Source organism: Zalophus californianus, chromosome 5 (assembly GCF_009762305.2).
Source record: "Zalophus californianus isolate mZalCal1 chromosome 5, mZalCal1.pri.v2, whole genome shotgun sequence".
Lineage (NCBI taxonomy): Eukaryota > Metazoa > Chordata > Mammalia > Carnivora > Otariidae > Zalophus > Zalophus californianus.
This window is the reverse complement of record NC_045599.1, coordinates 77,866,640-77,938,728: the sequence shown is the minus strand read 5'-3', so window position 1 is coordinate 77,938,728 and position 72,089 is coordinate 77,866,640. Positions and strand designations below refer to the sequence as shown.

General features: G+C 36.1%; 1 protein-coding gene across 4 annotated transcripts; it reads right to left on the bottom strand.

Annotated features, from left to right (window-relative positions):
- Positions 1 to 19,774: 19,774 nt before the first annotated feature.
- Positions 19,775 to 54,216, bottom strand: FAM174A (family with sequence similarity 174 member A). Of its 4 annotated transcripts, XR_004820105.1 has the most exons (4): positions 53,594 to 54,216; positions 34,587 to 34,721; positions 32,412 to 32,557; positions 26,648 to 28,557 (listed from the first exon to the last, which is right to left on the bottom strand). XR_004820105.1 is itself a non-coding variant. In XM_027606920.2 (3 exons), the coding sequence occupies exons 1-3, from the start codon at positions 54,031 to 54,033 to the stop codon at positions 20,378 to 20,380; spliced, it is 579 nt and encodes a 192-aa protein (XP_027462721.1). In that variant the 5' UTR covers positions 54,034 to 54,216; the 3' UTR covers positions 19,775 to 20,377. The 4 variants fall into 4 exon arrangements, 3 of the variants coding, with proteins under 3 accessions (XP_027462721.1, XP_027462720.1, XP_027462722.1); XM_027606920.2 differs by lacking the exons at positions 26,648 to 28,557; positions 32,412 to 32,557 and adding an exon at positions 19,775 to 20,381; XM_027606919.2 differs by lacking the exon at positions 32,412 to 32,557 and having other exon boundaries at positions 26,651 to 28,557.
- Between the last annotated feature and the right edge of the window lie 17,873 nt (positions 54,217 to 72,089).

Sequence of the window (72,089 nt, the reverse complement as noted above, 5' to 3'; positions counted from 1 at the left end):
AATTCCTCCACAATCTCTCTGGAATTATTTTTCCTCTGATGTAGATGGTATGCAAGTTTTTGCCCAATATTTAAAGATTTATTTATTTATTTATTTGAGAGAACGAGAATGAGAGAGAGAGAGAGAATACATGAGAGGGGGGAGGGTCAGAGGGAGAAGCAGACTCCCCGCTGAGCAGGGAGCCCGATGCGGGACTCGATCCCGGGACTCCAGGATCATGACCTGAGCCGAAGGCAGTCGCTTAACCAACTGAGCCACCCAGGCGCCCTTTTGCCCAATATTTAAAATGCCTGGAACAAATGGGTACAAGTAGATGTGGCTAGAAAGGATAAGAGATACAGAAATAATTCACAAAAACGCACTTACAAAAATATAAAACGGTTTTCTTTCAGAAAATTGAGTATTTTTAAGCAACATACTAAATATTTAAATCTCCTCGAGGATCTAAATTAATTTGCTTAGTGAGTGGAGCATCCTTTAGGATCTAAGCAAATTTTCAGTTCAGTGTTTCTCATTCTTGGGAAATTCATTTATATCATGGTCATTTATTGATCTTGTTCTAGGTACCAGACACCAAGCGAGGAATTGAAGACAGAGTCATGAACAAGGCAAAAACTTACCTACATGCAGTGTACATATCTGTGTGGTGGTGAGAGAGGAGACATACAATTCATGTAAGTAAATACATAAGCTAATTTTAGACTGGGATTAAGCAAATGAAACAAACAAGACATGGTAATAAGGAGTAACTAGCTGAGTGATGGGTAAAATGCACATGGGAGACCTCTGTGGGAAAGTGACATTTGTTTTTTTAAAGATTTTATTTATTCGTTTGACAGAGAGAGAGATAGCGGGAGTAGGAACATAAGCAGGGGGAGTGGGAGAGGGAGAAGCAGGCCTCCCGCCGGGCAGGGAACCCAATGTGGGTCTCGATCCCAGGACCCTGGGATCATGACCTGAGCCGAAGGCAGACACTTAACAACTGAGCCATCCAGGCGCCCTGGAAAGTGGCATTTAAATTGAACCTAAATCATAGCTGGACCTGAGTAGGTATGTGGAAAATCAGTGAGTGAGATCCTTAAAGTGACTAAGGAACTTGCCTAAGGTCAGTCACCCTGTCAGAGTGAAGCCTAAACTCAAACTCAGACATTCTAACTAGACTACTCTTCTCAGCACAGAATGTTTCTGTCCATCTATCTGCATCCTATTTAAAAGTTTGAGATTCCTTTTCCTCCCTCTGTTCCCTAGACCTCTCAGTGTGGGAGTCCTCCAAGTCTCACTCACTTCTCCACCTAAGCTACATCTTTGCCTTTTGCAATCATGTCTCATCTTTTGCTTTAAACACCAACTATATACGCTGAGGACTCTTAAATTTATCTCTGCAGTCTGGACCTCTTTTTGATCTTCAGACATATTTCTGATTACCTTCTCAATAACAGCAATATCTAAAAGACCTAACCAACTTAAGACACCTTGAAATGAAGTACTGGTAGCCCTCCTTCAAACCAATTCTATATTCTTATAGCAATTTCTTATAACCAATTCTTATAACAATTTCTCCTTAGTAGTTTTCAAATATATTTCTATTGTCTCCTGACATTTTTTATTAAGGATGATGTCTGCTATAATTCAGTATTTTATTTTTCATTAGTAATTATTCTTTTCTCTTTGGAAGTTGAGTTTTTTCAACCTGTCCTAGATATTTAGTAACTTTATTAGTCTGTATGAAGTGTATATTTTCTTATCCCACTTGCTTTATTATTTGTTGAGTACTCTCACCTTTCTTAGAGTCTCAAAAATTTTAGCCATTAAAACTCTGAATTGTATCTCTCTCTGATTAGCTCTCTGTGCTGCCCCTAGAAATTCAATTACACACTTGTTGAATTTTCTTCTCTTATGGTTCTAAAATTCTGAGTGATTTTCTGTTTTATATTTCTAATTATTTGTATGTGCCCAGTTTACTATAGAGCTTTTCTATTAAAATATAGAGTATCAACTATTAAATTTTAATTCCAATATTTTAATCAGTTAATTTTTATGTCAGTCTGTTATTGATTAAGAACTGCATGCGTTTGCTCCACTCTTCATTTGACTATTCTGAGACACCTAGATGTCTGTGAGCAGGTTCTGAGTAAAAGCAGCATGTACCACTTCCACAAGTGAATAGTAAACCTCCCATCCATTTTTTCTCATGCTCTGTCCACTTTCTTATTGCCTTCAAGATGGTGAGAGGAGCAATTCTAAAGCCAAGTACTCAAGATGGAACAACCACATACAAGTCCGGGTCACTGAACAACTGCATCTGTCAAAGACAGTGACAAATTAAAATTCCCCACTCTGTGCTGTTACGTGAGAAACCTCTAAACCTTTAAGTCAGTAAATCTTAGCTTGAAAACTCATCTTGCAGTGGAATATTTCTCTTTTCCACCAGGCCACCCCAATCTGTGCAGTATTTTCTGAGGTTGTGTCAGTCTGTCTGTCCTACAAGTGGGCAAAACTTTACCAACTACATTCATGTAGCTAGCCTGGCTTTGGGACTCAGGCAAGAGCTATGCTGTCTCTTTTCATATGCAAGGGTTGAAATTCTAGTTTCAACTCCTGCTTCTGAACTCAGCATCTCTTGGGCCATAGGGCTTCATTTCCTATTGTTGACTTCAAAATATTTCTTGTTTGTGTATTTTTTTTTAGCACTGTGATACTCTCTTATCATCTCATAAACTATTTCTATGTATTTGCAGAAGTGAGAACAGTTATCCTTGTATACTTAATCTAGTATCATGACTTCTATAATTTATTCTGAACAGTGAGATCTATGCAGAGATATATATATATATACAAAGATATTTTCACATTGTTAATAAAAATAAAAAATGAAATAAATGATTGACAAAAGGGTCTGATTGTACACTATTTCACAGAATAGAGTATGTGCAGTCCATAAAAATAATTATGTTAAAGACTACTGACAAAGCTGAACATATATTAATTTCCCAAATTAAAAAGTAGCATTTATATGTTAGTATATGTATGATAAAGCATTTACATGTTTGAGTATGTGTGTGCATATACAACATGTTACAGTGATAGGATATTGGTTTATTTTAAATTTGTGGGCTCTGAATGTGCATTTTCTAAAATTTTTATGAGGAACATTTCCTTATTTCAGAAGACAGAATTAAAAATGTTCAATTTCTTAAAGGTAATACTAGATTTCCACAGTGAAAACAGCTGGTATTGGTAATATACTAAAAACAAATAATTTAATAAAAAGATACTGTTTAGCTTGTGATCTGTTCATTCTATCATTTCTCACCAAAATAATGCTTTTTACAACACTCTGGGACTCACATTTGGATCTTGAGCCTGTTGCTTCATCTGGCATATATCTGGTAAACAGACGGATCTTCCATTATGCCCCAAGGGTCATAAAACTTGGGCTCTTCCAAGCAAAGCAGTAAATTATTTAGTAACTTCCTCATGGTTTCATTAATGACCTGATAGATCAGCACATCAATGAAATGTGTAAAGTATACTACGTTGATGGTGGTATGAAAAATTCATTGAATACAAAGGGAAGAAACAAATGGATCAAAATATTAGTGGAGAGAAAATGTGCCAATATACAAAACCTTAAGGGAAATAATGAGGTAAATGAGAAGAATGAAGAGAAGTATTAAGAAACAATGAGTTTGTAAGCTTTGGAAGATGCTTTTGTTTATCTGTATGTTTAGGAAAAAATACCGAAATTTCTGTTGTGAATTATGTCTTAAAAACATGTATCCAAAGCAAACTCTAGCGGGCTTGTGCAACTAAAAAATTTACTGAACTTGACTGCTTTTAAAGCACTAGATACAATCTAAGTTCCTTGAGGGTTGGGCAAATAACTATAATTTTTACTTTCTAATGCATCAGCCTAGTACTCCCCATGTAGTAAGTGATCATTAAATCACTGCTGAATTGAACAGAACTGACTGAAATTTCCAAAAGTAAAAAGTGGTAAACACAATTAGATAAATCTGGAAAATGACAAGGTCAAATTCATAAAACCTATCCTTCTTGTGATATAAATATTTTGTTCTCTAGTTCATATTTCTGCATGGTAACTACCTTTTTTTTGAAGATTTTATTTATTTGAGAGAGAATGAGGGAGAGAGAGAGAGAGAGAGCGAGCGTGCGCGAGCATGAGAAGGAGGAGGGGCAGAGGGAGAAGCAGACTCCCTGCTGAGCAGGGAGCCTGATGTGGGACTCGATCCCGGGACTCCAGGATCATGACCTGAGCCGAAGGCAGTTGCTTAACCAACTGAGCCACCCAGGCGCCCTGTATGGAAACTACCTTTTAAAAATTCTTGAGCTTTAGAAGCCTTATCCTTATTTTAATTTTTCCTGTGCCACATACTTACTCTTTCCTTTTTAAGTCTAAGAACAGTGGGAGTAGAAATGGATTTTTTTCCAAGGTGAAACATTTTAAAAACCCAAACTTCATAAATAATTAACGCATCTTGGCCTAGAATTTAACCGATGCACACAAAAGCTGGCCTACCCAATGAGGCTGACTTTTCCCTAAGCTTTGAAGGCAACAATAGCTCTAAGCTTTTTAGAGGAAGAGAAAAAAAAAAAAAGGAAAAGCATGCCTCCAAGTAGGAGGCAGCTATGTTTATGAACCCTGATGCCTGGCCAACAGATATTTTTGCATAAAACAAGGCTTGCTAACCATGGAAACATAAACCTAAATCATGTCAGTCAGCCAACTTTGATTGTGAGACACAATCTGTAATGTAGAGTCTGACTCTAACAGCAACCTTGGCAGGTTTTCATGGCTTCAGCTAACATACATAGGTATTCATTCTGCAAGGGAGCATGCTAAAGACCAAAAGCATGCTGCTAGGGTACAGACAAAAGAAATAAATGGATAGAAAATAAAATCTAGATCTTCACTAAGGAACCCAACTTATTAAAGGTCTCTTCCTGATATCTGGGCAATCAAATATCATCCTTCACTATTTTTAATTCTCTTTAATTAACTAAAAATTTTGGATAATGGTATTCATTTTTTAAAGTCAAGGTATTGGTGCCGAACTACAGAATAGGTCCATTAAGTCCAAGGTGATTTCTTCATATACCATATTTTTTATGTCTGCAAAAGATAAACATTTTGCAAACATCATGTATATTACATACTTCATATCCTTTCATTTTCAGTATTCCCTCATGAAATATGTATTTATTCCCCACCTATTATTAACTGAGATAACTCTGAAATCTTAACAAACTACATTTTAGTAGTGATACCAACTCTTTAATAGTTCAAACTTGTCTTTAAGCCCAATTTTTGTAACCTATGGAAAAAATAAAAGTCTTGGCCCAATGACTCATTTTTGAACCCGCATCCTATTATAATAAGATAAATGTTAAATGATTAACCAGAATTAATGCCAGAAAGTCTATCATCCTCATAATCATAATTTCAAATATTTTACAATCCCAGACTATTTTCCATCTGGAAAGCTTACTTGTAATAATATTCTCATCATTTCTGCAATTCTCTGACTTCTTCAAAATCGCCAACACACTGATCTCTTCACTTTCTCATAATCCATCAAGATTCATGTTTTCACATTTCTGCAAATACTCCCAATTACCTTGTCTTCCATTCTTTCTTTTGTAATCACTTGGCAAAACCTAAACCTAGATCTACCCAGCTATCACGTAAATAGCTCAATACCTACACAACAGTTATTCCCCATTCCCCTTCAAACATTTTCTTAGCTCTATTCTTACTGATTATCTTATCAAAATCAAATGTAAAATCCCTTTTTTTCAATTACTGATTTTTCAATCTTATTAGTATCTGCATCCAACTTCTCCTTCCCTTTTGTTACATTTGAAGAAAACTTTGTGCTTCTCATCTCCAGCATCCTTGCTCTCTAAAGGACTTCAATTCCTTAAGTCCTGTTTCTTCACTCATGTTCTCTATAAGAAAAAATGAAACTGTTTTCTGTATTGCTCCAACTTGATCTCAAATTCAGTCTTAAATTTACGTTTTCTGAGTTAAATTTCCACCATTTAATTAATAAGGCCATCAAGAAGTTCATGTTTCTCAGCTCAATATATACTTTTATTTCGTGTTATTAAAACTTCCAGAAGTATATGATAGAGCTGACCACTCCAGCTTTCCCAAAACATTTTCCATTTCCCTCTCTCAGTCATGGTGTTAGTACAGATGACTTTTTCCCTATTTCTGTGGTAGTTTTTTTTTTTTTTTTTAATTCTTTTGCATATCAGTCTCCACTAAACCTTTAAGAGTTGAAGTTTCTCAGAGCTCAGGGTGGGGCCCTCTACTCTTCTAAATCCACATGTTCTACCTATGTGACCAGGGAACCCTGTCCATTCCCATGACTTTTTTGCAAAATCAAATATTACTCACAGACACACACATATACATTTTCCATAACCTATATAATGAGCGAAGAACAAACATAAATAAGAATTCTTTACAAACTATGTACACTGAGGTTTCTCAGACAGTGATCTTATGACTTCTCCTCCCTAAATCTATACAATCTACACAGGTGATTTCATTTCTACCCCTTGATAAATACTGTCTTACATTGACAATGCACAATATTTTTATCTCGATCCAAGAGCCACAGATTTATTTTTTTAAAGATTTTATTTTTAAGTAAACTCTATACCCAACATGGGCCTTGAACTCACAACCCGGAGATCAAGAGTTGCATGCTTTACTGATTAAGCTAGCCAGGCGCCCCAAGAGCCACAGATTTAGATACCAGTGCAAGTGTCTACTTGATACCCTTACATGCCCATCTCACTGAAATCTTAAAATGAAAATCTTGATTTATTGCTCATCCACAGAAAGTAGTTACCTCAAACATAATCTTTTGTTAACCTGCCCTATCTCAGTTAGAATACTGCAACTGACCGTATTACTAAAGAAAATGAGAAGTCATTTTGACTTCCCCCCTTTTTTAATCTCCCTCACCCAAACCATCAATAGCTCCAATTGGTTTGTTGTGTGTCTAAACTGTATTACATATCACCTACTTAGAACCACTTCATCTCTTACCACCTTAGTCCTACACACCACCTATTTCAAGAGCCTCTTAACTAGCTTCTCTAATTTTCTCTGAACTCACTCCAGTGTAGTCTCTGTATAACAGCCAAAGGGATCTTTTTAAACACAAATTAGATTAAATCACTTCCTATTTTAATCCTTTCCATAGCTTCCCATCTGCATTTCAGTTATAATAAAACTCAAACATCTTGCCAGGCCTTTGTAACTGCATAATCTGGCCCATGTTGGCTTTCAAACTTTGTGCTCGTCTCTCCCACTAGCTCACTAAACCCTGGGCATCCTGGTGTTCTCTCAATTTCTTGAATGGTTCAAATAAGTTTCCATTTAGGGAACTTTGAGATTATAATTCCCTGGAATTCTTTCCCGCTAGTTTTTCACACATATGTCTCTTTTCATTCAAGGTCTCAGTTCAAATGTACCCTCTTTGGGAAGCATTTCTTGACTTCTATGTGAAGTGGCTTATCCTGCCCCTACCAATGGTTTTCTAACATAGCAACTCCATATTTCCTTCCGGGTACTTGTCACAATCTGTAATCATGTTACCTATGCTTGTGATTGGTTTATTGTCTCCCTTATTGGGATATAAACTTTCAGTGGAGATCTTGTCAGTCTTTTCACCTTTAGGCAATGTGACTAGCAGATAGTATGTGCTTAAAATATTTTCTGGAATTAGTGACTAAATATTAAGACTCAATAACATTATCCATAATTCAAAGAGAAATGTGAAGTATGACAAACTAAAAAGTTTACAGATGGCCTTTATAACTCTCCCTGAAAAATCCTGAGATACTTTCGAAGTCTTAAATTTTCATGCAAACTTCTCAATATTTTAATACTCAGAATTATGTTTATTAAAGCTATGCCTCATTCTAAAAATAGACTTCAAAACCTTAAAGTACCTTTTGAAACTACGTCTAGTAAAAATTCCAAATTGAGAAAAAAAACTAAGGTAGGAGATTGCTTCAAAGTGGAACTAATATATAATAGCAATCACTACTACTTAGTGAGAAATGCTTTCATGTAGACACTATGCTAACATAACCTGGATAGTTGTCACACTGAGTTTCCTTTGCCTGTTTCTCAGAATAGGCATACTGAGGTTTATAAAAATTAAGTAATGCCTATGACCACAGCTAGTGGAGTGTGGATGCCACGTAGGTCTGAGTGCTGAACCTATTATGCTGTATGAGTCACTATGATACATTGCTCTCAACAGGGAAGAAAAAATACAGGCAGATTCTACTACGTATCTGGTTATTCAATATCCATTCTTATATAGTTTTTAGCTTGCCTTTCTGTACAACAGATTATAAAGCTAATAATGGCAATCCACAGACTGCTTTGCAATATCAAACAGAAGTGTTGCAATAAATGGGAACCCACTCAGTCAGCCTTTGGGCAGGGGGATCTGATCTCGTGGCATGCAAAATCACAGAGGTATGTTTTTCTGGGGCAGCTATCACAGTTTGTTACCTAGTTCCTAGTGTCTTAAGTTGAACAGTTTTTCTCTGGCCCTTTTGGGGATTTTACGAACTACTACTAATTAAATTATTTAAAATGCGTTGTGCTTGCACAGAAGTACTGAGATTGGTTCAGCAATCGTTACTAGAAATAAGTTGTTGTAAGTAACAGGAACTAAAATGTGAAACTGACTTAATGATGGAGATGAAAATTCAGGTATTAGATACTTGACACTAGAAAATTGGTCATGCTTTATGCACAATGGGAAATATTTGGTTAGTCATCTGATGAACTTTGAAAGCAAACTATACAGTAACTGAGCGTGTGCTGTTGGGAAGAGTGGCACTGATCGGAATGTTGGCTACAACAGGCTCTACTGCCACCTTTAGGATAATTCTACAAGAGCTAAATGAACCCAGGTGAGAAGTAGATAGATGTAACTTAGAAGCACAGATAGAAGGAAATGCCACTTGGTAAGGGAAGGAGTCTCTCCTTACAGTTGGACATCTGCATTGTCAGAGAAAACTATAATTTGAAGCCTCAGAAGGCTAAAAAATAAAACCATGTTTCACATCCTAAATTGAAGCCATTGCAGGAGTAGCGAAGCAGCAAACTTAGTAAGAGATAAAACTGGTAGACAGCCAGCGAAATGCAGCCAGTATGAAGGCAAAAATGAAATAAAGGGTTTAGCTTTGCCCAAAAGATATATGATTTTAAATTATACCAAGGCAACAACCATTAAGTTAAAGCAGGAAGAGTGGGCAGAATGTAATGGCCAGTCAATAAAGACAATATCCAAGGTTAAAAACCTTGACTAGATATCTTTAGATATAGTTGTACCTACGGGATGGTGATTAGACTGCGTAATATACTAGTGTTGTGACAGAACTGTATGGTGCCCAAACATCCAGTCTGGACTGTAAACTCTTGCAACTGTTACTGCTCCACTCAAAAGGTAGGAAATTATTCCCAGGATCCCCCAACACACAATCACATGCAATTATTTTTTAAAATATACAAGAGCCTCAAGTATCAGATCTGTGTAGCATCTCAGAGGGCAGAGCCAGAGACCACAAAAATGTAATGAGAGAGTAAAAGACTGACCCAGAGCTTACTCTACCACTAATTCAGGAAGACTTTGCTACACCTGCTCAACAGGATTTTAAAATGGCTATGAATGTTACTTCTCTGTATTTTTTAAATCCTCTATTCCCGGGCGCCTGGGTGGCTCAGCTGGTTAAGCGACTGCCTTCGGCTCAGGTCATGATCCTGGAGTCCCGGGATCGAGTCCCTCATCAGGCTCCCTGCTCAGCAGTGAGTCTGCTTCTCCCTCTGACCCTCTTCCCTCTCGTGCTCTCTATCTCTCATTCTCTCTCTCTCAAATAAATAAAATCTTTAAAAAAAAAAAAAATAAATCCTCTATTCCCAAATAGGAATTTTAATAACAGAAAAGAAAAAGCCCACATTTCCTAGTTTCTGTACTGTTCCTTTACCAAACTATGAAACAATTCTGGCCAATGAGAGAACTATGCTAAGGATTTCTGGAAAATTTTACTTTCCTGATGTGGGAGATAATCTCCAAAGATGACCACCACAAATCCCTTCTGCATGCTTCTTCACAGATCAAGAGGCAGAGGTTTAGTTCCTCTTTCCATCAGTCTGAGATGGCCTTAGTGACTGATTTGACTGACAGGATATAGAAGTGATATTCAGAACTTGTGAAATTAGGTCATAGGAAAACTTTTAGTGGCACAAAGTTAAGTGATAGCATGCTATAGTTATGTAGAAAATAGAAACTTGTCCTAATGAATAGATACATCAGGCTAAGAAAATTTCCAGGCAGAATACTGAATGTGCCAATTGGTTTCTGTTAGATGCAGAGGATAAGATCTAGATAAAGAAAGAATGAGCTAAAAACAGGCAATATTCAATGTTTTATAGAAGAATTTAGAGGACAAACAAAAGTGTTAGGACTTGATTCGGCTCAAAAATAGAAGTGTTTATCATCTCCAATCTTCGCAGCCTGCAAAAAGTTTCTCAAAACAAGAAATGGGATCAGGACAAAACTCAAACTCAGAATATGCTGGTAACACATAATAGGAGGGTAAAGTTCACTTCAATGGTGCATTTAGAGAACCTTTTCCTGACACCTCAGAAGCATTTATGGTAGGTCTTCAACCAGACAAAAAAAGGGTTCTATGCAATGAATCATGGAACACTACATCAAAAACTAATGATGTACTGTATGGTGACTAACATAACATTTAAAAAAAAAAGAAGGGTTCTATGAATATCAGTGAGTGTCTTTCACACATTCTGAACTAGAAAATAGGGCTCCTAAGAATCTTAAAGATATGATCCCATACCACCAAGACTCAGTCCACAGTAGAGAGGAGGCTTTGTGGCAAAAAAAAAAAAAAAAAAAAAAAAAAAAAGAATTTTTTTTTCTAGTGGACTGAACCCCAATAAAACTGGACTAAAAGTGATAAAGGTAGTTCAAAACAAAAAAGAGCCCTTGGGAGGGGGGCTCCAACCTTCTAAAGGCAGAAAGCAGACTGAGAAAGCTACTCAATAGCAAACATAGGCCAATTCTAAAGGAAAAGAGGGAAAGTCTCAGAATGCAGCACTAGAAACCTAGACGCCTGACCAACTGGCAAGAGCCTCACTCTCAGGGAGCAGTGGCCCCACATAAGGAAGTGGTGTCGTGTGCTCAGGCAGATTTCAGACTTCCTGTGGGTTAGCAACTATTATGTGTCTCCTGTCAGACCCCATTTCTCTTTAAAACTGGGAAATTGTTTTTGCAAATTTCATACATGTGTATCACCACTATAATACTGAGTGTGTTGAACAGATAACTAACTGAGCTTACTGGGAAGATAACTTGTCTCTTTAGTTTAAAAAATGTTTCATTAGAGAGAAATCATACTTGAGAAACTGCATCTGAGAAAGTGGGACCCTCATCTCCGCTTGAGCCTGATTTAAATTATGAATCCTGGACTTGAAACCAATGTCATAATGCCATAATTTGGGGGATATCTACTTTGCATGTGGAAGGGACATGAATATTGGTAGCCAGAGAGCAGATTGTGATAGATACTCTGCAAAATTGGCCACCACTGATTCCTTGTCTCCATGCCTATGCTGCTTCTCACTGACAGGTAGGCTCGAATTTCCTTTCCTTGTTCTGAGTACACCTTATTTTCTTGACTAACAGAATGTGAGACTAGAAGCAATATTCTCAAACATCAGAGACCAGGTCATAAAAAGCCTTGCTGCCTTCATTTTTAATACTTACTCTTGAGACACTATCTCAGAACGCAGCTGTCACGCTATGAGAAGCCAAAGCCATGTGTAAGCATTTCAGCTGAGCTCCCAGATCAGCTCAGCCACAGGAATGTGTCACCTTGGATAGTGAGCCCAGTTAAGCATAACATGCCTCCAGTCCCAGTCACAATTCGGCTGCAAACACGAGAGATCCCAAGTAAGAACAGCCAGTTGAGCCTAGTCATTACACAGAACCATCTATGATGATACTAAATTATTTTAAGCTACAAAGTTTTGAGAAGGTTTGATATGAAATAATAGATGGCAAAAATCACCTGTTATCAGGACCAACAATTTTTCTTCTGGTTCTTTCTTCCTTCCTTTTGCAATCAAAGGCATGATTCCTACAGCTGTAATAATCATCTTGAGACCATGAAGGAAATACCATGACATTTTTAGAGACCTTGACCCTGAATTCCTAGGGCTATAAAAGAAGCACTAGCAACCACAAACTTCCTGACTTCAAGAAAATAGAAAAAAAGAATCTCCTATTTGGGTTTTTGGTCACACGTAGCCATGTAAATAAGCTGATACTTCAGGAATGAGGTGAATACACAAAATGATTCCATAAAGGTGTGTATTTTACTAAACAGGGTTGTTGGTTCAGCTTCAAGTTTTATGGGCAAAGAAAAAGAGTCAGTAATACAATTACAAAATTGCCAAAGTACATAAAGTAAACATCAAACTAGCTGGTCAATGGGAACCCAAACATTTCTGACACTGAATTGAAGGAAATATTTCTCATATCCTCTCATATCCAAAAAAAAAAAAGAAAAAAAAGATATGATGTGATGTCGTATACAACTTACTCATTGTTAACAAGTTAAATATAACCTTATCCTTCACAGCTAAATATTTTATAACATCACTCTTCAGCAAAGGCATAATGCCAGATAGTCCAAAGCAATTCTACAAAATGAAAAACAATGAAGTCCAGTTTTACAGCTCTTGGCAGCCTGAATTAATCCAAGAATAAAATTCAAATGTAGAGGAATTGGTGGCCAGTGATTTCTACCACCAATCGTCATAAAAAGTTCTTGCTAGTAAGATTTTGATCAATCAATCTGATAAAATCCAGCACTGTAATGCTCCAGGCTCAAATGCTGATATGGAGATAGAGTTAACATTCTCTTATGGAAATTGAAGAGCCTAATCAAGATATGTGCCTGGGTGGAAGGAGTGTGCAGACTAGTTGAGATAGTAGCCAGTAACAGAGTTAGGATTTTCTCACAGAACATTTCTATTTATTTTACAACAAAAACGGCAAACCGAGAAGCTAATAATCTAGCTCATATAGTATATGCCTCATAATTTTTTTAATGTCCCGTTATTTTAACTTGGAAAAATTAAATTGTGTACCGCCAAATGCTCCCTTTGATTGCACGTATATGTGAACATGGCATTGATCTGAATATGGGAGGTGAGAGAGATGCTAAGGAAGATTCTGTGACTTCTGGCTTGCATACTTGAATGACTGTTGATGTCCTTTACTGAGAATGGGAACACAGAATAAGGCCTATTTTGTGTGAGGATGATCGCGAATTTGAGGGTTCTATGGGCCATCCAAATAGTGGGGGGACGTATATATTGTTTACATATATGGGACTTAAATGTCACAGAAATTTAAGAAAATACACACCTGTGAGTAACCTGTTGGCCAAAATGGCCTTAACATTCCATTCCCCCTAGCTTGACTAAAATGATAGACCCCTTCCTAACTCATGATTCCTTATCTACCTTTTTTTTGAGTATTTATTTTAGAAAACATAATTATAAATTTTCTGCCCCTTTGAGATGTAAATCTTAAACAAAACAAAACAAAACAAAACAAAACAACAACAAAACTCCTGACAGCTCTACAACCCAGAGTCTTTCTTAGGGACCTGGGAGCCATCTGTTGGAAGCATAAGTAAACAACAAAGGAGACAGTACCCCTCTCCCAGTTTTTGTGGGAGAGTAGGAGCCTAACTTTGGTGTGGCCAAGATGCAAAACTATCTCTCCTCATAAAGATATGAGAAGTTCATTTTCCCTTTGGATAAAGCTAATTAGCAAACATATATGGCCTATAACTTCCCCAATATCCTCCAGTACTTTAGGGCTGAAGAGTCCTTCTGATCTTTGTTTCAATGGAATTTAGATTTTGTTCTGGCCTCTATTTTGTCCACTATTGTAAGATCCTTGAATAAAGTCTTCCTTGACTGGTACAATTTCTGATTTCACACTGGCTGTATAATAACTGAAGTCATGAGTTATGCCTAAGGACAGATCAAAGTGTAAAGAGGAGAGGATCTGGGAGAAACCTAAAGGTAAAGAGAGCTACAATCAAAAGGAGAAAGAGAGGAGGAAAAGCAAACAAATGGATAAATAAATAAACGGGATATCAAATAAGTGAAGAAGTGATTTCTTTTATAAAATTTTTATAGAATATTTTGGGAAAGACTGCCTTAGATACCATTAAGACTTACCCTTCAGTTAATATAAATCAGTAGGTGGTTGCACACAAACAGGATTATTTTACTTTCCTGTGAAATTAATTTTACTAAAATATATTGGAGTGTGATTCCCATAGTCTGTATTAGAAGACATTATTTAAAAAGATGTGCATGATATATTTTGTGAGTTTATTGTAAAGATGTGGAGGAAAGAGTTCATTACTGTATCTCAGAGGACCTTCATTAATGACTACAAGAGAGCCCAGGAAAAATTTCCCTTTAGTCCCTGTATTAGCAATACCTGAATAGCTTTGCTGCTCTCTTCAGTGACATTTATGGCACGCTTATAGCAAGTATAGGGAATTTCACAGTACAGATAAGAGAAAATAAAATCACATTATGACCTTATTTTCCTACCCGTTCTTTCTTTCCCTGTGCCTCAATTTCCTCACCTCCACAAACTGATTTTATCTTCTTTGTTGTATGTACATTTGTAAACAACCTTATCTTTTCTTTGGAAACAAAGTGAGATTTACATTAGTAAAAACAAATATTCCGAACTCATATTCAATAGGCCATTCTGCTACTTTCTAGCTGTTGGATTTGAAACAAATTCTCCAATCTTTCTGAGCCTTGTATCCTTATCGGCAAAGTGAGGATAATAATCTCTCAAAGAGTTAGTGTGAGGACTGAATGGATAAACAAATCTAAAGCATTTAGCACACAAGTGTTCAGTTAGTCTGAACTATTCGTTATATGTGGAGAATAGGTGACTGAGAAAAAAAATATTGAAGATACCAAGGGGAAAATGATGGAGCCATAATTCAGTACAGGTCTGTTAGACTCTGAAGCTCTGCTCTCAATCATGTGGTTAATCTCTAGACTGGAAAAGGATCTTATTCTGAGTTTACAAAAGAATCACTCATGTAGCTTAATTAAGTCATCCCCTATGCCGATATAACAAGAATTTTTTGAGTGTGGAACCAGCACATGTGTTCTTCAGCACCCCCCGACCCCTTGGCCACCCCGCCCAGGCTAGAAAGCATCACACTTCCTGCAGAAAAGAAATCTTGCTCTTCAACACTTCTATGAAGAGTCCCAGTATAATTTAGGCTTTCAGATTCCCAGATATAATTGTTTTTTAAACCATGTACATCATAAAGATGTTAAAAGTAAATAAAACTGTGAGCAGATATCCAGAATAGGTGCTTTTCTGGGAATAACATTGAGTACCTTGAGAGGCAACTAATTCAGGAGCAATAAGCAATGGATCCCTATGAACACAAGAAATAAGCTTGATCAATCTACCCCTATCTGTCAAAGTCTATTTTACCACAGAAAGTTGGGGGGAAACCCCAAAACTATGGGATATTGTGAAATAAAATTAATTTATCCATATCTTGGACACAGAATACTGAAATCTATTAAAAGGGTAAGCCAAAGAATTGGGATGATTACTTTTGGAGCCTAGTTTGCCATATTTCAAGAAAGAAATAATCATCAGCAGAAATGATAGAGAATTTATCTTTTCTGAAAGACTGTACCTATTGATTTTACCTAAGATCTTAGGATTTGTTAAATCCATAGCTTTGAGTATGGTGTATTGCAAATCTAACAGCAACTAATCAAAGGTCACATATCTGTTGCTTGGAAACAAGTTATTGTGCAGGCTTCCTGGATCTCCCTGACTACACTGGTACTAGTCTACCTAAAATTTAGCTGATTTACCCACGAGAAACTATTAGCCTATGAAAAGCTTCCTGAGTAAAATAAAAATTTTAGAAAAGGAGATAAGACCCTGAACAGATGAAGAGTAGCAACAGATTCAGTGGGAAAAATACATGATATAAAGGGAGAAGAGCTAAAGTCTGAAGCTTACGACCCTTCCTGTTCTGGAGATAAAGGACAAACAAACGAACAAACAAACACAGCCCAAGCTGCACTCGATGTCAAGAACTTTCTTCAGGCAAGGGGATGAGCAGAGTCAAAGGGTGAAATGAACTCCTGATCCTTCCTAGGTAATAACAATAGGTGCGGACCCAATTTGCTCCAAAAAGGACCATGGCAGATTAACAAAAATAACTATCAGAGATGTTTGGCCTACTTTGCTTCAAATGCCTATTTGACCAAAGCAATCTGAGTAAGTTTGCCTTATCAGCCTAGATGGTACAGTATGGGCACTAAAGGAACCTGTATAATAAGAATAAAGACTGAACATAATAAAAATAAATAAATTTTTTAAAATGAAAAAAAAGGAATAAAGAGAAATCCAAATAAAAACACACAAATTTAGAGTCATATGTAAAAAACAAAAACAAAAACAAAAACAAATAGAGCCAGACACCTGCCTATACATCCTATACTGTGGCTCTATGATAGAATCTTTTAATGGAACACATAGCACTCAGGAGTTTTCAAACAGCTACTCATGAAAGGTTTTTTTTTTAAGATTTTATTTATTTATTTGAGAGAGCGAGAGAGGGAACACAAGTAGGGGGAGTGGGAGAGGGAGAAGCAGGCTTCCCACGGAGCAGGGTGCCCGATGTGCAGCTCGATCCCAGGACCCTGGGATCATGACCTGAGCAGAAGGCAGACGCTTAACAACTGAGCCACCCAGGCGCCCCAGTCAGGAAAGTTTTGAGGAGGATACCCCCCACCCCAATTTCTTCCCTTCTATCTTTACTTCTTGCTTTGTAACATGTTATTGCCATGGGTAGGTAAAAAACACTGGAGTCTGTGGATTTAAAATGCTCAATTTGTTATAGGGACTGATAGTGTAAAAGGAGAGAAAATATAAAACATCTATCTTACTAAATCAAGCATAGCATCTATAATAAGAATATTTCTTGTTTGATTCTTACAAGTCACTGAAAGTCATCTTTGACTCAGGTAGCCTTGGTGGGGTAGCCAAAGGAGTATTCTAAATGTTTATGGAATAGATTATTTTGCTATATTCATCCCTTCAATCCTCTTTTCTTAAAATATAAGTTCTTTTTACATCCCAAAATGAGAAAAACAAACCATCTTTCCTTTATTGTTTCACTTAGAGAGATAAATTATATAAAACTATACTACATAAGTATCTTTCCAGGGAGGGAAAACTGAATGAGAAGAAATCAAGAGAGGGAGACAAACCATGAGAGACGCTGGACTCCCAGGAAACAAACTGAGGGTTACAGAAGGGAGGGGGGTTGGGGGATGGGCTAACCGGGTGATGGGTATTAAGGAGGGCACCTGTTGTGATGAGCACTGAGTGTTATACGCAACTAATGAATCATTGAACACTACATCAAAAACTTATGATATACTATATGCTGGCTAACTGAACATAATAAAAAAAAACTATACTACATAAGTAAAAATGAATAAAATTAAAACTAAAGTAGCAAAAAAAGAAAGATAGTTGATACAAGGTAATAGATTATACCTTCAGTGAGGCAACTAAAGCCAGTAAACACCTAGATGCTGGCTGGGTGCAGTTTGAGTACCAAGCCCAAGGGCTCGTTTTCACTGGACTGTAGTGGTTATCTACCTACTAATTACAAGAAATTAGGCAGAAAGAAGCTACTTAATCTTCTAGCCCCATGCAGTGGTTGGTCAGTTCAAGTGTACAAGATCTATAAATTATTCCAAACCTATCCTTTCTCTAATATACTCTAATCCTAAACTATGAACACAATTATATTACTCTCTATTGATCTCTGATTCCTAGCTTAGGCTCTTAACAACAAAATAGCCACAAAGAAGTACAAAATGGGAAAGGAGAACAGTAACAGGTTTTCACAACTATGATCCCCAGCTATTTTATAATGTACATACAGTTTTGTAGATGAAAATTCTAACCATTTTATCAGCATGCTTGTTACATACTTAATGAAGCTAAAATCTGGCCAACTATCTGGCATTTTAATTAGAGTGTGGGTTATTATGATGATTATTTAACAGTAGATCTGCAGTTCAGGAATGACTACTGAATGTAATGAAATAAGAGCATTTTCAACAAAAATGCCAGAATTTCCATATTCAGTTGAAAGATATTCTCTTTAAAGTAGGCAGTCACCTGGAGAAATTGTGTATTTCTAATAAAGCTGCTGCCGCTGCTTAAAACATTTCAGTAACATCTTTAAGCCTAACTTGGAGATCATTTATTAAAATTATCATTACTTTATCTTAAACAGAATTCTTATTCTAGAGTAGATTTGATTCTTACCTCCATTAAGTTTTGATGCAAAAGTCAGTTCATAAATAACAGTGGTCAGTAAATTAATTACCACTATTTCTAAGATACTATTGTATATGATTTTCAAATATCACAAAATGGTAGGTATAGAGCTAAACTTAAATACAAAAATGTGTTCTGTTTTAGTAACATTTCAAAATGAGGAAACTTCATAAAAGAAACCTGGAGTCTTGGCTTCTCTTGGGATATAAAACTATGACTTAGTAGCACTAGGCAAGTGTTTCCTCATAGTAACTATTATGAAAGCCAAGCAGAGGCTGATCCCTTTAGAAGAGGAAATGTATTTTCACTTTAAGTCCTTGCTTACACAACATATAAAAATACAGTGACATCAGGGGAACTTGACTCACTGTGTTGAAGCCAGTTAGCATACTTGGTAAAACTAAGTTGGCATTTTGGGTGGCCAAATACTTCAACTTACCTCATTGTTAGAAGATTACCTATCCTTGCCTTGTTGAACTCTGGAGTAGCCTTAGGGTTTGTTTGGACCAATAAAATGTAGATGGAAATGAAATATATCACTTTAGGGTAGAAGCTTATGAACTAGCATGCAGTTCACACAGCTGGACATTTAGCTACGAGGTAATATTCCAAGCAGAGGTTTCTCCATTAGCCTTGACCCTGAAGAAAAGATAATGAAGAGCAAAATCACAGTCCATAACAAATGGGCAGCATGAGTGAGAAATAAATCTTTGTTGTAACCCACTGTGATTTGGGGACCATCTGTTACTACTATAAAACTTAGCCTATCCTGACAGACACCACATATTTACATTACCTCCTTGGCCTCTATAAGGAACTAAATTTGAGACCCATGCTTTTCCTATAAGTTGCCCTCTAATTTTGTAGAATGTGAAAAACTGAAGCTCAACAGGGTTAAATAATTTGTTCAGAGCTGTTAAGTCAATCTCTGTATCCAGGTCTGTCTGACTCCAAAGTCTACACACTTACTTTAATTTCTTACTCTCCTGCACCTTAATATATGATTGGAAGGTTATGCCATTACTTCTATCTTTCACAATACTGCAAATAAATAAAATGGCTTTGAAATTCACCATTTCCTAAAATATCTAATCAAAGTAGGTATCTTAACAAGTTGCTAAATACAATAACCTTTTTTTGAAAAATTTTTCTAGAAACCATTAAAATACTTTTGTTAATATATAATTTTATACTCTTTGGATTTATTTTGTAAACATATTCTGTCTGTACCACTTTAAAAGTCATTTTTAAATCATATTTATTTTTTTGCACAGAACTCATTTATTAATATCTAAAAAAACCAAATGCAAAGTAATAAAGTTGGCTTCTTTTTCCCACAAAAATGGGGAATACATCTCTGTAAAGAAATCTTAAATTATTTTTACACACCAGTTTGCTGCTGGGATTACAGTTTCAGCAAAAAACAATTAATGGGGAAAAAGAAAAACAACCAATGGGCAACCCTCCAAAAAAAAAAAAAAGAACCCAAACAAAACAACATTAACTGATTAATATATAAAATTGTTTACAATATGGTAAGCAAGAAACAGTAACTGATCAGAGAACACCCTGCTCTAAAGTAATTAGAGTAATTTTCACACAGATTTCTATTATAGTGCAGTTCACTGCCAACAACTCTGAGCCCATTAAGAGCACTTCTATACATACAAAGACATAACAAAATGATACAGTATTTACTGCAACAACAAATTAAAGTTTGTCATAATATATGTAACTTAAATACCCCCCCGCCCCCAGTGATAAAGTGGCTTCTTATTCCTTAAACATAGAAATTCTGCTCTTCATTGTAGAAAGATGAAGTCCTCTCATCAAAAGGCACATTCTTATCTGCAAGAAAAAAAAATAAAACAAAACTTGAAATAGTCATCCTGGAACAAATTTAAACATTTTAAAATATTCCCGAAGGTTTGGAGTGGCAGGAAGGTAATGACAGTATTTGAGGGAATTATAATGAATGGCACCGATAAAACACATGATTATTTTGCTTATATTAATTATATCAGATTCTATCTTTCGAAATATGATTCTAACATTTTCAAAGAGATTTGTGTGGGTAATTAAAAATTATTTCAGTCATACTAAAGTGATACCCTCATATAATATTCTTAATTGACTTAAGTAAACAATATAATTATTTGTTTCTATAGTTTCTGTAAATACAATTCTTAACTGATTCTATTTCTAAACCCTCAGAAATGAGGATTTAATGAAAGCTGTGGGCCTAAAGTATACTCTGAAACAAACAAAAAAAATGTGTTTTTTTTTTTAATTTATTTATTTGAGAGAGAGAGGAAGCACACGTGTACCTGCACACACACCAGTGGGAGGGGCAGAGGGAGAGGGAGAAAGAATCCCAAGAAGACTCTGAACTGAGAGCAGGGGCTCCATCTCACGACCAGGAGATCACAACTTCAGCCAAAACCAAGAGTCCGACGCTTAACTGACTAAGCCATCCTGGTGCCCCCCCACAAAAATATTTTTAATATTTGTAATACAGTTTCAAAATGTATCCATAAAGAGGTTTTCCATAGGTTTGCCTATTTTCTTACTTTACTTACGAGTTTATGGTAATATGAGGTTATATTTTTATCACATACATCTTTATTGACCTTAATTCTAATTATACATCAGGCTGTACTGTTAATCTAAACCATAGGTTCCAAGAAACTTCTGCTAGTAAGAACCATTACAACAAAAAGTATTTAGAGTAAAAGAACAGCCAAAGTTGTGCAAATCTTACTAACTAAATAAATCTTTCTTTATAATCACCATTAACATTTAGAACTTCATTGGAGATATGAATAATACTCTCTTCTAATTTATTGTTTTATCTGAATCTTTAGTAAATAATCTAAAGCTAATGAAAGTCTAATATATTTTAATTTGAGGATAAATTTAAGTTTTTTAACAAAAATATTGAAGGTTATTAAAAAACAATGTAACTTAGTCCTCATTTTACACAACTCTTGTCCTTTGCATGACTGAAACTCTTGATCGTTTCGATAATGAATTTGTGGACTATGAAAAAAATTAGATTAATAAAACTTGCAGTTCCATTTAGCAGAGTAAGAACATAAAATGATAGGTACCTAATTCCCAACTGTAGCATTAAATAGACTTTTGAACTCAGACCACTTTTGAGAACCTAGGCAACATTTAACAATATTTATAAGATGTTTTGGAATCAAGAAGTACCTAGTACATGAACAATCTCTTAATGTACAGTTTCAGGAATGCATTTTAAGATTCATAATCAACCCCAAAACAGGTGAACATGTATACCTGTCTATTATTTTTCATATACCAAACATTTTATTGAACCTCTTTTTATTTTCCAGACCGTACAACCTGCTTTCCTACTTAGAATACTGCATTCCTTGAGTTGGGATTTCCTCAGAATTCCATTCCAGATGTTTCATCCTGCCTAACACTTATAATGTGCTATGCAGAACCACCATTCCCTAATTTCTTTGGCATGACTAAAGTACAGATCACCAACACTGAAGATGTTATTTCTCTACATGCCCCATACGAAACAATTTTAACCTATCAAGAATCAAACCCATCATCTTCTAGCCTTAAACCTGGTCTTCCTCTGAACCCTCTTAACTCAAACAGTGGTAATGCAACCTACCTAGTCACCATTCCACTGGGGGAGGGGTGGATACCGAGGTCCTCTCTGCATTCTATTGAGTACTACTGTCTTGTCAGAGTTTTTCATTTTCTTCCCCTCCTAAACTAGCTTTTTCTTCTGTTTTGATGCCTCTCAAGTGAACAACTGAAACAACTTCAAAATATTAGACCTTAGTTTCTTCCCAACTCTAATTTTTTCATAGGCTCACTGGTTCCTTTTACTAGAACATATATCTTATGGAATCACTCCACTCCAAAGCAGTTGATGTTTATGACCATTTTCACAAATGGTAAAATTTATATCTTTAATATATATATTTTTAACATGGCCTTCTAGATCTGGCCCCAAATCTGACTGATTTTCCATGACCCTAGGACATAGCCTGTGTTCTAAAGAGGCTCACAACATACCACATGCACACACTCTCATACGGGGCATCCCTTGATGCATGCTTTAACTTCACATACAACTTTCCTTTATCATAAGGCTCTTATTTGAATAACTTACTAGTTTTAAAAGTAACTACAACTCAAATATCACCTCTTCAGTGAACTCTCCTATTTTCTACCCCAAACTCAGTTTCTCAGAGTTCTCACAGCAATTTGAAAAATGTGGAGCCTTAGCATAGTATGAGGAAAATAACCAAGGGTTACCAGTACCAGGAGAGGCAAAATTGTATAAGGCAGACTGGAGACTCAAAGAAGCTGGGAGACAGAGCCAGGAGTACATAGCATAATCCATGTGGACTTGTTAACAAGAGCCTCTTTTGGCAGAAGTGGCAGGACCAGAGGCTCAAGCCCCAAAACCAAGCAATAGAGTAAGGCTACCTTCTCGTATGGATAGACTATATTTCATAGTTTCTAAAATATATTTTCATATATTAACATCACTGACCTTGAGATGCATCTTCCAATTGATGGCAGGCATCTTAGAATTGCCATCAGACAGGCGGTAGTTACTACATAGTTGTCACTGCCTATATGTGCACAAAGTTGATCAAGCTCTTGGTACTGTTATCACTTCAACAGAATTATATGTGTTGTTGGTATTACAAGGAATGAGTTTAATGTTTGGAATGCCTTTAAAAAGATAATATCATGGTGCTCACTTCGGCAGCACATATACTAAAAAAAGATAATATCATGAATCATCACTGAAGCAAAAGTTACTGTATATGTACAAAGAAAAGAAAGTAGTAGGGTATAGTTTATTACCAGAACAATGGTGTGAATTCCATATTTTTCCAAGAAACAACCATGTCTTTAAAAATGAGAAGAGGTCCCAATGTCCCAGGTAGACAAAACTCTGCTAATTTCCATTCTGAGAAACTATTACAAACCAAGAAATGCAGTGAAGGCAGAAGCAACTGCCAAATTCTTTAGAAGCAATGCAGAATGTAAAGGTATTGAGAAGCTGATATGTACAGTTCCTGCATTACATGAAATATCATATTATTTCATAATTGACTATTTTTTCTTTCTTAGTGTAACAGCTTAAAATTAATAATGTCTTAGATTAAATGGTACAAATCTCCACAGAACTTATATCACCTTAGAGTGAAGGGAGTAAGGGAAAGATGTATTATGTTTAAATTTTGAATTGACAATTTTTAAGCTGTAAATATCTACTGAAATTAAGAAGTTCAAGTTTTTCACCATTTAGAATTTAAGATCTAAAAAACTCTAAGAACATCACATCCTTGCTCAACCACATTCTATGGTATTGACATGGAGAACAAGTACAGACAAATCTATTTCAAATACAGTCTCATGTGAAGACAGGCATAGGTAACCACAATACTTAACGTCTTGATTTATTTAAAATAGGGTATGCAACATATTGGGCTGTGTGTGCTACTAAGTTTAACATTTAAGTACATTTTTTAAAAAAAATGACATTCATTCAATCACCAAACATATACTGAGCTATGATTTGCCAGGAAAACTGCTTGATACTGGGGAAGATGGTGATGACAAAAAAGAAAAAAGAAGAAAAACAATAAACATAATTCCCTGCTCTTATTATAGAGCCACAAATACAGCATGGAAATCACTTAGAGGACAAAAAACCTTGGCCTAGAAAGGAAGTCTGAATTCTAGTATCATCCTGATCAATTATTTACTGGATAAGTCCTTCTTCTTCATAAGAATGGGATAAAACAGTTTCTAAGAGATTAAGCATGTCTTTTTATGGAAATCTTCAGGATGAAAACAGAAATCATTAGAGTCCAAGCTGAAAAAGCATTTAGAGATGCAGTCCAGTCACACAATTTGTCAGGTGACTTGGTAAGGAAGAAGAGCCAAGATTTGGGAGACTGAAGTAAGGAGATTGTTATCAATGCCAGAAGCTCAAGAAGTGCTTGAGTCTACATAATCATATTCTGCTGCTCCTTATTTTACCACAATACTTCTCAGTCATGACGATTTCGTCGCTGAAGTCTAAAGATTAGACCAGATGTCAAATGCTCTATTGTTCCACCATTTACAGAATTCCCACCGTGCTAAAAAAAAATAAAAGCTAATCTGTTTATGTTAAATTCCTATCTTACTGCTCTGTAAAACTGCTACTCATGAACAGTAATTCCTTAGAACTCATACCTTTATTCAGTGACCTCCAAACCCAAATATTTCTCTCTTACCAGCTGCCAAATTTAACCTTCAGAAAACATTCTGAATAGTCAGGGTGACATATTATAAACTGTCTATTCAACACTTATTATCTCCTTTTTGTTTGCTAATAAAATATTGACTTTTTGTTTGTTTGTGTTTCTGCTAAGCGAGGTGGGTAAAAGACTGTTGGGAAGAAGAGGGTAGTTCTGAGAAATTTTGATGTCCTGATAGAGACTGATGTGAGGTGAGTTCTTGCCTTCCAGGCTCTTGTTGCCTGAAACACAGATGCAATGGCTGAAATTACAGCAGCCATATAAGCAAGACAAGACAAGCATGAGGGAAGGTTGGAGAAAACTGCATAAACGTAGACCCTATGATCAAATAGCCATTGAATCAATACCAGGAGCCAATTACTACAGACTTCTTATGACATGAGAAAAACTCCTAAATTCAGAAAAAAACTTCTGTCATTCTATGTTCTTCATTAAAATAGACAAAAGTAAAAAAGTAGTAAAAAATAGTCAATCTTAGAGAAGCAGAGAGTAAATTGGTGGTTGCTGAGGTTTGAGAGGAGAGTGAAATGGGGAGTTGCTATTCAATGGGCATAAAGTTTGAGTTATGCAAGATGAGTAAGTTCTAGAGATTTGTCCGACAGCATTGCACTTATGGTTAATATTATATTGTACATCTAAAAATTTAAGAAGATAGATCTCATATTAAGTATTCTTAATACAATAAAAAAAAAATCACCATGCTTTTCTGTGAGGTAAGGTGAATGTGAAGTTATTAATAAATTTTATGGAAACCTCAGTTTGAGTACTTTTCAAAACTCATGAATGTTCTGCCTCTTCATATTATACAATGATACACTGATTAAAAGAAAATACACTATTTTAAAGGATAACTTAAAAGCTTACTCAGAAGATCTTTATCAAAACAGCTACAAATCACATCAGGTTTGGAAACAAAACAAAACTGTACTAGTGGAGTCAAGAGTATTGATACTCTTTATTCACTTAAATAAATTTGCAAATAGATTCCTGGAGTTATGGCTTTTTTCCCCCTCTCCCAAGTTCTTTTAAAGATACAGTATCTAAGGATTTTAAAGAATGGATAGAGTATCTGTGGATTTTAAAGAATATTATAATGAGAACACTGGGAAAGTTTAATGGCATAATTGTGTTTATAACTTTTCTGTCCATAAACTTGAGATGTTTATCCCTGTATTGTCTTTAACCCTATTCACACATATCAACCTCATGGGTAGTTATGCTTTGCCTCCCATATCCATCTATCTCACCTTAGAGAAACTGCAATCCAAACAATCACAGAATATGAATCCTGAACAAAAGCAGTAAACATTTCATTAAATGGATCAACTGCTATATAAACAGAAATTTGTGATTTAATTGTTTTATAAGTTTTCATTTAATAGAATTAATTTAAACTAGATCAGTCAAACACTTTTGCTCCAGGTCTTTTCTGTCCAATATAACAGCCACTAGCCACATCTGGCAATTTATAGTAAAATTCAATACAATTAAAACTTCAGTTCCTCAGTCACACTAGTCACATTTCAAACGCCCAAGAGCCACATGTGGCTAGTAGCTATCAAATTAGACAGGACAACTCTAGATCGTGCAATGAGATGAGAAAATAGCATTAGCAAATAAAATTTGAGGTTACACAACATTTGTTAAAATAATACACAAATGATTCATGTTTTTTTTTTTAAAGATTTTATTTATTTATTTGACAGAGAGAGACACAGTGAGAGAGGGAACACAAGCAGGGGGAGTGGGAGAGGGAGAAGCAGGCTTCCCGTGGAGCAGGAAGCTCAATGTGGGGCTCGATCCCAGGACCCTGGGATCATGACCTGAGCTGAAGGCAGACGCTTAATGACTGAGCCACCCAGGCACCCCATGATTCATGTTCTTAACTAATAAGCATATTGTGTGTGATGTCTAATTATTAATGGAGGAAGGCAAATTTTCTTCTAAGGCCACAGAAAAGTAAAACATACCAAAAAAAGAACAACATGAAGGTTCTTCACTACCTTTTATTACTTATTACTTCTATCATTCCAGTAATGACAAATACAGGATAATACACTTCAAGCAAAAAAGTACAGATGATCCTACTAGTAACACACCACTACACATCCTAAAATACCAATTTTTATCTAACATAAACATTAGTAATTGACACATTCCTACATTCTATTTATTTTGAATAACCTTAGTGTTTATTCTGATAATATTGTTAAGTTTCACATTGAAAGTAGTGTTTTAGAAATTAGAACTATTTTCAAATTGGAAACTGTTTGAATAAGATCTTTTTAATGAGTGTTTCTGGTTAAATATTTATATCAAATCTGCTTTCTAATTCTGATATGCTGATGTTAATAACCAGAAAATATTCTGTGGTCAAGTAACATTGAGCACAAATGTAATGAAGACATACAATATTAAATTTAATGAAGCAGAACAAAAGTAGCTAAAAAGCAAGTTTAGGTTTTAAAAATTACATTCTTGACAAAAATTACTACAATAGCCTTGAAGTGATGCTGTAAGTGTCAGCTTTTAGAAGCTGCTAGCAAGACTGTTAAAATGTCTTAAAGTGTACATCATCATAAAATACTAATAATTTTACGGTTCAGTAGAAATCAAACAGAATAGCAAGAGTATTGTTCCCATTTGTGGTTTTGTGTCATAAAGCACTGTTTTAAACTGTTTTAGGGACTGGTTATGAGTATTTGTTTCCAATATTTTTCTTTGAGAAAATTAAGGTAGTTTTTAGTCAGTATATGCTATCTAATTCCTCATCAGTTTTTCTATCGAAGAGGGCTGAAACACCCAAAAAAAGTTAGAGTTGACGTTTGTCTTTTTGTTTTATAAAATCTTTGTGCAAAATGTTTCAGTAACCAAACATAAGAAATTACCCCTAAAATACAAAATTAGGATGTCAATAGCAAATTTAAGAGAAATTTTATTAACCAAATTGCTCAAGTTATTTTTTTTCACATTTGTACATTTTCCCAATTTGATTGCATTAACCTCAGTGCTTAAAATACTAGATATAGTGGTAATGGTGGTTAACTTCTCAGTATTTATTCAAACACAAATGATAATTCTGAGCTAATCATGGTACTTCCATTTTTCTTCCCAGGGTTTAATTTAGAAATGGCCACATGACCAATGATATGGAAAGCAAAAACAAACAAACAAAAAAGCCCAGCTCTGTTTAAAGTTTCTGGGGAAATTTTTCTCATTCCTAAGGAAGGTACACAAGAGAGCAAGTCCCTATCTTCCACTGAAAGTTACCATTCTAGGTATGATTATAGGAACTGCTGGCATCATCCTATTATCAGCCTAAAATAGAAGACAACACATGGTGTGCAGAACCAAGGGAATCCCAAAGAAAAGGAGACAGAGCCTTGACGCACTGTTTGGAGTCGGTCCTATCTGTGGCATACTATTACATGAAATAATACATTTCCTTGAAATTTAGATAAAACCATATATTGGCAGGTTCATATGGTTCCCTCTAATACAAAGAAACAGTGAAAATAATTACCCCAAATCCTAACTACCAACAACAATCATTAAAATTCTGATGTATTAAAAACAACAATAAAAACATTCCTCTCAGAAAGAGCTGACTACAAAAGGATGGTTTTATGCTGTGATAAAATTATAAGCAAGGAAATTCATTTGCCTCTCTGGAAATAACTTGCTTCCTGTTATTCTGTGGATAAAATCTGGAAAATAAAGAGGAACTAATTTTAGAAAGCACTTAAACAATGAAGGCAGCATCAGTAAGAGCTAATCCCACAAGAATTACCAGCAATTATACTATAAACTAGTATGATTCTGCACTGCAGTTGGCAAGGTAGGTATATCATAATATTTACATTCTTCACTTTTAGGGTCCTCATTTGCAAAATAAAGAGTAATAGCAAGAGCTGATATAGAAGACAGAATGAAGAGAATTTACAATTACTCTCTTTATAAAGGTATAAATCAAATATTTAAAAAAATGGAATTAAATTACAGCAGGAAGAGAAGCCCAAATTACTTCAACTCTCTGAGGCTCAGATTTCTTATCTTTAAAATAAGACCAAAAGGAACCACTTTACACGACTGTCTAAATGATTCCATAATATACGTAAGGAGCCTAGCACAGCATCTGTATATTCTGCACTCAAGTAGATACTTACTAACAAGTGACTATTATAATTGCTCCTAGTGTAGTTCTGTTACCCCACTATGTCCAGGCTCTTCCCTGGGCTCAGTGATAAGACCCCTGATCTTATCCTTCTAAAGACATCTACCAATATCTTCATCCATTCCCTTGGTTTTTTTCCTACCATTTATATGGTAGGACTGCTGGGAAATCTTAGGTGGAAGTCCTCTTTCAGGGCCTAAAAATACCTTATAATACACTCTCCATATAAAAGTATTGATTTTCCCCCTTTATTGATGGGAGAAACAAATGGCATTAACCCTGATAATGTTACGTAAATCAGTCACAATAAGATCTATATGTATCTTTCCCACAGGATAAATTTGAAATGTTGACTAAATTGATGGCATAATGCATGTTTAATCTCTAATACTAACATTAGAAGATCAGAGAGAGTCTTGCCCAATGAATCAGCTTCAAATGAAGCAGCAGAGTTCAGACTGTATATCTTAACACAGACAATAATCTCTAAGCTTCAGATGGTAAAAGAAATGTAAACACACCTCTATGAAACTGTTGTCAGTAGCAGAAAATGACTGTTTTCTACAATAAGACTGTCACAGAAAAGAAATGTATATACCTCCCCCTAAGTAAGAGTCACAAAAACGGGTCTGCAAATGCAGACTATGAAAAAAATCAAAGCAGAGGTCTAGAATCAGTGTAGGTGTTATTTAAATGATGTTTAATACTGGGTGAAGAATAAAAAGAACACAGAAAAACTGTTTGCTTCTCAGTGTACTGAAATATCCATCTTATTCCTTCATTTTAAAAGAGACAAAAGTAGGTCTGCCCTAGAGAAGAACATTACCCCTGATTTTGGCAAGGTCAAAAACCAGTAAAGGGGAATCCCAACTCTTGCCAAAATGTCTTTGTTCTGTATTTCTGGCCTATGTATATATACTAGATTGTTAACTAAAATGGGGATGGGCATTTCGCCCAATTTTGTTCACCACCACATCCCCATAGCTTAGTAGAGTATTTGGGGACAAATGGCAGGCAGTTTATCACTGTTTTTAATGAAAAAAAATGAATCCATGCAATTTGCTAGGTCTACTGGGATGCCTCATAGTCACCTCTCAATTTCATGGTTGAAACTGATTCACACCTTTTGACCTATAATCCCAGTTCTAGAAATTTACCCTGAAAATGCACCTGCAACAATACAAAAATACATATGCACAAGGTTATTCATTGAAGTATAATTTGAAAACTACCTACATGTCAAAGTGTAGGCAATGGACTGAATAAACGAAGGTACCTACACACCATGGGATACTATGCAGCTGTTAAAAATGAAAAATATCTCTATGAACTTATACAGCATGACTTACAGGAGATATTACAAAGTGCAACAAAAAAATATAAAAGAACATATATTGTATGTTACCTCTTGTATAAGAAAGAAAATTGTTAAGAAATACATATTTCTGCCAACTTTTATCCAAAGATCCACAGGGAAGATAAACCAGATAAATAATGAAAGTGATTACCTACAAGGGGTGAGGTGGTGAGAATGAAGAGGAAAGAATACAAGAGAGAATGATACTTCTTTGAGTGTATGTGTGTGGATAATATTCAAAAAAAATGTGTATAGTTTTTAATTTTGGAAGCATGTTAGTATATTTCATATTAAAAATGATAATGACAATGGGAAGGGGAGGAAAAAATCTAAAACAGAAAGCAAGTTCCAATGACTTCAATTACATTTCAAATAATTATGATAAACACACTGAAGAGGGAGGAGGAATCAAGGCCGAATCACTTACATATCTAATAATATAATCTCAGTCTTGGGCAAGATGGTGTTGTGAGGAGAAAACTAACAAATCCTAAACCTTCCTAGAAGGCTTGTTTATTTTAGTGCCATAGGCAAAGCGATTCTGAAACTGTATTAGTTTTATTACAGAATTGAGTAAATAAGTAAATGCTGATGTTGGGATCCAGAAGATTGTTGGAAGTCATTCTCATGACGGAACAAAGAGAATGCAACTATGGAAAAGGAAGAAGGCAAGAAAGAACACAGTGGCAATAGACCAGCAAGGTAGAATGGGAGGTCTGAAGAAATACTATGTAAAGTATGCATATATATGTGAATATGCATGTATATGGGCATGCGTGTGTGTGTGCACGTATACATACATTTCATAGACCTGTCTGCTGAAGGGGCCAAGAAGTAAGGACACACTTTAGTAACAAAGAGCTCACTTAGTGCCCACTCAAAGAAACCAAGGCTCTTTGGAGAAATGGCTAATTCCATCACTAGGGCAGGGTAGGTAAAAATGAGCCTGGAACATCTTGCTAGGCCAGAATGTGAGGAACTGCTTTAAAAAAAAAAAAAAAAAAATGGAAGTTGGGCACCTGGGTGGCTCAGTTGGTTAAGTGACTGCCTTCGGCTCAGGTCATGATCCTGGAGTCCCGGGATCGAGTCCCGCATCGGACTCCCTGCTCAGCAGGGAGTCTGCTTCTCCCTCTGACCCTCTTCCCTCTCGTGCTCTCTATCTCTCATTCTCTCTCTCTCAAATAAATAAATAAAATCTTTAAAAAAAAAAATGGAAGCAAGTAACAAGGGCACAGAAGCCAGCTTGAAGAGCCTCTCTCTGGCAAGGACAGCAATGAAAAAGAAGAAAAATCATGACTCCATACTGTCAATAGTTAGATAAATGAATACAGAAGGAATGAGGGGGAGCTCTTGCTTATACTACAATATCAATGCTGATTGGTAAATATGGAGGAAATGTTGAAGCTGGAAAATTATTATTTTGCAACTATCACAGTGAAGATTAGATCAGGCAAGAATCAAGACTAATGACTGCTAAACTTAGGGGAAAATTTTGATAAAAGCAGAATATTTTCATGATTTTAAAATGTCTTATTAGTTGCAATGGGGAAAAAATAGTAACATACTAAAGAAACGGGGCAAAACCTTAAGCAGGTGCATCAAAATTACTACTGCTAAGAAAGAAGGGCACTGTGTGTCTCCAGATAGGATACCCTGAGAAAGACATGTCATGATCTATACGGTATTTCAGGTAAGAATTCATAACTTGAATCTAATTATAAGGAAACATGAGAACATTAGGTAAATATAAAATGAGGAATATGCATTCTTCTGTATCTATAAGATAGGAAAAAAGCACACAAGAGAACAAATGAAGTAAAATGTCAGTAAATCTAGATTTAAGAATAATAGGATATTCTCTGTACTATTTTTATTCTTATAACTATTCTGAAGCTCTGAAATTATTCCCAAACAAAAGGCAAATTTTTTCTAAAGTAATGTACAAATATGTGATCTTTGAGAAAAAAAATCAACATAGGAGGATATAGAAGGACAAGTGAAAATGAAAACTGTCAACCTCCCAATCTCACCTTTTCACAACTAGAAGTTAAGCTTCACAAAGTCAGGATGTTTTTCTTTTTCTTTTCTGTTTTGTGGCTGTAGTGTATCCCAAGTGGCCAGATCAATGCCAGACATTCAACAGTTGCTATATAAATAGCTGCTCCATCATTCATTTCTTGGATGAGTGAATAAATGAATGAATGAATGAATAGGTAAGCACTGTTTATTTGCTGTTCTTACTTTAAACATATCTATATTAAAGTTCTAAGTCTTTTTTTTTTTAAATATATGGGGTCATACTACTAAAAATCTGAAGATGATGCCATTATCACTGATATCATTGATAATTATCATTACCCCCGAAACATGCTTCTCCATTATTGTAACCATTTCTCTCTCCTTTACCCTCCAAACAAAATTACTAAATTTTGTTCATAATATTTTTCAAAGTCTCTTTAATAATTTACTCCTTTCTATTTCTCTTGCTATCACTCTGGTGTTGGCCACCCCATGTACTTGTACCATCTAACTGGTCTTCCTGGTTACCTTACTCCTTATCTTGCTTTACTCCAATCTATGTAATCTTCAAAACACAACTTTGATTATGTTTCCTTGTCTTAAAATTTTCCAAGTGGCTTTTCATAATCTGTTGAGTGACTTCTCACTGACTGCCATGGATCATGATCTGCCTTTTGATTCTCTGTCCTGCCTTACCCATCACTCTTATTTTTGCATTCAAAGCTCAAAAATTATTCATTCCCTCATTCATTTATTCTCACAGATATTAATATAGCATCTATTTAACTTCTTTTAGTTCCATGAATACTCTACACTCTCTTTTGCTTCTGGTACTTTGTTACCTGCTGTTCTCTCTCCAACCCCCACCCCTATATCCACTTTTAATTTTGCTAATTTCTACTCATTTAAGGTCTCAATTAACATATCATGTCCAAGAGGTGTTTATGGACCATTAGTTTTTGGTTATTTGTTCTATGTCCCCACTACAAGTTACATATCACCCTATGCTTATTTTGTTTATTAAGTAACTCTGATTAATGTCTAGCTCCCTAATAGAACACATAATTCATGAAAAGTGAATGTGAGGAACTACTTTAAAAAAAAAAGAGAGGGTAAGTATTGGAGAAAGGTCTGTGATGAGGCAGGCTGCAAAATAAAAGATAACTACAGGTAATTTAATCTCATGGAAATCATTCCCTTCTTTATGTGCCTCCTACATTCCCTGGTCTGTCCCTCTCGTCCTTCATCTCTTCTACGCCAACTTTCCCACTAATACAAGAAGTATTATTCCACAACACAAATCTGATTATCTCATTAGATACTCTCCACACAAACAACACAAATGGTTCTCCAATAACATCAGTGTAATACCAAACTCTTTAACAGATTGTAAAACTCTACATATTTCCCTCAAAAACCAACCAACCAACCAACAAACAAAAAACCTTGCAGATCCCTATGTTCTGCCAGAGCTGATCCTCCCAACCTTGCATGTATAAAAAGCCAAGATTTCTGTACTCATGGTATTTGTTGCACCTGATTGTGGACTCTAGTTTTCCTTTAGCCAAATAGTCTCCCCTCTGTTTCAACATGTCTTTCCCTACTAAGTGGAATCTTTATTACCTCCTTTCCTTATCCCATTTGCTTTGAAACTAAATCTATAACCATGTAATTCTGCTTATACAAATCTCTTAGGAACGGTCTTAACACTCAGCAAGAACAGATCTGAGAATAGATAACACAGCTATACTAGCAGACCATCAGTCCCACAATTTTGAGTGAAAGCATGATTTATAAATAGAGGAGCACAGACTAAAATCAAAATATCTTCAGAATGCAAAAAGAAAATCAATTTTTTACTAATATTTCTCTCTCTCACACACACATAAAAACTTACTACATATTACTTGTCAGTATGTAGCAGTTAAAAGGACAAAGCTCTGCAAGGAGAACTATAATACAGATTTCTTTTTGGAATGGTATTCTATTATTTATACCTATTTTAGCAAAGCAATATGCATGTGAGCTATTGGTTGGGTAGCACAAAAACTTCATTAAATAGAACCAAATAAAATCTGTTAGGATAAAAACTGCTAAATGAAATACTGTATTTTTTCTACTTTATTTACTTATCAAGGACTTGCCTCCCTAATTCATGGAATGAAACTGCCCAACACTTTACTTACCTTCGAGGATGATTGGCATCAAACAAAGTGTTATCATCATCCTCATCATCTTGTTCTAAAGGTGTCAACTCCATGTTTTCTATGTTAGTGTCCAAAACTCCATATCTCCTAGTCTTTCGGTTTCTTCTTCTCATCCTATTAAATAGAACATATTAATAATAAATAAAAATTATTTGAATATGGCATAGATGATCCTTACTTTATATTTATTTAAACTAAAAATAAATTATCCCTCTGTGGCTGACATCAGAGGCACTCAATATCAGAATGACTACATTTCAGAAATGTAAATGATTTACTACGTAGGATTATTTATGAAACAAAATCTATCCTACTTGTTGTGTACCATTTCTTCCGTCTGACCTACTCCCTTCTCTATCAGCTTATGGTATGGACAGATAAATCTTTAAGGAACCGTACGTTCACTGAAGCCTTCTATTCCAGCCTTTCCCCTACCTTACCCATGCCTTCTTACCACTGTGCAGGATTAGGTACTTTCTGTCCCACTAAGAAACTATTATGTATATACATGTTCAAATTCTGCACTAAGTAGCTTACAAACCTGGCTACATGTCAGAATCACCCTTGGTATATTAGTCCTTATCTCCACATAATTAAATCAGAGTTTCCAAGGAGAAGGAACTAAGCAGAATCACAATCATCTAGGAATTTATTAGAAATGCAAATCTTCATGCCCACTCAGACCTAGTAAATGACAAATGCTGAACTTGGGGCCCAGAAACCCGTGTTTTAACAAACACTTCTTGTCAGTATGATGCACTGCTAAAGTTTCAGAACCACTGCTCTAGAGAAATGAAAATATTTCAGGGTGCTAAACATTAATCATTATTTGAATATATAACAAAGTCTCTCTGACTTAGAATCATACTCTATGCTTTTCTCTTAAATAACTTTTTTTTTCACATTATTTACCTCAATTTGCATTTATATTTGCTTATGTATATGGTTATTTGAGTGTTTATTTGCCTCTCTCCCACTAAGTTCCATGAGTGGAACTTGCATGTCTTGTTCACCACTGTATTACTACTTTGTAGCAGTGTCTGATTAAGATGCTCTTTAAATATTTATTCAGGGTCTGAGTGAAATCATATTCTAGCTCAGTGCTCCAAATCTGACCCTACAATGCCTAAGTTACCACCAATGAAATAACCTCAAATCCACACACAAGAAAATGTATTTTACACAAATGTCTATGGGAGATTAAGAACAAAATAGAAGATATTTCAGTAAGTAACAACATAAAAGTTTACTTAAATGTTTCTGGGTCACTTTATTCGATGTAACAAGTGTGATAATAAAAACCATGACTACAGGGCCAACTGTAAAGAGCTAAAGTTTCTACATATGTGACTGTGGGGATCCCCCTGGGAGACAAACTGTCCTACACATACATACATATAATACACAGATACATATAAACACATGCTCAAGAGATATTTGAGTTGGGGCGCCTGGGTGGCTCAGTCATTAAGCATCTGCCTTCGGCTCAGGTCATGATCCCGGGGTCCGGGGATTGAGCCCCGCATTGGGCTTCCTGCTCAGTGGGAGGCCTGCTTCTCCCTCTCCCACTCCCCCTGCTTGTGTTCCCTCTCTCGCTGTGTCTCTCTCTGTCAAATAAATGAATAAAATTTTTAAAATCAACAACAAAAAACAGAGCATAGAAAGCAGAAAAGACCAATAAAATGAAGAGTTTTTTTTTAAAAAAGAGATATTTGAGTTTTAGTAAGCAACAGGCATTGTGCTAGCTTCTGAGTGTAAAGTACCTGGTCTCAGTGGTGAAAATTTAGAAAATTACACTAAGCATAGATAAAAACCAAGTAAGCTTCCACTAGTTACTGCCTATAGATCTATCTATATACCTACCCAAAGGCACTGAACAGTAAACAAGAGGTTAAAGTATAGTATTTAAAACTACAAATGTAACCAATGTAAGAGTTAATACTAATGTTAAGACTTAAAAAAAAAAAAAAAATGGCACTAAGAAGTATAAGCTAGTCTTTATATAGTGAGAACTTAAATGTTTAGGTTGTTACATTAACAAGTACATATATGTGTGCATGTTTGTGCACATTCACACATACTCACACCCTATGTAGATCAGAAATCTAAACTTTTTCTGCAAAGGATCAAATAGTAAATATTACAGACTCTAAAGATCACATATGGTCTCTTGCCACATATTCACCTTAATTTTTTGTTTTTAGTTTGGTTTTTTTACAACCCTTCAAAAATGTAAAAAAAAAAAAAAAAAAATCTTGGTTCCTAGGTCTTAAAAAAATAGGTCAGTGAACCAGATCTGGCTGATGGGCCATAGTGTACCAACCTGTGATTTAGACTTCTGAAAGTAATTCACAGAAAAACTAAGAACATAAAAATACTGACCCTGGAAGTAGGAATAAAAAGGTCCAGGGGATTATAGTTCACCATTAGTCCTTTTGAACCACATAACTGAATAACATCTTCAAGCATTCCTTTGGTTTAAAAAAGTGAATACACAAGAGTGAGCGAAGCCACTTGGCAGTCTAAGTTAAGGATATTCAGAGTTAGAATTTCTCCTCTTCCCTTTTGCCAGGCTTTCACTCAAGTTTTTACACCATATATGGCTTTCCAAACATTCTCGCATTTTCAGTGAACAAAGAAGAAATTAATATCATGTGAATCATTTTTGGAAAAAACAAGATCCTCCTGGGTCATATACTATATATCAAGTATCAATATGCCAATAACCTAGTCATTGCCAGTCACAGGATACCCTGGCAAGTCTTAAAAAAGAAAAGGATACAAACATAGACCTTAAGGACTTTTGCAATTTCATCTCAGCTGACATTGTTCTCCACTCCCAAGGTCTTCATCCTCTCTTGAATGAATTCCCAAACTTTCAGTGAATGGCTAATCTGGCTAGCAATGCTATTTTCTCTATCTTTGTATAGTGCCAATGTTTGCATCAGTGTGAGCACTTTGTTATTTATTCTAGCTTGCACTCTCCTTTAATCATTTATATAAATGCTGTCTTCCAAACATGAATGCAAGCTCTTTAAAAACAAGAACCTATTTCATATATGCAGAAGGTACATTATTGGGCACCAAATAAGTGGGGGAATGCAGTTCAATTTAAATGAAGTTAGCATTTTAGTAAATGTTACTAATTCATAACTGTGTGCTGTTAAATAGAATTTAAAGTTGAAATGCAATTTCTAAAAAAATAAAAAAGTATCCCCCAAGTCCAAAGATCGAGGCACTGATGGCTACATGATTGTGACAGCAACATGGGTATAAAAACATCAAATATATCCATATGCAGTGATTTTTCTCAGGAAAGGTCAAAAACATCAGTAAAGCTTCAAAATTACTGAGCTGATTCAAAGTAGCTGAACCATCTAGTTAAAGTAGTAAATATTAAACATAAAATACAATATGCATAATAAAAGTATACTGAAAGTTTAAATAAAAAGGCTACTTTTATTTTTTAATAGGCAATGTGCCTTATTTTTTAAGCAAAAGTGTAAGGGGGCTTTAAAACTCACACAATTTTTTTTTAAAGATTTTATTTATTTATTTGAGAGAGAGAGAGTGAGAGACAGAGAGCACGAGAGGAAAGAGGGTCAGAGGGAGAAACAGACTCCCCGCTGAGTGGGGAGCCCGATGCGGGACTTGCATGACCTGAGCCGAAGGCAGTCGTTTAACCAACTGAGCCACCCAGGCGCCCTAAAACTCACACAATTTTAACAGTTATAGTTCTTTTCTCACAAATGAATGTTTTAATTAAGTTCATGACACACAATCTTGTCTATGGGTGGTGACAATTACACATATAATTATAGATATGACACTTTTCTATTAGACATAGTAAACGCATATTGCAGTACGAAAACAAATTTTGTTGGCTCGTAACAAAAAAATAGGGACTTTATAAATCTGTAGAGGAAAATATGGAAGATAAAAGGACAAAAGAAAATAGCTATATGATTGATCATATTGAATGATACTGACTCATCACATGGCATGCACAGGTAAATGATCTTGATCAGATCCATTCTAGATAATCAAGTTATCATTCAAATAGCTGTCTAATATAGTTGCAGATTCCTCAATGTTCCATTATACTCAGGTTGGTAAGAATTATTTCTGTTTAAATAGCATGTAAAAGCTACAGTACAAAAATAAAACTGAACTGCTAAAGTAAGCCTGATAAAATTTTATGTAAAAATGTATGAGGCCACATAAACACAACAGAATAAAACTCCATTTCATTCTACTACTCTATGAGAGAGAGAAAACTGATCAATGTAACTTGCTGTACCCATCTGGTTTTACTCTTTTTGTTTTCTTTTAAATGAAAGCCTGTAGGGTGTTATTAAGTATGGAAAGATGTAAGCAATATTCCTTAATTCCTGAATTTCTTCGATAGCACATTCAAAACTAAACTGAGGGATATATTATTTACTGGGTATTTTATATACATACTCTCCTATCTGAAGACATAATGATAAAGCAGAGTAATTCTTAATAACAAAATGTACAACTACTGATAAAACATTTTTTAGTCTTGGCTATTTTTGGCAAAAAAGTAAAATAGTGACCAAGAATGACTTTGAAACTAATTACTTTACCATTACCAACATAATACAAATAAAAATTAGTGAGCCACAATTTTAGTTGTCTGATTTATCAAGAAATCCAACTCAATGAATACATATATATAAAAATACTTTTATCTGACATCTCTCTCATCTTCATCCCCCATTGCCAAAACCCAATCCATCAGTTGTCATTTCAAGTTCTTCAAGAAGCAGACACCAGTAAGAGACAAGATTATGCCATGGGTTGAACTATGTCTCCCCCAAATTCGTATGTTGAAATCCTAACTCCTAGCTCCTCAGACTATGACTTTATTTGAAGATAGAGTCTTAACACAATCAAGTTAATATAAAGTCATCAGAATGGGCTCTAAGCCAGTATGACGTTGGAAAAAAAAAAAAAAGAAAAAGAAAAGACAATCTTCAGAGAGACACACATATAGAAAGAATACCAAGTGGAGAAGAAGATCATCATCTTCAAGCCATGGAGAGAAATCTGGAACAGAACTTTCCGTGTAGTAGTCTGCTCAGGCTGCCATAACAAAATGTCATAACATTGATTGCTTAAACAACAGAAATTTATTTGTCACTATTTTGGAGGCTATAAAGTCCAAGATCAAAGTACCAGGTTTCATTCTGAGGCTTCTCTTGGCTTGTAGACAGTCGCCATTTCACTGTGTGCTCATATGACCTCTTCTTTGTGTGTGCAGGGAGAGAGTTCTAGAATCTCTTCCTTTTCTTATAAGAGGAATCAGCCCTACTGGATGAGGGCACTGCCCTTATGACCTCATTTGACTTTTATCATTTCTTAAAAGTCCTATCTTCAAATACATTCACATATGAATGGAGGGAGCATAAACATTCAATCCAGAACATTCCCTCATAGCTTTCAGAAGGAACCAAACCTGCCAGTATCTTGATTTCAGTTGTCTAGCCTCTAAAACTGTGAAGTCAAAAATTTTTGTTGTTTAAGTCACCCAGTTTGTAGTGCTTTGTTACGGCAGGAAACTCTGGCAAATTAATAGATCATAGGGGATTTATTAGGGGGAAAGTCTCCAAAGGATAGAGGGAGGGAAAAGGAGAAGAGGAGATCCTACAAAGGTTAATGCAGGCTTAAGACCTGTGAAAGAGAGTGGAAAGAAAGAATGGCTGGGTAGGAAGAACAGTAGACTACAAGGCAGTTCTAAGAAAGTTTTGACCAGGCCAATGGAATGTCTTCACAAAAAGAAATGTTGCCCATTAGAGGAGGGGGTCTTCTGTTAATCAGAATGCCCAGGTTTGGCCACACTCAGTCACTGGCTGGAAAAGTCTTAAGAATTATGGCCCTGGCATGGATGCAATAATGGATCCAAATCTGTGACAGCTGGAGGCTGTCAGTCAACTGTTTCCTACAGCAGGGTCTCTTAAAGGGAAGTCTAATCAATGTAGCTCCATGGCCATCACAATCACAAAGTCCTTGGATTTTACTTCCTGAGAATCACTGAAATTCATTTAAAGTGTTCACCACTACTATCATCAATCGCCTTGACTACTGATATAGCTTAATACCCGTGTACCTCTATCTGCTCTGGTCACCCACTAACCTCTCCTCCATCCTCTAAAATCTCCAGTAGTTTCCTATTGCTCAGCAGTAACAACTGTATAATATGGCTTATAAAATTCAACATAGGATAGCTCATACTTACCTTGCTAGCCTCACCTTGCTGTTTACTCTACATTCTGCTTTACCATCTGCACTCCAGCCACAAAACCTTCTAACTCGTATTCCCTTATAATGGCCATGTGTTCTCTGTCACTGGCCTCATACTTTCCCCCCCCACACCACACTATTGCTGTGTTAACGCCTATTCTTCTTTCAGCTCCAGTTTCCTTAGAGAAGCTTTCCCTAATCCACCTCACTAGGTCACAAATAAACACCTAGTATTGGCTTCCATAGCACCCCTGTACATCTCCTTTAAAGTACTTATTAATGATATACTTGTATACTTTTTGTGTAAACTATCTGTCTTCCCTACTAGACTTAGTTTCATGGGAGCAGGTGTTTTTGCTCACCACTATACCCCAGTACACAGGGAATGGCATAAAGCAGATGCCTACTATCTGTAAATGAACTAACTAAAATATATGGATTGATAATATATATTGCATTTTCTATGTATAACAAAACCTACAATTTTTATGTTAATCATCACTCCTGGGATAAGAGAAGCCTGAAAACAACATCATCTCCAAAAATATACCACAGCGAAACCTACAGGAGCTAGCTAATCTTTACTTTTTTAAATTTTTTTAAAATTTAAATTCAATTAGCCAACACATAGTATATCACTAGTTTCAGATGTAGTGTTCAACAATTCATCACAATTTTTAAATCATAATATGGACAACATCCTTCTGGCTCAGGACAGAAAAAAAAAAGGACTAGAATAATTAAACATATTAAACATGCACTCATTCCAGGACTTCTTAGATACTCATTTAGTATGTTTTAGGTCAAGTCCAGGTGATTCTCATACACTCCCCAAATCCCCAAATTAGAACCACCAATACTCAGCTTACATCCTGTACTGAGTAGTTTCATTTTTATCTTTTGGGTATACAATTATCACATTTTAACATGTAGTTATACTTAATTTACAATCTAAATAATTGAAGTTTATCTGTTCAAAAGCCAAAGTGACTTTTTTTTTTTTTTTTGGTCTTCTTTTAAATTCTCAGCATTCATGGAACTATATCCAATGCTAAAGATATCCCTGTCTTACTATACAGGATAAATGAGTTAATTCTACTCTTTTGTAAGGAGCTGTTGACCCCATGTTGAAGTTCTCTGACTACTGTGCTTTTTTTAAAATACCTTTGGTTTGTTTTCATAATTATTCTTGGGTCTTCTCTATTGGCCTATCAGCTACCAAGCTCTGTCATTATACGACCTTGACCAAGTGCAGCACTAAACAGAAGACTCCCCCAACAAGGTATCCTGCCACTGTTCATCTCCAGTAAAATGTTCACTGCTAACACCCAAAGGTTAAAAAAAAAAAAAATCAAATGCACGTTCATCTATGTTTAGGATACCGCAATGTTGTTTACTCTTGATAGATCCTTTTTCTCATCCAGTTCCCTACAATTCAGTACATACCATCAGTTCCTGTGATAGTTATGCACTGAATTGTACTTGTCTCCTATTTGATGGTATACTGGTAGACAGCCATAGGTGAAGTAAATCCTAAATAAGTATTATATAACTTAGCTAGGAAATGTCCTGTAGGAAAGTGCAAAGCACACAGCTCCCTTGTTCACCTCTCACCTTGGCCTTTTCATGAATTTCCTGGTGTTCTTTTTCAGGCACTAAAGCTTGGGATATGAGGCTTGATAATTCTTCTGACCTACACTTCTAAGAATTCAGCATGGAATTATCTCCCAACCAACTTTATTTATTTTTTATTTTTTATTTTTTAGATTTTATTTGTTTATTTGACAGAGAGCGAGAGGGAGAGAGCACAAGCAGGGGGAGAGGTAGGCAGAGGGAGACGGAAGAGCAGGCTCCCAGCTGAGCAGGGAACCCAATGCAGGGCTCGATCCCAGGACTTTGGGATCATGACCTGACCCTTTGGATCATGACCTGACCCAAAGTCAGAAGCTTAATGGACTGAGCTACCCAGGAGCCCCTCCCAACCAACTTTAAGGTCCTATTTACAAATCAGCATTTCCAAAGTTCATTCTACCTCACCTCTTACTCTATGATCAACCATCCCCCTCCCCAGCAGATTTCTCTTACAATCTCCCCAGCTCCCACACTATCTCTAAACTTGTCAGACCTACCCACTCACCAATAACAGCTATTTTCAGAAGTCAAATGCTATATACACAGAGTATGGAGAGTATGGTGTGAAGAGGTGTCAAAAAAATACAGTAAAAACTCCAAAATATATTACAAATGCAACTCTAGACATACGAAATTACTAATAATGTTAATAGTTACCTAGTGTGCACATATGTCAGGCCTGAGCCAAGCAGCTTACAAGCATTACCTAATATAATCCTCACAACAATCCTGTAAGTACCTTCATTTTATACATAGAAAGACAGGGCTTAGAAAAAATTAAACTTAAAATAGTACATGGTAGAGCTAGGATTCAACACAGGCAGTAGACTCCTAAGTCTGGGATCTTAAACATTAAGCAAGACTGTCTTCCTAATGAATCAAAGTAATTTTAACTGAGGTCACAAAATCAGCTACCAAAACAGTCTTCTGATCCCCAATACAATGATCTTATTTTACACCAAATAAATATATTATTTTAGTGAACTGCATTTTCTGGTTCATCCTTTCATAATAAAAAGTAATAACCTGGTAGCTACTTGCATTAACAAGTACATTTATGTTCTGGTTAAGCCATCTCTAACTTTTGATCACAGCAGCAGAATTTGCTTTTTGTTTATCCAAAAGGAAACCTTATTCTGCTTTAACAGTATCATGATTTTGTTTAGAGAGCAACTGGGGCCAGCCCTAAGAGATATATAATGATCGTAATAATTGGTATAAACCAATCATGAAAATATAATTTTCCTTTTGCCAGTCATTGTCTAGGGCTGAGCAGATAAAGCAGTTCAGACAAATGAGAGAATGGGATGACTCTAGCAGTGCGGTTTCTGGGAAAGAGTTTTCTCCGATTAAGAAAAAAACAAAAACATAGGAAGAGAAGGCTTCTTTTCAGGCCCCCTCTCTTTCCTTTTTGAGACACTACTGTGTGGGAACAGAATTGTTAAAGCTGAGGTAGCCATCTTATGGGGGGACAAGGATGGAAAAAAAAAAGAGAATTCTTGATAATCTTACAAAATCACTGAATCAACTCTGAGTCTGCCCATATTCATAAGTAAATAACAACAGCAAAATATGCCTTTACGTTCAAGTCACTTTTAATAGGATATTGTATTACATAGAGGTAAAAACTTCTTAACTGATCAGAGCACTTAGCATCCTAGCTTCTCTGAGTTAGGTTGCCAATCTTCCATCACTCAAATGTGTATTTGCTTCTTTCTTCTTTTTAAGAATTTTTTAGGCAGGTTCTATTAACAATCCCTCCATTCTGAACAATCACCTTTTTTTTTCTTTGCAGTTTTCAATAAAAAATACAGTGCCACAAAAAAGTCCACTAAAACTTTTCAGTTTCATTCAACACTTGTTTTTTTCAGTAACCCAGTAGTCTCATCCCCATCTAGATCATAACCTTTTCATTTTTTTTTTTCTCCTCAGAGATTCAGCTGCCCAAATTCATGAACACAACTGTTTTTAAACTGGACTCCTCAGAGTCCTAGGTTTTTCAGTGGAAGTGTAGCTGGTTTCTACCACTAAAAAAGATGGGACTCTAACATTAAAATAATGCACAAGGCCTGCTATCACGGGACCTGTCATGCGGCCCTACTCTAAGAAAAATTACTTTGCCTACAAGCTCTTTTGAGTGGGTAGCAGCAGTTAATGGTGTATTCTACTGTGCAAAATCCCCTACTCTCAACCACAACTAATATGACCCTCTGATGGGCACTTTTTCTAAGAGCTGTCAATCTCTAGATTGGATTGTGACTGATGATGTGGCCTAGTCGATAAAGATAACCCAATCAGAATATCTACCACAGGAAATCAATGTAGAAGAAAACACATGCACATAGGTGCAAACAAGAACATGAGACAATTTGAAGCTGTGATGGAGATTAATAAACTCATGGAGAGACTGTAAGGTCTACATAGTAAGGGGAATAATGGATCACAGTAGCCCTAAATTACTAAATTACTTAATTTTTATTAAGAAAGTAAAAAGTAGAAGCCGGAATCTATGAAGTAGAAAAAGACCGACACAGTGAATGAGTAAGCCAGTCAAAAGCAAGACAAAAAAAGAGAAGGCAATTAAAGTTAAATTTTGTTAATTTTATATAGCTGCATTACTTTTTCAAGAGTTAGGATAGTTTCCCAATGGGTATCAATGTGCATTCATTATGATGTGTACAATTTGTAAGAAATAGTACAGACTAAGGTAACCGCAAAAGCTTTATTTAATTGCTTATTGTTTTCAGTATCATTAAGAATTTGTTTTCTTATTCTGTAAAATGCAAATTCATCCAAATGAAAAAGTGAAAATATGATCAATTAATCACTTTAAGAACTCACTGAACAATATAGAAGGAATGCCAAGTTTGAATTAAATTCAAACTGGATTCTTCAGCAGCTTGGACGCATTCCAGCTATATGACCTTTGATGTGCCGTATCACTTCATAAGGCAGATGTTACTAGTGCTCACCTAATCTGGAACATGCACACACTCTCTCTCTCTTACTTCCCAGTCCTTCATACAATTAGGCTCCTTTCTAGGCTGAAGCAGTCAAAAGCCCCTGTACATTCTTTAGTTTCTCTTACCAAGCTCTGACAACTGTAGATGGCTCAGTCAGTTAAGCATCTACCTTCAGCTCAGGTCATGATCCCAGGGTCCTGGGATTAAGCCCAGCATTGTTTCTCCTTCTCCCTCTACCCATACCCCCACCACTAATGCTCTCTCTCTCTCTCTCTCTTTCTCTCTCAAATAAAATAAATAAAAATTTTTAAAAAAGACTTAGAATGGTAGAAGGAGAAACCAGACTGCAACAACCCAGAGGAGCAAATGAAAGGTGTGGATATAAGAGCATTTCAGTGGAGGATACCTCTTCCCTCTCACCCATGCTATTCCCACTACATGGGCTTTATTTATATTCTTTCTTTCCATGTCTTCTCAAGGACCTTCCTTACCTCTCATTTCAATATTTCTTTTTCTATTGGCTCTTTTCCTACTATTAATATCTGAATATACTTCAATATTATATTCTTAAATGAACATCACCCCCCCTCCTATTCAATACTTCTCCCTGATGGCACAGCCAAAATTGTTAAGAGTGACCAAAACATATCCAAAGAGAAAAGTCTGATTGAAAATTAGATTCAGCTACAGGGAAAGTTCTTAGAGATCATTCATGTTGATTAGGAATAAAGATCCCAGCCTTCTATACAAATTAAAGTTTTTGCTGTATTAACTGACTGTCCAAATAGCCTTGTCTGTGGGAATGAGACTCCCAAGCAGCCTACTCCAACTAGCTTAATCTCTTGCCACCATATTCCTCAAAGTTCAATTTCTTATCACAAAAAGCAGTGATACTCTTCCACTAGATGTGAAGCTCCTTGAGGAAAAGTAAGACATCTTAATTATCTTTTAAGTTCCCATACCTAGACTGTTAAGTCACTCAAACTTATCCAATACCCAGAACAGTTTATTAAGAGACATAATAGTCACTCAAACTTATCATGAAATGATTTGACTGAATTTAAAGGTAGCCAACACAATAACTTCTCCAACCACTTCTTTGCATAGTCCACATTCAGCACCATTTTACAAACATTCCCCAGCCACTGTGCCATAAATGCAAAGGATTTACTGATGTGACAAAACAAAAATCCCCTCTGCCCTTGGGTTGCTAACAGGGCCCAAGGTGGACAGAGATCAGGGTAAATAGTCTCAAGCATTCACTCCACATGGATATCATTTCTAAGTGTGGCATGACATGAAAAAGGTTAGGAAGGGTTACCCTGGGCCTAATACCCCCAACGAATTAACCATTTATCTCCCAAAACTCCACACCTGATGAACATTGCCTAAGTAGAGAAAATCCTATTATCACATGTAGAAAAACAGAGTGGAGAGATAGCTTTTTAAAAGCACTCCCTAAAGCCAAGATTATTACAGGAGAAAAGAGACAAGACCAGTGGAAGAAATCAGAAAATAGTAATGAAAGAAGAAAAATAATAGTCATTATCACTACTAAAATTCATTGAGTAGTTACTATGTGCCAGGAACTGTGTTAAGTACTTTGTATAGATTCTTGAAACAATCCTTTCTGGTAAATCCTATCATTTTCTCTATTTTACAAAACCTGGGCTGAATCTTAGATCTGTCATTTAACTCAGCCAAGGATATACAGCAAGTATACTCTCATGTAAAGCTACGGTTAGAACTCAGGGAATCTGACTTCTCATCAGGCTACACTGAAATGGGATCAGGACAGCATAATGAAACAGAGGTCAAGGCAGCAAAAATAACTCAAGAATTAAGTGATAAGTAACAAATGCAGCCAAACTGTTCAGAATAATGACTCCTCTGGTAGAACAAAGAACACTTGATAGTTTGAAGGTGATTAGTGACTATGGACAGATGGTCAAACTGCAGTACACTTTTTTAGCCAGTCATAGGAACTTGTACTTTAAACTGCTGGATTAAAAAAAAAATATCTAGGAAGATGGGTATGAATAATTTATATTCCTCCTTGAAACCCAGAGCAAAGATGGATCAGGATCAGGGAGGTAAACATCTCTTGTTTTTGGTAACTGTATTCTTTTCCTGTTTACACTCATATTCCTTTATTGGTAGTATCTGTATCACAATTAACAGTCTGGTGAGGTAATAATTAGGATTGCAACCATCTCTGCCAAGAAGTAGGCCAAATTTATTTCTCCTTCCATGGAATTCAATTCCTGAACTGAGGGACAAAGAGACTGAAAATCACTGCATATCTATATAGTCGAAAGAAACTTCTGTTTTGGTTTCTTACCTCCTAAACTGCTTTAGTTCCTATTACTAAAACCTAATTCTTCAGTTACTCTTTGACTTTTTGAGATTAAAAAAATACCCTTTAGTTTAAGTTAGCAGGACCGTTTTCATGTGTTTAACCGAAATGGTGAGTGATACAAGCTGTAACCTAATCCTTTAATATTAGAAGGAAGCAGGAAAGGAAAATTACACGAGATGGACGAGGGATGTTATTTCTTTTGAAAAACCTAATAACTATTTTCCCTACCTAAACATTTATTTTCTCTGTCTGGTCAAACCTACTTCATTTACCAGATATCTGGGTACAAACACTGCACTTAGTCTTGGGTACAAAATAAGTAAATAGCCTCTGTTCTCATAGAGTTTCTATGAGTCTCCCAGCAACTTTGTTTCCCTGGATGTACCAGTGATACATAATCACCTTGACATTTTGACATCTGACCACAAAGCCACATTAGAATTTATAATATTTTAAGAGTATGACTAAACATTTGGGAAAGGTAAGTTTCATCTGTGCAAAGAATATCAATTCTTTAAGAATGTATACTTGTTAAATATATTTCCAAGCTCTGAGTCTCTATATAAAACATTCAATATATCCTACCTAGCTGAACAAATGGCAAACCAGGACAATTTATACTTGTTGAGAAAAATCCACTTTCCAATGATGTATCCACACATAGACTATAAGTTCCAAGAAGGCAGGGACTTTTCTCATCTTGAGCACGGCTGTGCTCACCACAGGGCCTATCACTAGCATACTGTAATTGCTCAAGCATATTTACTGAATAAATGGCAGTGAGTAAATACATAAATGTTAAGTAGTCAAAGTATTCCCTATTTTTGCTTAAATTGAGTGATTTTCTATTGATGTCTTATGATTTAATAACTAGTGCTGAAACCATAGGTCCTCTGGGAGTATAAAAAAATAAATTCTGTAACTGAGATTCTTGTTAAGTAACCAGATGGGAAAGATATCATTACCAATCCCACATTCATAATTCAATAATGAATTGCTCCAGGAGGAACTGAGGTAGAAATCTGTATGATCAAAAAAAAAAAAAAAGAATTATGTATGATCAGATTAATAGAAGTTGCTGTAAAATATCACTACTCCCTGACTATGTTTAGGAAATAAAGAAAACCTTTGGAGGAGGAAAGGGAAGTAGGGGGTTGAGGTAGAATGCTAAATTATTTCAGTTTGGCACAGATACACTATCAATAAATGCTAAGGTTAACTCACTTATTAAAAATAAAATTTGAGATTTTTAATATTCACAAAAACCATTGTTTTAAACAGAAAGGTACTATACATATAATATTCACCTGATTTTTGTCCTAAAATAAGCTAGCCACCCTTATGTGCAGTATCACTTTAAATTCATGACTTTAAGTAATAACATGAAGCAGTATGGTAACTAGGCATGTTGAAAAAGTTCAGACAGGGCTGGGTTTCAATGCAGTTCTGCATGGCCTATTTATGTGCCCTTGGACAAATTATTTAACCTCAATTTCTTTACCTGTACAAGAATAGTGTTATTTATTTTCAAGGTTTTTGGAAGGTATTAAAATGGAAAATGCCCATGAAGTATGTGGCATTGCATCTGGTACATAAATAACTAACAAATGTTAGATATCTGATGATAAGTAAAATTTCAAAAATGTTTCAGTTACAAAGTAAGTTTCTTTTAAAGAAAACTAATTTAGTGTCTTAACCTATAGGTATAGGAACCATTAAATTAATATTGTGAATTTGCTAGAAACTAAGTTTTAATAGGACCTGGCTTTTATTACTTTTCCAGAGCATCCTGTACATTCTTTATTATCTATATGATTGTTTGATTAGTGTCTCTCCACTCCTCTAGTCTCTAAGTGCCATGGAGGCAGAAACATCTATTTTGCTCACATTAGATCCCCAGTACTCAGTTCTGAGCAACTGAATAAAATACTGACTGCCCGAATGAAGGCTACTATACTAAATTTCATGCTCATCTCCACTACACAAAATAGCTTTCTTTCCCCATTTTACATCAGGAGATATTAAACTAGAAAGGTTAAGTGACTTGCTAAGATCAGAGAGGAAAAGTGTCGGGATTGGAATCCAAGCCTTGGTCTCCTAATACACCATATTGAATACAAAATGAAAAAGCATCAGTGCCATGGCATGAAAAAAGAAATAATTCCTTGTTTTAAAGGCAAGGACCATTCTTCACAAAGTTATACCAAAATTGCTTTTATAACGATCAACATGCATGCTAAAAAAAATAATGACCCTGCAATTTTTTTTCTTGCTTTATTGTGGAAGAATGCCCTACAGAGAGGAAGGAAATCTAAGTATTATTAATTGAGATCCTCATTCCTCCTTGTTCTATCAATAAGAAGCAATTACCATTAAATTTCCAAATCTTTACCATCTACTTATAAAAATATATAAAAAAAGAATGCTCATTTATTAGACAACTACTTATTCAGTGCCTATCATATGTTGTACATAATGTTCAGCACTTAGGATATAGTACAGAGTAAGACAGACAAGGAGCCTCTTCTCATAGAGACTATATATTTTAATCTTAGGAAGCCTACTCTTTTCCTTGTATATATTTTTTAAATTTCTACGGAGACAATCTAATTGTTTTTTGGAATATTTTCAGCCTCAAAGTGAATTATTATTATTTCCAGTCACATATTCATTATAACTCAATTAGATTAAAACAAAACAACTTATAAGTTTCATGGAGTTAAAGTATTTTACAAATAAAAATTCTCAGTGCTACCACCTAAGAGTTAAGGAAATGATTTTTGCCCATTCTTTTCCCCCGGCACAAATAAACTAATGTTGGTGTGCTGTTACACATACTTTCAAAGTGGAGAGCCAAAATGGGCATTCACCAAAATAAATAGTTTTTATCCCATAATCCTGAAGCAAGTATATGAGTTCTAAACACTGCCCAAACACTGTTGGCATCAATCAAGCCTGGAACATCAGGTAGCCAACTAAATTTAGGACTTGAACTGAATGTTCATATATCAGATGATGGTTAAAAAAATGAATAAATGAATATATTAGATGCTGGTTAACTGATTAGGTGAAGTTTTTCTTAGCCATAGTTCAGAATTTGGCTGTTAACATACAATATGTTAGTGAGCCATCCAATGAAATCATACTGAAGACTGTACCCTTCCAAGATTTACAGAACTGAAGATAGAAAATCAATGGCAATAAACATTTATATATAAGATTATAAATTACGTAGAAGCAAAATGAAAAGATAAGGATCATCCCAAAAAAGTTATCATCAGACCCAAAATTTACAAGCATAAGAAACATAATACTCAGGGTACTCTGGATCTTTATAGGAACTATACAGATAGTATTAAATAACAGTGAGAAAAATAATTTCTGCTTCAATTTTCTTCAATCTTTATATCAAGAAGAAAGTCTCATATGGTGGCTAGCTATGTCTTTAACACCTCATGAACATGTTCTCACTTCCCCTTTAACAGAAAGTGGATCTGGATTTGCTGGCTTTGTGAACCAATAGTATCTAGATCAGATAATGCTGTTTACACCAGTGGTTCTCAAATGTTTTGGTCTTGGGATTCCTTTACAGTCTTAAAAATTATTCAGTACTCCAAAGAACTTACGTTTTATGTGGATTATACATATCAATATTTAATATATGAAACCTAAGACACATTATGATATTTATCATTTAAAATAATAAGTCCATTACATTTTAACATATCTTTTTTATGAAAAATTATACTGTATGGTGACTAACATAATAAAATAAAATTTAAAAAAATATATACTTGTCAAAAATAAAACGAAAAAAGGTGAAAAATGGCACTGATAGAGACTTTTTCAAATCCCTTTAATGTCTGGCTTAAACAAACAGAACTAGATAGAAAAAGGAAAACAGCCAGGTGTTCATATTTTCTCCTGCATTCAATCATTTGCAATATGTTGTTTGGTTGAAATATATAAAGAAAATCCAGGTTCCCGTACATATGAACCTGGAAAAGGGAGCAGCATTTTAATAGTCTTCTCAAATACTAGTGTTTTTTTTTAATAGTACACCAAAACTCCACAAGAGATAAAAACTACTTAGACAGTTGCTCCCTCAGCTCTTTTCTTGTCTGAGTCCTTCAAATAGTTATGTCTTGGCTCTATATGTCAGCTCTTCAGAAAGATAGTCACCATCTAAGCCACTTAAATAATAATCTTATTATAGATTTTCAACCTTACAATCTTACAATAGATTTCTTCCACGTCATCTTATTACATGGAATATTTAAATATCACAATTGACACCATAAAACGATTTTACTTCAGTAATAAAATGTATCAAATGAAGGTGACAGATAACAATAATAAATGTCATTAATTTTATTACATAATTCCTTTTCTACTTTATATGGCATTAAGTAGAATAATAAGTGGCAATCAATCATCTACTGATTCATAACCTGGTACTTAAACAACATAATGACCTGGTCTACTTAATCCAAAGGTTGATCATATGTCGGACCTAGGCTTCTTGTTAACGGGGAAAAAGAGGGAAAAACATTCAAACAAACAGTGGAATTTATAATCATAGATATTAGACCCCATGGGACACAAGATAAATCACTTTATTCCTCTGAGTCATTTTCCTCACAGTTAAGGTGAAAGGTGTCATTTTAAGTCACCATAGTGTTCCAAATTTGAAATTTAAAGAATTCCATAATCTACCATTCTATAATAAGAATAGGCTCAAATGACTTATTTGATAAATTTAAACTCTTGAATGACACAGAACTATTATTTATAGATGAATTCATTTTAGAAAGGCTTTTTTGGTAAGTGAAATATCAAATTTACCCATTTACGAATTCAAAATTTTGTAAATTTGAAGTCAGATACGTTTAGTTTCATTAGGTATTAAATATTTGCTCCAATATTAAAACTGAATATATTTGACATTTTTTTCTTTTGTTGCATAGGTTTTCCATCTTATCATGCAACTGTTAACATTTCGCACTGAAATACTTTGTGCCATGCAAAGTGAGTGCTAAATCTTTCCGATTAATGGGGTACATGGCATAGACTGAACCATACAAAACTGTTACTTTTCCAGGTCAAAAACAGTGGAATGTGGGAAACGTCATATATTATAATCTAATTATTTATATGGCCGATTAAAGACCAGTATGAGAAACTGCTCATAAGGAATAACTTTTCTTCTAAATTGTATAAATTTTTAAAAATTTTTAAATTTATAAATTTTAAATTTTATAAAATATCCATAAGGTCTTTCTGCACTACTATTAATCCAAGTAATACTAATTTTCTAATAAGTGAGAGTATTTTACAAAGAACTCTACGTCTCACAGATGTTACTAATAGGAATCCTGTCCTTAGGAGGCTTGCACTGACAGGCAAAATAACAAAGTACACAACAATATAGAGAGTAAAAAAAGAGAAGTATTAGAAGATAGTGTGGTCAATACAAGATTGCTTCGTCTTCAAGGAAAGTGTGCCCTTTGAGCAAGGTAAAGAGATTTGGAGGTGAGGTATTAATTTATAATTTATAAATGAAAGAGAGTAACTACTTGGTGGTTTAACTTCTTCCAATGGTACCCACAGGCTTTTAAAGACAAACATCACAATCGCACTCAGGCAGGCATCCCTGATAATGGGGGCAAGCAGGTGCAAAGCCAGGTCACAGAAATCTGCCTTGCTAGGTCACCAGGCAGCCCATCCCAGGCCTGCAGGGGAAACTCATGGAGGCTTAGCCTCACCTGACTGTCCTGACGACGAAGTACACCAGCACCGCGCCGCTCACCACCATCAACACGGTCAGGGCCCGCTGGGTCATAGGCTTGTCGCCGGGGTTGGGGCTCACAGCAAGGCTCCCACCCACTGAGTCTTCTTCCCCCGCCTTCCCTCCGGAGTCTTCTGCTGAGAGCCCCGCCCGGGGGCTACTGCCATTGCCGCCCTCAGCGCCCCGCGGCCCTGCGGCTTGTGCGGGGGCGCCGCCCGGCAACTGGGCGGCAGTGGGGCCGGGAGGCAGGGGCGGCAGGGTCCGCGGCCCACGGTCCGGAGGCCCAGGGTCCGGTGCGGCCTCGGCCGCCTGCAACAGCAAAGTCAAAGGCCCTCCCAAACCTGGCAGCAATAGCAGCAGCAGGAGGGCGGAAGCCAAGAGGTGGCTGAGACAGCAACTGCAGTGCGGGACCTTCATCGTCCCCGGACTGCCCTCTCACCACGCGGGAGCCGCCGGGCCCGCCGCCCTGGCTCCAGGAGGAACCATGGGCGCAGTGGAGAACGAAGACGTGACCAAACCCTGAACTGAGGCCCGGCCTGGCAGGTGGCAGGAGCAGGAGCAGCAACAGCGGTAGCGACAGCTGCCAGGACAACCGGAAGTTCGTACATCTCAGCAGCCGGTGATACTACGGACGCTTTAGGTTGCCAACAAGTAGGAGCAGGCGCGTTCAATGACGTCAGGCGCGCACGGTCTTCTGCGCACGCGCCTTGCCAGAAAGAACGGACAAGCTCTGCGCTTTGGTCAGAAGTAGAAAGTAGGAAAGTAAGCAAAAGGAGGTTGTGTAAAGTGAACAGCAACTATGCTTAGGGAACCATGAGAGATTGGAAGCTCATAATTGAGTTCCTTGGTGCAAAACCGCAGAAACAGCTAATCATTGGTCAAGACGGGCTTGACTCTCCCTCAGCTCAGGTATAAATTATGGACCTCTTTCTGACTGCCTCTAAGACTACCTCCCTTTCCTTAGAGCATTTACTTTAGAAACTTGTGATTGTAAATTCATTCTCTGTCCTTCTGAGATAGAAATACTTTTAAAAGTTCGTGCCAGTTTTACAACCAAGGGCTGTCTTTTTAAAAGAACATTTTTTTGAAATGTAATCAAAGAAGACAGCCACCCTTCTCTCTCCCAGTCTCTGGGGAAGGGTAGGAGAGCCTGACTCAGGCTCGCACCTTGTGCCAAATTGTAAAACTACCTTCTGTCACGAAATTAGGGTAAAAAGGAAGCATTTCCTTGGGGGAAGGCCAATTAGTGGTTTATGATGCACGCTACCCCAGCTTTTAAAATCTCCAGCAGTTTCCAAGGACGTAAGCTGGAATAGAGTTGTGACCTCTCTCTTGCCATAATCTTGAATCAAACCTTCCTTATCTATTTAATTTTGACATCAGTAACATGGAATTTTGGTTTGAGCGGATAATTAACAAACAAAAAACGCCTGACCAGAACCAGAAGTTAACATTTTTTCTAAAGATTTTATTTATTTTTTAATTTCATTTTTTAAGATTTTATTTATTTATTTGAGAGAGAGAGAGAGAGCATGAGAGGGGAGAGGGTCAAAGGGAAAAGCAGACTCCCCACTGAGCGGGGAGCCAGATGTGGGACTCGATCCTGGGACTCCAGGATCATGACCTGAGCCGAAGGCAGTCGCTTAACCAACTGAGCCACCCAGGCGCCCAGATTTTATTTATTTATTAAAGAGAGAGAGAGTGCGAGAGCATGAGCAGGGGGAGGGGCAGAGGGAGAAGCAGTTTCCCTGCTGAGGAGAGAACCCCATGGGGGGCTTGATCCCAGGACCCTGGAATCATGACCTGAGCCTAAGACAGACACTTAACCAACTGAGCCACCCAGGCGCCCATCATTTGTTCTTTTTTTTTAAAAAAAACTTATTCATTCAACAAGTTGATTAGAATTTCTACTCCTTGCTTAGCTATGTGCTAAAATATGACTATCTGACAGTAGACAAATAAGATGTGATCCTTGTTCTTATAGCACTTAAGTGCATCTTAATAGCACAAAAAGTAATTGCACTCTTTCTGAACTCTGAAGTGTGTGTTATAAATGACAAGTACAAGGTCTATAGTAAAACTTTGGTAAAGGGCTATTTTAGTTAGCATGGATGGGATAATATCTTTTAGCAACTTTATGCTTTAGCTGGAAGTAACAGAGTAATGCAATTGCTCCTGTCTGGTAAGATTGCAGGGACTAGGCATCTTAATGCTGGGTTGCAGTGTGAAGAGCATCAGTGACACACCGTAATTTTAGCTTATTCACAACTTTCTTCAGAGCCATATACGGAAGAGGGTTGGTATTTAATGCTCCCCTCCACCTTTCAAAAAGTCCAGTATACAACAAATTGAAAAAAAATGCATCATCTTTCCATCCTTCCAGTATGTCATTTTATCAGTGTGTACTTCATCTTCATTGATGGCATTATTCTTCTCTCATATGCTTAAGCATGAAATCTCGGAGTCATCCTTCACCATCGGTTTACCATCTGCATCAGTCCTTGCCAGTAACTGGGACATACAAAGTGGTAAATAATTGAAGTAGCAAAGTCAAATTAATGCTTCCAAATGATTAGAGTATATTATGTTCTAATTTTTCTCCAAATGTGACTCTCAGCCACCCGAATCAGAATCAGAAATGGGGGCGCCTGGGTGGCTCAGTTGGTTGGGCGACTGCCTTCAGCTCAGGTCATGATCCTGGAGTCCCAGGATCAAGTCCCGCATTGGGCTCTCTGCTCAGCGGGGAGTCTGCTTCTCCCTTTGACCCTACCCCCTCTCATGTGCTCTCTCTCTCTCTCATTCTCGCTCTCTCAAATGAATAAATAAATAAATAAAATCTTAAATAAAAAAGAATCGGAAATAGAATATGTTTAAACTGTAGGTTCTAGGTCACTCTTCCAGAAATTCTGAGCTAGAATTCTTGGGAATGGGGACAAGGACTATCTAAGCATTTTTACTAAGCTCTCAGAGTGATTTTCATTTGCACTAAAGTTTAAAGATTTCTTTCCTTTCTCTTGCCACCTGCCTCCAGATGTTGTCAAATTATCCACTTTCCTAACATCTTTTTCATTAATTAACGATTTTCTCCTGTGCTTCTGACAAGGAATCATTTTTTATTTTACTAAGGTTGTCCTGTAGCCTCCTTGGGTCCCAGCCCTTTCTACCTTCAATTAAACTTTATATATTACTGTGAGGGTAAACATTCTTTTCTTTTTCCTTTTTTAATTTTATTATGTTATTTTAATCACCATACATTACATCATTAGTTTTTGATGTAATGTTCCATGATTCATTGTTTGCATATAACACCCAGTGCTCCATTCAATACATGCCCTCTTTAATACCCATCACCAGGTTAACACATCCCCCCACCCCCTCCCTTCTAGAACCCTCAGTTTGTTTCTCAGAGTCCATAGTCTTTCATGGTTTGTCTTCCCCTCCGATTCCCCCCCTTCATTTTTCCCTTCCTACTATCTTCTTTTTTTTTTTTTAACTTAAAATGTAGTATTTGTTTCAGAGTTACAGGTCTGTGATTCAACAGTCCTACACAATTCACAGTGCTCACCATAGCACATACCCTCCCCAATGTCTATCACCCAGCCCCCCCATCCCTCCCACCCCCCACCACTCCAGCAACCCTCAGTTTCTTTCCTGAGATTAAGAATTCCTTATATCAGTGAGATCATATGATACATGTCTTTCTCTGATTGACTTATTTCACTCAGCATAATACCCTCCAGTTCCATCCACATCATTGCAAATGGCAAGATCTCATTCCTTTTGATGGCTGCATAATGTTCCATTGTGTGTGTGTGTGTGTGTGTGTGTGTGTATGTGTGTCTGTGTCTGTGTGTATATATATACACACACCACATCTTTATTCATTCATCTGTCAAAGGACATCTTGGCTCTTTCCACAGTTTGGCTATTGTGGACATTGCTGCTCTAAACATTGGGGTGCACATACCCCTTTGGATCCCTACATTTGTATCTTTGAGGCAAATACCCAGTAGTGCAAATCCTGGGTCGTATGGTAGCTCTGTTTCCAACTTTTTGAAGAACCTCCATACTGTTTTCCAGAGTGGCTGCACCAGCTTGCATTCCCACCAACAGCGTAGGAGGGTTCCCTTTTCTCTGCATCCCCGCCAACACCTGTTGTTTCCTGACTTGTTAATTTTAGCCATTCTAACTGGTGTGAGGTGGTATCTCATTGAGGTTTTGATTTGGATTTCCCGGATGCCGAGCAATGTTGAGCACTTTTTCATGTGTTTGTTGGACATTTGGATGTCCTCTTTGGAAAAATGTCTGTTCATGTCTTCTGCCCATTTCTTGATTGGATTATTTGTTCTTTGGATGTTGAGTTTGGTAAGTTCTTTATAGATTTTGGATACTAGCCCATTATCTGCTATGTCATTTGCAAATATCTTCTCCCATTCTGTCGGTGGTCTTTTGGTTCTGTGGACTGTTTCTTTTGCTGTGCAAAAGCTTTTTATCTTGATGAAATCCCAAGAGTTCATTTTTGCCCTTGCTTCCCTTGCCTTTGGTGACGTTTCTCGGAAGAAGTTGCTGCAGCTGAGGTTGAAGAGGTTGCTTTCAAGCTCAGATTTCTCTTAAAACAAACAAACAAACAAACAAAAAAAAAAAAACCAACACCAAGTAGATTTTTCACAGAGATCCTGAGTCCTCAGCAGCAGTGATCTTAAGCATGCAAAGCATCTACAAATTATTGTGTTCTTGGAAGAACAGTATTATTTGCAAAGTGTAATGGAAAAAAAATATTTTCAATTTCATCACAGGAACTAGGAGCAGGAACCCTGGGAGAAAATACTGTATTTTGCTTGTGTAATATAAAATGACAATTTGGGCCACACATGTCTATTTAAAAAACATTATTATACTAGGTATAATTAATGTTTCTGAATTGGTTCTGTTAATAATAATAACTCATGTTAATTTACTTGTTTTCATTTGGCTTGCAAACAAAATTGTGCCAACCATAGGGAAGAAAAAATCTTATAACAAGGAATTTGTGTAAATTTACTTAGATTAATCTGCATACTGAGAAAAAGCTACCATTATTCTGATTTATTAAGGAACACCTCAGCTGATATACAACAGTGTTCCATGAAAATATAGTTAAAAACCACTGGCCTGCTGGGAAAAATCTAAAACCTTCAGTTTGGTATAAATACTAATTAAGCATCTATTACATACTAAATTTCATATTATCATATGTTAAACCATTATCTGTTTAATCCTCACAAAAAACACATTATTATTCCTGTTTTATAATTAAGGAAACAGACACAGGATAATCAGTAGGGTGAAAATCTGCTGAATGAAAATAGAGCTGGGCAGTGAATGTAGGCAGTCTAGCAGTAGAGATGGGCTTTTCCTCCTACATTTCTGTCTTCTAATTAGGAGTTTCCAATATTTGAGTCTAGCTTATTGTCTCAACCAGCTTTGCTAGAATCAGTGCTGCATAACCAATACCAAAAGATCTCAGTGGCATATAGCAAATAAGCATTTATTTCTCACATCTTTAATAAAGCTGAGATTGACTGATAGAAGTTGACTCTGTATAGGCTTGGTTCTAGGCCACAGATTTAGTTCATTTTTACTCCAGGCACCTCTCATTCTTCTGGGATCTCATAGCTTTCTGGGTCATGTTCTTTTCAAGTCTAAGATCAGAACTTCATGAAACAGAGTGGTTGAGTGGAAAGGCTATGGAAGCCATGTGTGTCCTTTTTTTTTTTTTTTTTTTTTTTAGCAGCTCATTACACAAAATTCTACCTGATGCCCTTGACATGCATTTCTTTGGAGGGAAGTGTTACATGGCCACTTCTGGCTTGCAGGAATCTGGGAGTTTTAATATTTAGATGGATGTTTTCTAGTCTCTAGCTAAATTCTGTTTGTTAGCAAAGAAAAAGAGGAAATTTGTATTGATAGGCATTTCATTTTTAGTTCACTCCAATAGCAAATAAGGTTCAATAAGTGTTTCCTGGTGTCAAAATCCCCTTACTTGTCCACTAAGGATGAGGGAAGGTAGGAGGATGGTTCAACTATCATAGTCATTCATAGTCATATCTGGCAGAAAAAATGTCTTACATTTTAAGGGACAGAAACTTCCATATCAGGGGACTGTCTATATCCTGAAATCCTAAAAGAAATAGAGTTGAATAGTCCAGAAAAGAGAATATGAACTGATTATGTAACCAGGAGGCCAAGAGAATTTACTGAAAGCTAGAATATGGAAGCAGGATTGGAATGTCAGATAGACAGCTAAAGGGCAACAGTTCTGAATAAGAGGATGGTGCTATTGGTGTAGGCACTGCAGAACCAAGGAGGAGCATGAACAAATGTCAGAATTAAATATCTAAAAGAAAATGGCCACACAAATGGGCTCTGGTTCCTGAGAGGAAAGAAATAGGTGATTCCACAGTTGCTCAGGACCTCTGCTTAGGGAAAATTTCCCGCCTCCAGTGCAGTGACGTGAAATTCAGTCAGCATGTGGAAGTCTCTCTCTCTCATCTAAGGAGGCAGAGATGAGAGTTCTGGATGGTTGAAGTGGTTGGAATCTGTGGGGCAAGAGATTAAGGAAAGGAGTTTATAGAGGTCATGCAGTTCATATGGGGGTTTCCTATAAGTCCTTGACTGAGAGCTAGGCTAGGCAACCATAGACATGGCTACTCAAGTCTTATAAGAGAGTGACTGCTACAGAGGTGAGAGCAGAATAGAGATACTAAGATATTAAGGAGTGCTGGGACTTTGGAATTTTGACCCAGACATACTGAATAGAACTTAACACCTCCTAACAACATGGAAACCAGTCCAAACAACAGCTGTATGATAAAGACCACACCCAGAGAAAGGCCCACTCTAGACCCACTTTAAAAAAGCTTAAAGCCAAGCCCTAATAAGATTCTTAGAGGAGACAGAGTTTGGAGATTGAACCTCTCCAGTTTAGAGGGACTTGGAACACAGAAATTATAGTCTCTGGAACAGAGATACAAAGATTCAAGAAAAATGAACAGAACCTCATGACCTCATGGGACAATATTACGCAGATTAATATATATACATTCGAGTTCCAAAAGTTAAATCAGAATATAGCGAGGCAATAAAATATTTTTAAAAAAAGACAGCAGAAAAACTTTCACTCATAGTGCCAGGAAGATCAGAGAGCAGTAAGCAAGGTAAATAAAAAGAAAACCACATTTAGGCATATCAGAGTCATATAGACAGTCACAAATATCAACGTCCAAAATAGAAAATCTTGAAAAGAGATATAGAAAAAAAAAATGCATTACATACTAATAGAAAAAAAAATGATAGAAATGGAGGCATGCATTTCAGTAGAAACAATGGAGAACAGAAGACAATGCAAAGGCATCTTCAGGGTGCTAAAAGAAATTTTTAAAAAAGCTATTAATTTGGGGGCACCTGGGTGGCTCAGTTGTTAAACATCTGCCTTCAGCTCAGGTCATGATCTCAGGGTCCTGGGATCAAGCCACATCAGGCTCCCTGCTCAGCGGGGAGCCTACTTCTCCCTCTCTGGCTTCTCCCTCTCCTGCTTCCCCTGCTTGTGTTCCCTCTCTTGCTCTGTCTGTCTCTCTCTCTGTCAAATAAATAAATAAAATCTTTAAAAAAATAAAAAATAAAAAGCTATTAATTTTGAATTATATAGTGGTAAAATTACCTTCCAAAAACTATGATGAAATAAAGATATTTTCAAGCAAATGAAATACAAATGCTGTTGTATAACATTTGTTAAAATATTACAAATATTAAGTTAAATAATTACCCTTCAATAAACAAAATGCATTTTAAAAATTTATTCATCCATAGGACTAAATAACACAAAACTCATTCCATGTAATAGAATCTACACTAGTTAACCTCAACTGCGTTACGTTTTTATTGGACACAAATTGGCATATCTAACTTCTCTGCCAGGCTTTATAAAGAAAAACAGTAAAAACAAGTAAGCTTATATATGGTATGGGTAGAAAATCACCAATGTTATGAAAATAATAAGTTACTGCAAGAATTCATGATCTTAATTTTATTTGTTTGTATCTGAATTCCATATGTCTAACATAAATTTATCCTTAAACAGTTCCCTCAAACAGGTAAAACAAGAGTGTCTAATTGTGCAGAACTCTTCTGTATTATGTATTGACAAATCAGGGTCTTTTTATATCATTTTACACAAAAATACTCCTCCCAAAATGGAGCAGTATTATATGAGTGAGATTTTAATGTTTCTAAAATTCTCTGCTCTTAAAGAGTTTTAAATTGAGAGATAAAATTGAAATAAGATCCATACAAGAATGCTTATGAGATTCAGTGCAGCTTCAAGTTAAGCTAGGGTTTCAAAATATTTGAATCTGAGAAAACTACGATTTTTGTTCTTTTTGTTGATTTTTGTTTTGTTTTATTTTTGTAGCACGGATTTTGTTGAAAGCTCTTTGTACAACCTAGTGATGAAAAGTTATTCTGAGGAATACTATATTATTGAAGAGTGGTAATGAGGTCTGGGAAATTTAATCTCATTCTGGAAAATAATTTTGCAGATTTATACTTTGAAGTGACAAAGAGGTAAGTGTCTGCAAACTGCAGATTCTTAGCCTGTTATTAAAGCAGGTATTAGACATTCTTCTCTGGTCACTAGAGAGTAGTGTTTTGTTAAAAGTAAAGGTGTATGTCTAGTAGATACATTAAGAGAATTTCAGAATTAAATTTTAGACCACTCTGTTGAAATCAGAATGCCTATGAATAAAATCGCTTATCACAAAAGGATATAAGAAATGGTGAAAAAGTATATTATTAACTGATTTGCATTTTTAAATATTCATTTAAAAGCTGTTATTAAGGGACAAGCAGATATATTAGTTTAAGAAATATACATAATGTGCACACGTTTCCTGTTTCTCTGATAAGCTAAAAAATCCTTTCTCATGCTAACGAAGAGAGAAATTCTAGAGCAGACATTGGGACATTAGTCTTCTTGGGTCTCAAAAGCTTGGGAAAAACCATTAAGCCCCAAGCAACCCCACTTCCCCTTGGCATTCATGAATCTGTCATACTCAAAGTACTCATTCTTCCAAACCTCCATCCTCCAACGTGTTCAGGAAAAGGAAGAATTTGATTTTAGAAATAACAATGCTGAAACCTGGGAGGAGACACCAGAGAGGGAAAGAATTGTTAATGGCCAACCTGAGAGAATAAGAGATTTTAGTCTAGACCTTCCTCTCACTTCAATATTTATTGTGTCAATCCTGATGTACTCTTCGCCTTTGCATACTCTCCAAAGAGAATACACCATCTTTAATTTTTTTCCCTGGGCTTCTTCCTCCCTCGGAATCTAATTTAAAACATTTTTTCCTCTAGTGTATTTTCCCTAATTAGACTTTAGTCAACTTACATCTCTTGCTCAACTTCTATTATTTTAACTCTTCAAATTGTAAATAGGAGCATACACTATCTGTGTCCTATGTTAATGTTCTTAGGTCATCCACACCTCTTCTGAAAGTTCATTATGTGGTGTTTAAAGTCAAACATACTATTAAGTTTCCACCATTGAGATGGCTCTACAGAAGAGCATAGATTTGGTGAAAGCATCCAATTAAGATAAAGTTCTTTTTTTTCCCTATTTTTTTCTTTTTTACTTTTAGGGTAGAGAATCTTGATACCTCTGTGATGGTGGTGTGGGAGATTCAAACACCCTAATTATACAGTTCTGTAATTCTTCCAATCTAATAGATCTAAATATTTTATTTTGTATTTTTCTAAATAATATTTTAAACGGTGCAAGATGATCAACTCATATATTTAAGAGCAACTGACTTTGAACTCCAAACAGGTATATTTCAGAAAAATATTTAATTGAATCTAAAAGATAGATTTGCCGTAAGAAGGAAAGAAAGAAAGAAGAAAGAAAGAAAGAAAGAAAGAAAAGAAAGAATTGCATTGGAATTTCATGCTCTGAGATTGACATGCTTGGTTTTCCAAAACTGATATAACAGGGTGGTGAATAGGTCTTTCCTGTACCTGGAAATTGGTAACTAGGAACAAAAACTGGGGACAAGGAGGCTTAAATACTCTGTGTTCTAACGAAATCTGGGGACACATGGAGACCAAAATACTCCTTGTAGTTTATTTAAAGGACAATATCCCTTTTGTCCTACTAGGGACTCAAAGATGTTCTTAAGGAGAAAAGTGGAGAAAAAGAGACGATAGAGGCTAGTTGAAGGCAAAGAACAGGAAAAAATAAAAACATTTAAAGTTTCTAGCCCACGAAATTTAGATTCAGTAAAATGGTTGTGTTAGCTCTGTGGTCTTCATTATCATTTTTGGACAACCTCCTTGAAGGACAGGATTGTCAGCAGCATAATGCCATGCATGTACTTACAAGCTAGGCTTCCATGTAAGGCTGACTTATGTCACAATTCCCTTTGGAAAGTAAAGTTTTATAGGTTGTAGCTTTGAAGCTTCTGTTTTACAAAGCTTAAAAAAACATAAGTAAATCATTAGGTGAGGTCACAGTAATCACATCCAGAATATTTAATATTCATTAGCATTTTTTTAGCTTTTAGCTCTGAAAAACAATATGCAGTGTTAAAGGACATCACACAAGTCTATATTATATGATCTGAACTTACCAAGTGCATAAGTCAATTTACGGCTTAATATTATTAGAGAGTTATGATGTAAGGACAAATAACAATTATCCTACATCTTTAAGATCATTTAATAAACTCTCAGTATATGTTGTTTCAGGCATACTCATCACAAAACATTCTCCAAAGTGATTATTTTGTTTGATTTATTTAATACAGACAATAAATCAAAATCCAATAGCTTAATCCCTGCTATGATATCATGTTTAAAATTATCTTTCATTGAAGTTTATGAGGAAATCATGTGTCCATGTGTATATTTTCAAGTACTAAGAAAATTAAGAAAATATAGAAAAACTTTAAGATCACTATAAATGTTAATAAATTAATTTTATTATAGTCTCCAAATTTTCAGGTCAGAACATTAAATTCCAATGTGAGTTTCTCAGCATTCTAGGATTTTTCTACTTAATTCCATAAGTGCCCTAAAGCTTCAAGCCATTTTCTTAAACAAAAAATTTAATTCAATAAACTTAAAATTATTTTTACTTAATGTTCATGCTGTATTTACTGTCTTAAATAATTTTATTTAGAAAGTGATAAAGTAATTATCAGCTACATATTAATTTATAAAATTTTTATAAGTTAGGGGTAAGTATAAATATTCAATGGTAGGACAGTTGTTCTCTTGGAGAGTGGAGTCCATAGCATCAGCATCACCTGGAGGCTTGTTAGAAATGAAGGTTCTCAGGTGACAGTTTAAGCTTTTGAATCAGGAACTTTGGGTTGATCCCAGCAATCTGTAATTTTACAAGCCCACTACATGATCTGGAAGCATGCTATGGTTTAAGAACCACTACAGTAGGCTACTAGGAAAAGATTAAAACATTGATGAGATGAGTTGTTTTCTGTAAATTGAATCTTCTGATTGTAAAATTAGTTTCAATCTTGTCTACACATTAGAATCATGTAGGGAACTTAAAAAAATTCTGATGACAGTGCCAAAAAAACCAAGTAAATGAGATTCTCTGGGACTGGGACTGAAGCATATTTTGTAAAGCATCCCAGGTTATTATAAAGTACAGTCCATTTTAAGAACCACTGCATTTATATAGTGATCTTCTGGAATAATAGTGCCCTGTAAGAGCTATAACGATATTTGCTAACCATTAGGGCACATTTTGTTGGGATAGCAAATGGAGGTGCTTGAATGCAGAGATAACGCAGGCACCCTCTGCCTTGGGCATTCCATATCATTCAAAGGATCTACAGTGACCAAAGTTAATGCATCCCTAGATTTTTCTCCAACTCTCACAGTTTACAGGAAAAAATTAACCAGAAATCTGAAGAACACATCTATAAAAGTTAACACTGCAGCCTAAACCAGAATTAATAAAGAAACTATTTCAATAATTTAAGTGTAATAAATATCCTTAGGAAACAGATAATATTGGTAGCATAAAGGAGAAACAAAAAAATTATTAGGAAGAATGAAGCAGAAATACTAAGTATAAAAAAAGTAGACTCTTGCCTCATTCTATTCTCCCTTCTTATCAATGCCTATATTCCCTTTTTAATATTATCAAACAAGAGTTTTAGTTCTGCCTTGTTTTAGAGTTTTCCTTCCTTCCTTCTTTTCATTCCCAATTTTGATGCTTGCTTTGTAGACATTAATGGATTAAATTAGTTATTCACCCTTGCTTCTTAGGTATCTGTCTAAGGCAGAAAAAATAAGAAAATGAAAGACAGTATCTAAATAGGCAGCATCCCTGCCCTTTAAATATTAGGTGGCTGTAGCACCCCTTCCCCCTGCAGTGACAACCACTAGACATTGTCACATGTCCCCCTCAGGGACACAAACACTCCTGGTTGAGAACCACTGGTAAACACTATTCTGGCTTCTCTTACCACTGATTAATTTTGCCTATTGTTGAATTTCACATAAATGGGATTAGATGGTATGCATTTTTTCTGTCTTTGTTTAATCCATCACTGTCCTGGAGTATAGATCTATATCTGTGCTGCTAGAGTAGATGTTGTTTTAACCATGGTTGTAAGATTGAGCTGTGTTGTTGCAGGTAGCTGTAATTTTTTTTTATTGCTGCATCATTTTATTGTTTATAATTTAATTCATTCTCTTGCTGATGAACATTTGAATGGTTTCTAAATTTGACTATTATGAATAAAACCAGTAGGACCGTTTTTGTACGTGTCACTCTGTGGATATGTGCTCATTTCTGTTGATGTTGGTGCCCTTACATCTAAGAACTTCTGTTATGAAAAGACACCACTGAGAGAGTGAAAAAGCAAGTTTTACTCTGAAAGAAAATATTTCAATACATTCATTAAGGAATTCCTATCTAAATATATATAGAGAGAGATCCTATAAATCTATAAGAAAAAGATAACCTGGAAAAATGAGCAAAACTTGAATAGGCTCTTGACAAAAGAGAGTATCCAATATGACCAATAAGCATATGGAAAAGACCTCCCCCCCACAGTGATAGAAGATATGCATGTTGAAATAATAATGAGGTAACCTATATAGCCACCAAAATAGCTAAACTTAAAGATACTGACATTTACAAAGTTTTGGAAAGGATATGAAACAAGCTGATTTTCCACAAAACTTATGCTTTAAAACACTCTCACTATGATAAATATATGTAAATTCTCTGATGAACATGTGGAGGGCTTCTAATATTTTCTCATTAGTAGCACTGCAGTGATAAGCATTATTGTACTTTCATCTTTGTATTTTGTGTGTAAATTGGTTCTAGATTTCTAAACAGGCTGTTCCAGTATGACTTGTGGGATCTTTTTACGTATCATGGATATAAACTCTTTCATATATGTTGAAAATATTTGTCCCTTGTGTCACTTCTTTTAATTTTGTTTGTAGTTCTGGTAATATACAGAAGTTTACAGTTTTAATGTCAAATCTATCTTCTACAGCATCTTGTTCATATCATGGTTAGAAAAGTCTTAGGCACATTACAAAATATTTCTTTCTAATACTATCTGTTTTACATAATATTTTAAAATGCCCAGTCATTTATAGTTTATTTTTCATTATGGCATAAGACTAGAATTGTCCCCCTATCATTTATTCCCTGATGAAGTGAAATTTTTCTCCTTCTCATATACAAATTTCCCTTATATGTTTGTGTTTTTTTCTTAACTCCTCACTTGCTTCTTTTGACCTCTTTGTCCATTATTGTATCAATACCATATTTAAAAAATATTTCAGCTTTATTTTAATTTTCTTCTTTTTCAGAAATCTACTGGGTATTCTTGAACATTTACTCATTCAGAAAAGCTGTCGAATAACTTTGTTGATTCTTCCCCCAAAAATCCCTCTGAGAATTTTTTTGAGTTTGGCATTTACTGTTGAATCATTTTGTTTTTATCATATGGAATCTTTTCATCCAAAAGTATAGTATATATTTCCCTTAACTTTTATATATTTAAGCAAAGATTTGCAGTTTATTTTATAGGTTTACACATTTCTTGTTTGGTTTATACCTATGTGTTTTATACTTTTCACTGTTGTAAATTTGAATGATTTTTTCACTTTCAAAAAGATTTAGTATATGAAAGATATATCAATATTTGCCTGGAACTTCACTAAACTCTCCTAGAACATCTAATAGTATTTTTTTCTTAGTATAATTTTATTTTTCTCATTAAGTATTATATTCTTGGAAATAATGAAAAATTGCCTCATTATTTTTAAAGTCTAAACATTTATTTCAGTTGATATATTGGTCCAATTATGACCTCTAATACAATGTTAAATTCTGGAATTTTAGTTATGTTAGTGGACATCCTTATCCTCCCCCCATTTCACTTAAATGGTATTGGTTCTAGTGTTTTCCTTTTAAATACACAGAGTGTACATTTGTTTTCTGGATACAGTTGTTGGTTTTTTTTTTTTAAGATTTTATTTATTTATTTGGCAGAGAGAGTGCGAGCACAAGCAGGGGATGTGGTAGAGGGAGAAGCAGGCTCCCTGCTGAGCTGAGCAGGGAGCCCAACTTGGGGCTAGATATCAGGACTCTGGGATCACAACCTGAGCCAAAGGGGAAGGCAGAAGCCTAATCAACTGAGCCAGCCAGGCACCCATCTGGATATAGTTTTATCATGATAAGTTTCCTTCAAATGCAAAATTGCTAGATAGTAAATCTTAACTCGTAGGGGCACTTCTTTCTGCCCTTTGACCCAATGCATACATCCTCTGAAATAGGATGATATAGGGAGACAGGAATCTCTCTATTCATATAAACTCCATTCCTGTTTGCCTCTCATTGTTGGAAGACTTCTTTTTTTTTTTTTTTTTTTTGTTGGAAGACTTCTAAGATGACTTTTTATTCTAGTGTTTAAATGTATGTATTTTTAGGGGCACCTGGGTGGCTCAGTTGGTTAAGCAACTGCCTTCAGCTCAGGTCATGATCCCGGAGTCCTGGGATCGAGTCCCACATGAGGCTCCCGGCTCAGCGGGGAGCCTGCTTCTCCCTCTGACCCTCTCTCTCATGCTGTTTCTCTCTCTCTCTCTCTCTCAAATAAATAAATAAAATCTTTAAATGTATGTATTTTTAAACTAATGGGGTTCCTAAATGCAAAGTGAATATTTAATCTGTTGTAATCTGGTGTATATACAGGGTAGTATTTGATGTGGGAAACAAAGGTAGAAGAAAAATTATTAAATTTCCTTACTACCTATAGCCCACTGACAAGTCCTTGAAACAGGCAGAGTGACATTCCTCTAGGGACTCAACTGCCTCAACGTTAATACTTTGATAAAAGCAAAAGGCAATCCTAGCCTGAGCTGCCCCTCCACCAGGATCCTGTAAGCCTACTTTAATATACAAGAATTCCTTTGGAGGAGTAGGAGACCTGGATTTCGTCTGCTCTCAGGAATTCAGCTGGATAGGGATCAAACCATTCTGAACACCTACAAACTCAATAGGAGATCAAAGACAAGAATAGCAACAACTCTCTGAACAGAAAAGCGACCACTTTCTGGAAGGTAGGACGTGCGGAGAAGTGAATCTGAGGCGATATTCGGGAGGATAGACGGCGGGGGAAGGGGCCTCCATCGGCCGCATCTGGCAAGCGATAGAGCCACGGAGCACAAAATTGGAAATTATAGAAGTCGCCTCCGCTGAGGGACGTCACTCCAGTGGCTAAGCGGGGGGGTGGAATCCTCGTGGGACAGTGTGGTCTCAGGACCCTCGGGGTCACATGAAGACCGGGGGTGCATGAGTGCGGCAGAGCTCCTGGGTATCAGAGCAGGGAAGCCTGCTGCAGAGACAGAGCTGAGGCGCGGGCTCTCAGCTCGGGGTTGCCATAAACCGTGATCCACAGCACAGTCGGGCCACTGCTCCTCCAGCAGGGACCCAACAGACCCAACAAGTGGCAGATCTAGGGAGACTCCCCTTCCTCCCCTGGGAGGAGTGGTGCAGGAGTACACCACAGGGATCTGCTGGGTTTGGCGACTCCACACCGAGTCGTGTGCCAGAGATAGAAATGCTCAGTCACAGGCTGGGTGAGCATGGAGTGTGGCCGGAGACCGGGGAGATGGGAGTGATTCACTGCTTTTCTCTCGGGGCTCACTGAGGAGAGAGGCCCTGAGTTCTCGGCTCCTCCAGGGCACAGATTGGGGGGCCACCATTTTCACTCTCGTCCTCCAAACCTGTACCAAAAGCTTGCAGGAAACAAGAGCTCCTGAGAGCAAACCCGAGCAGATTACTTAGCCCAGACCAACAAGGGTGGGGCAATTCTGCCTCTGGCGAAGACATTTGGGAACCATGGCAACAGGCCCCTCCCCCAGAATATCAGCAAGAACAGCCATCCAAGACCAAGTTTACTGATCAACGAGAATGGCAGAACTCCCGCGCTAGGAGAATACTGCACATAGAATTCATGGCTTTTTTACCATGATTCTTTAGTCTTTCAAAGTTAATTTTTTTAACTGTCTTTTTTTTTTTGAATTTTTCTTCTTCCCTTTTTCACCAACATTTTACCAATCCCTTTTAAAAAAAAAATTATTTTTCATTTTTAGAATCATATTCTCTCCCTTCATAGTAGTTACCCTTATTTTTGGCATATATATTTAAGTTGTTCTCGCTTTAAAATTTTGAGATACAGTTTCTTCTAACAGATCAAAATACACCCTAAATCTCTAGTGTATGGCTTTGTTCTAGTATCCTGACTGATCACATTCTCTCCCCCTTTTTTTTTCTTTCTTTCTTCTTTCTTTCTTGCTTGCTTGCTTGCTTGCTTGCTTACTTGCTTGCTTTTTTTTATCCTCTTCTTTCTTTTTTCAAACAACTTCTTATCAGTTCCTTTTATAAAATTTTTTATACTTTTCATCTTTACAGTCATATCCCATCCCTTCATCTTATCAACCCTTATTTTGTACATATATAAGTCTTTCGTTCTTTAAAATTTTGGGAGGCACATTCTCCTAACAGACCAAAATACACCCCAAATCTAGTGTGTGGCACTGATCTATGCACCAGCCTGATCATATTTGATCATATTCTGTTTTTTTGTTTTGTTTTGTTTTGTTCTGTTTTTGTTTGCTTTTATCTTTTTCTTTTCTTTTTTTTTTTTTCTTTCTTTCCCTTTCTTTTCCCCTGGTTTCAGGACTTTTCTGATTTTTTTTAGAGTATATTTTCTGGGGATGTTGTTACCCTGTTGGCATTTTGTTCTCTCATTCATCTATTCTCCTCTGGAAAAATGACAAGATGGAAAAAAATCACCTCAACAAAAAGAACAAGAGGTAGTCCGATCTGCCAGGGACCTACTCAACAGTACTACTCATTAGTACGATGTCAGATTTAAGAGTTCAGAATCATGATTTTAAAGATACCAGCTGGGCTTGAATAAAGCATGGAAGTTATTAGAGAAACCCTTTCGGAGAAACAAAAAAACTAAAATCTAACCAAGTTGAAATCAAAAAGGCTATTAATGAGGTGCAGTCAAAAATGGGGGCACTAACTGCTAAGATAAATGAGGCAGAAGAGAGTCAGTGATATAGAATCAGTGATATAGAAGACCAAATGATGGAAAATAAAGAAACTGAGAAAAAGAGAGATAAACATGAATGAAAGAGGAGAGATCACAACCAACACCAAAGACATACAAACTATTATAAGAACATATTATGAGCAACTCTATGCCAGCAAATTAGATAACCTGGAAGAAATGGATGTATTCCTAGAGATGTATCAACTACCAAAACTGAACCAGGAAGAAATAGAAAACCTGAACAGACCTGTAACCACTAAGGAAATTAAAGCAGTCATCAAAAATCTCCCAACAAACAAAAGCCCAGGGCCAGATGGCTTCCCAGGGGAATTCTATCAGACATTTAAAGAAGAATTAATACCTATTCTCCTGAAACTGTTCCAAAAAATAGAAATGGAAAGAAAACTTCCAAACTCGTTTTATGAGGCCACCATTACTTTGATCCCGTAAACCAGACAAAGACCCCATCAAAAAGGAGAATTACAGACCAATATCCTTGATGAACATGGATGCAAAAATTCTCACCAAGGTACTAGCCAATAGGATCCAACGGTACATTAAAGGGATTATTCACCATGACCAATTGGGATATATCCCTGGGCTACAAGGTTGGTTCAACATCCACAAATCAGTCAACGTGATACAATACATTAACAAAGAAAGAACAAGAATCATATGATCCTCTCAATAGATGCAGGAAAAGCATTTGACAAAGTATAGCATCCTTTCTTGATCAAAACTCTTCAGAGTATAGGGATAGAAGGTACATACCTCAACATCATAAAAGCCATCTATGAAAATCCTACAGCAAATATC

What these genes read in the sequence shown, in the direction of transcription:
- FAM174A (XM_027606919.2), bottom strand. Translation starts at nt 54,033, where the DNA reads ATGAAGGTCCCGCACTGCAGTTGCTGTCTCAGCCACCTCTTGGCTTCC. An exon ending in TTCGTCGTCAGGACAGTCAG is followed by an intron (nt 34,722 to 53,593) that starts GTGAGGCTAAGC and finishes TCTATTTAATAG; the next exon opens with GATGAGAAGAAGAAACCGAA. An exon ending in GATGCCAATCATCCTCGAAG is followed by an intron (nt 28,558 to 34,586) that starts GTAAGTAAAGTG and finishes TTTATTTTCCAG; the next exon opens with ATTTTATCCACAGAATAACA.